Below are 59,206 nucleotides of genomic sequence, written 5' to 3' on the forward strand. Positions count from 1 at the left end.
CCCGGCGAAAGACCCCCCCGCGAAAGAGCCCCCCCCACCCGGGTGCATGCCGCTGGGTGGGGGGGGGGGTGCCACAGCGCGCGCCTGCTGCAAGTTTATTAACTTTGCTTGTTCGCTGCAGCTCCCTCTGCCCCGGAACAGGAAGTAACCTGTTCCGGGGCAGAGGGAGCTGCAGCGAACGAGAGAAGATAGTGAACTCATGCAGCAGGCGCGTGCCGCGGCACCCCCCAGCGGCGTGCACCCGGGGCGGACCGCCCCCACCGCCCCCCCTTGGTACGCCACTGGTTTTGAGACTTTACTTCAAAAATGCAAATTCTCACTTTGGAGGTGAGAAAATGTGGATATACCCTGATGTAACAAAGATGACTCAACAGAAGAGAAAAGCCTTTTTGACTATGAAAACAAGGACGATGGAAGTGGGAGGAACTTTTTTTCTCACTTATCCCTGTAAATGTATTGTAAGGTTAGGTCAGACGAAATATGTTTTCTATCTTCCTGATCAGCTGAAATCTTTTCTGGAAATCTTTTCTGAAATAATAACTGTTAAAGGGGGGGACACGCAGCCTTGTTTTGTTATAACTGTTATTCCTTGTAATCTTCTCTAATTCATTATCGCCCCCAAGAGATTGTGGTCTAAAAAAGCAGAACAATATGTTATAAAGTGAAAAGCAATATTTTTCTTTCAGTGTAATTTTCTGATGAGAATATTTCTCTTAAATTTTAGTAATTTTCCTTTCTTTCTGTTATGTATTTGGCTGTATTGCAAATGACAAGTGTACTCTTGTTAAAAGTTTAAAATTAATAAACAAATTAATACTACGAAAATCAGGATCCTCTGTGTTTATCCCAGGCCCACTTAAGCTCATTGATCATTTAACTTCCATCATCCACTCCGGAAGGGTGTTTTACGCATCCACCACCCTTTCTATGGAAAAATATGAAGTCAGATTCTGAGATTCATGAGTAAAATTCAGAAATATCATGACATCTTGTCCTTCATTTCTGTAACATTCTGAGGCTGTGCATTTGTTTTCAGACAAATAAGAGCATTAGCAGTTCATATAACCTTTTCGTTTTTGGTACCAATAAAGTCTATTATTATTAGCATTTGTATAGCTCTACCAGACGCACACAGCGCTGAACACCTGACACAGAGAGACAGTCCCTGCTCAATAGAGTTTGCCAGTAAACATATGACCCTTAGAGGTGGAGGCTAGAGATTTGCAACTGAAGCTGTAGGAGTTACATAGTCATGGTAGAAGCCATTGAATAGTTATGTTCATGTTCTTTGTATCAGAAGGCAAGATGGCCCTGGAGCAGCCCACTGACCAGCACCTAGTCTCTAATCAAGGATACACCCTGTACTGACCCTATGGGCTCCTCCAGGGGGTCCATCTTGCCTTATGGTGCCTAGAGAATAACTTCACTGGCTTCTGCTTTGACTCTGCAGTTTCTGTGGCTTCATATATATGACTCCAGATTATGTTTCTGAAGTTCACATGTTTGAAACTGCCAGTCAGAGTGGACAGCCACCTTGGGAAAGGACAAGGAAGATACAAGTGTCTCTTGATCTACCATGTTTGACAAGCAGCCAAACCTCTTTTAGCCTCACTTCTTCCAATCCCATGGCTGATTATGTCATCATGATTCCAAGACTAGTACCATTTTCTCTCCACTTCTCTTTTGGGTTTCAGAGGATTTGGGAGAGATATTGGTGCCAGAAATGGTATTCAAAGCTGATGAGTCAGAGAACCAAATCTCTATAAACCTGGAAGATGTAATGGGGCAAATTGACAAATTGAAGAGTAGCAAATCACCTGGACCAGATGGTATTCATCCCAGAGTACTGATAGAATGGAAGAATGAATTTGCAGAGCTATTATTAGTAATATGTAATTTATCTTTAAAATTAAGCATGGTACCAGAAGATTGGAGGGTGGCCAATGTAACACTGATTTTTTAAAAAGGGTTCCAGAGGTGATCTGGGAAATTATAGACTGGTGAGTCTGACGTCGGTGTCGGGCAAAATGGTATAGACTATTAAAAAGAACAAAATTGCACAGCATATTCAAAAGTATGGATTAAAGAGACAAAGCCATGGATTTAGTGAAGGGAAATCTTGCCTCACCAATCTACTATATTTATTTGAAGAGGCGAACAAACATATGGATAAAAGTGAGCTGGTTGATATTGTATATCTGGATTTTCAAAAGCATTTGACAAAATACCTCATGAAAGACTCCAGAGGAAATTGAAGAGTCATGGAATAGAAGGTGGTGTTCCATTGTGGATTAAAAACTGGTTAAAAGATAGGAAACAGGGTAGGGTTAAATGTTCAGTATTTTTAACAGAGAAGGGTAGATAGTGGGGTTCTGTGCTGGGACTGCTGATTTTAACATATTTATCAATGATCTAGAGATGGGAGTAACTAGTGAGGTAATTAAATTTGCTGATGACAGTTATTCAAAGTTGTTAAATTGCAAGAGAATTATGAAAAATTACAAGAGGACCTTACGAGACTGGGAGACTGGGCATCCAAATGGCCGATGTTTAATGTGAGCACGTGCACAGTGATGCATGTGGGAAAGAAGAACCTGAACTATAGTTACATGAATCAGGGGAGATCACGTGATGCATTGAGAGCAACGGCGGCGTTTTGGCTGTGCTCCGGGGTCCCCTCTCCATAAGTACAGATCAGGCTGTTTGAAACCTCCTTTGGGGCACTACTGATACGGCGATCGGGTACATAAGTAGTGTATGGAAGCTTACCTGGTGCCGATGCCGCCTGGATCCGCAAAAAGAAGCGTTAAAGGGGAGAAAGGAAAGTCACCACCGGCTCCGGCGGTATCCAAGATGGCGGACACCTCGATCGAGGCACAACCGGAGTTCTCAACGAAACAGCTTGCCAAAATTACTAAAGCAGTGGAGGCGGCTCTGGAGCCCCGTTTCGAGTCCCTTGCGGGGCAGCTGGGCCAGATGGAAGCGCAGATTACTGAAACGGTGAGGCGGACAACAGAGCTAGAAAACCGCGTGTCGGAGGCGGAGGACACGTGGAACCAAAGCATGCCGGCGCTCAAAGCTCTGGAAGATAAAGTAAGAGCGCAAGGCGAAAAACTTGAAGATTTGGAGAGTAGGGCCCGCCGCTCCAATATAAGACTGGTGGGGATACCAGAGACAACCCCAGAAAAGAATTTGGGGGCCCTGCTTGAAACATGGTTGCAACAGGAATTCGCGCTCTCAGATAGTCGCGGGGCCTTTTGCATTGAACGGGCGCACCGCTTGGGCAGATTCCAAAAAGAGTCATCGAAACCAAGAGTGGTAATCGTGAAAATTCACAATTACATGCACAAGGAAGAAATAATGCAGGGATACAGAGCTAAAAGAGACTCTTTAAGATATAATGGAGCACCGATATTGATCTTCCCGGATTATCCAGCGGGCGTTCAGGAAAAAAGACGACGCTTTCACCCGGTGTGCTCGAAGTTAGTGGAGAAAAAGATCCGCTTCACACTAGCCTTTCCCGCAACCCTAAAGATCTATCAGGATGGCAAGTGGAACAACTTTGACTCCGACAAGGCGGCGATGGAATATATTAATAAACAACAGCTTGACCATAAAAGTGAGACTTGAGTGAGCCCAGGCGCAAAAGAGGACAAGGAGGTGGTAATCGTATAAGAGTGATAAATCTGGACTGTTTTGGGACTATGTCCGAGAGGGGAATTGATCTGTTTACACATTTCGATGTTATCTTGGTTTTCGAGGTATAATGCACAAGTAGAAGCAGGGGATGTGTGGATACTTTAATGGGGGAGGGGACCCTTTGCATTAGAGTGAATCTCAGCGATGTATGCAAAATCATCGCCAAGGGCAATGGGATGTTTGGGACAGGGAGGGGGGGTGGGGGGGGTTGAGGGGGTTGGGTTTAGGAAGGGGATAGAGGTACCTTGTGAGTCAGACCACAACATTCTTAGAGGGCATGGAATACAGCAAGGCTTGCTTACAGAGATCAGGGCCCATGTTGGCATCCGGGTGTGGGGGAGGGGCTGGGCTCCCATATCCGCAGAGTTGGTCTACGGGACGTCTGTGACAGATTACATACCTATAAGGGATTGTTTCCTACAGATTGATAACCTGGAATGTGGGGGGGATTTCCTCTCCCATAAAACGTAAGAAGGTCCTTACACACTTAAAGCGGCTTAATGCTGACATAGCTTGTCTACAAGAGACCAGATTGTCCGCTGCAGAACACGAAAAGCTCAAAAAGATGTGGGTGGGCCAAGTAGACTATGTATCTTTGGGCCACAGAAGAGGGGGGGTGGCAATTTTATATCGTAAACACTTAGTGTACTCATCAGAAATTGTGTTTAAAGATGAGGAGGGGCGTTATTTGATGGTCAGGTTGAACATTCAGGGCAAAGATCTGTACTTGTTGTCAGTATATGCTCCCACCCCCCAAACACCTGATTTTTTCCCTGAGCTGATGCGGGCTCTCCTCCCGTTTAGAGATCAAGAGATAATTCTTGCAGGGGACATGAATGCAATTATGGACAGTGAGGTAGATTGTACAGGGAGGAGGAACATGAGGGCTGACAATAATAGGGGGAAGGACTTGCTATCCTCTTTTGTGACATCTCTTGGGTTGATAGACACATGGAGAGCTCTACACCCAGAGGGCAAGGACTTCACACATAGATCCCGCGCACACGGGACTTGGGTACGCTTAGATTACATTTTTGTGTCAGCATCTTTGTTCCCGTGTGCTGTGAAGGCCTCCATAGAACAAATTATAATCTCTGACCACTCCCCGATGATGATTAACCTAGAACTTGGGGGGGGGATTTCCATAACGAAGCACTGGAGGTTCCCGGGCTACATGGTGAAGGATGTGGATTTCACTAGTTTTTTACAAAAAAAATGGGAGGAGTTCTCTCTCCACAACCAGCAACACAGGGAGGTTCCAGTCTTGTATTGGTGTACGGCAAAGGTAGTGATGAGGGGAGAAGTGATTTCCTACATGGCGGCCAGGAAGAAAAAGGTGGCCACTAGTATTATTAACCTGACAGCACAATTGAGAGATGCCAAACGTACATTCATTACCTCCCCTTCACAGACACATAGGGATAACTATGAAGCGCTGCAAGTAACCATAAACTCCTTAATACAAGAACAAACACAAAAGAATATTACCTATTACAAATTTAGACTACATAAATATGGAGACAGGCAGGGAGGTTTGCTGGCCAAGATGGTTAGCCCCCCGTTAGGAAATCGTACTATCACCGCACTGAGGGACTCGCAGGGGAACATCCATACCAAAACTAGTGAGATACTGGGACTGTTGCAAGAATATTTCAGAAACTTGTACACAGCGGGGGGCCCGGCCTCCACGGTGGACGTGGATGGGTTTCTGTCTGGATCGGGGCTGCCCAGGTTAGATGAAGGGACTCGAGCTACCTTGGAACACCCCCTTCAACTAAAAGAACTACAAAACGCTATCCGCAGTCTCAAACTGGGGTCGGCCCCGGGGATAGATGGATTCTCAGGGGAATTTTACAAAGCTTTACAGCTGCCCATAGTTGCACCCTTGATGGAGTACTATCAGGCGGTGATAGATGATGGGAAGCTCCCACAGCATGAAAATACGGCATTGATCACAATTTTACTTAAACAGGGTAAATCGGCGCTGGATCCAGATTCCTACCGTCCTATTTCTCTAATCAATGTAGACATTAAACTACTAGCAAAGATACTGGCCAATAGGTTAGCAGTGAATATCTCAGAGTTAATAAGCCCAGCTCAGGTGGGGTTCATTCCCAAGCGTCACTCGGTCCGACATGTACGGAGAGTTTTCTTAGCTATGGCCCTTTGCAATAGTCAAAAAGAACCTGGCATGCTAGTGAGCCTAGACGCAGCGAAGGCTTTTGATCATGTGGACTGGAGTTTTTTGTTCAGGGTGCTGGAGTGGATGGGGTTCCCAGAAGGATTCGTTCGCCCTATAAGAGCCTTATATGAAGGAGTAGGTGCACAGGTGACAGCAAATGGAGAGAGATCTGATTGGTTTCCGGTATGCAGGGGAACAAGGCAGGGTGCCCTCTGTCACCCTTCCTGTTTGACCTTTCCCTGGAGGCCTTGATACGGACATTGAATGGTGCCGATGGAATTAAGGGGGTGGACATTGCTGGCGAAGAAGTGAAAACTTTGGCTTATGCGGATGACATTCTGCTGGTCTTGCGGGAGCCACAGGCGTCTTTGCAATATGCCTTGGAAGTGGTGAGGAGATATGGGGCCCTATCGGGGTTTTCGCTGAACCTTCAGAAGTCATGCGCACTTGCTTTAGATGTAGGGCTACAACATACATGGCGGGGGAGCTTCCCACTACGCTGGGCAGACACAAAACTAAAATACTTGGGGATAATAATTCCGCGAGATCTGTCGACTCTCTACAAACTTAATATGGGCCCAATGATGGAAAGTATGAAATTAAAATTGACGTTGTGGCAGGCTCTCCCGCTCTCTCTGTGGGGGCGGATTGCACTCTTTAACATGCTCATGGCCCCGAGGTGGCTGTACCTTTTCCAACAGCTCTCGATGTTCTTAAAAGGGAAGGAAGAACGGGTATTAAATAGGCTGTTGCAAAAATTTCTCTGGCGGGGGAAACGTCCTAGATTGCCCCTATCAGTAGTCTTCACCCCTAAGGAACAGGGCGGGATGGGGCTTTTGAGTTTAAGGTACCTTTCGATTGCATGTGCTATGAGGCATGTTAACGACTGGTTTCGGGGAACGGCGGAGTTTTCCAACACGGTGGCGGAGACGACAATCTTCCCTGGGACACATTTTAGCTATCTCCTGCACACGGGTACTCGGTTACCGCCCTCAGCATACCACCGTCATCCCTTATTGTACTCTCTTAGAGCTACTTGGAGGTGGGTGTGTAGAAGGCACAATTTCAATGCTAGAGTCACTCCGCTGCTTTCCATATGTAACAATCCAGAGTTTCCTCCGGGGTTGGGTGCTAGTGTCTTTGGCAGGTGGAGGAGCAGAGGGGTTGTTTACTTGTCCCAGGTAATTAATGAAGAGGGACAACTTAAAACATTGACTGATCTCATGGAGGAGTTTGGCATTTCGGGCACACACTATTTTGCGCATGCACAACTAAAACACTATCCAGCTTATAATCGAACGAGAAAAACGCCCAAGTTCCGACCTAAATCGGGAGATGGGCGTTTATCTCACAAAAACGATTAAAGCGGTATAATCGAAAGCCGATTTTGGACGTTTTCAACTGCACTCCGTCGCGGATGCGGACAAAGTTGATGGGGGCGTGTCAGAGGTGTGGCGAAGGCGGAACTGGGGCGTGGTTATCTGCCGAACAGAGATGGGCGCATTTCACAGATAATGGGACAAAAGTATGCGTTTTTAGCTAGAATTTAGGGCACTTTTCCTGGACCCTGTTTTTTCACGAATAAGGCCCCAAAAAGTGCCCTAAATGACCAGATGACCACTGGAGGGAATCGGGGATGACCTCCCCTGACTCCCCCAGTGGTCATAAACCCCCTCCCACCACAAAAAATGATGTTTCACAACTTTTTATTTTGACCCTCAAATGTCATACCCACCTCCCTGGCAGCAGTATGCAGGTCCCTGGAGCAGTTGTTAGGGGGTGCAGTGGACTTCAGGCAGGTGGACCCAGGCCCATCCCCCCCCACCTGTTACAATTGTGCTGCTTAATGCTTAGTCGTCCAACCCCCCCCGAACCCACTGTACCCACATGTAGGTGCCCCCTTTCACTCCTTAGGGCTATAGTAATGGTGTAGACTTGTGGGCAGTGGGTTTTGAGGGGGATTTGGGGGGCTCTACACACAAGGGAAGGGTGCTATGCACCTGGGAGCTCTTTTACCTTTTGTTCTGTTTTTGTAAAAGTGCCCCCTAGGGTGCCTGGTTGGTGTCCTGGCAAGTTAGGGGGACCAGTGCACTACGACTCCTGGCCCCTCCCACGAACAAATGCCTTGGATTTATTCGTTTTTGAGCTGGGCGATTTCATTGTCCATTATCGCTGAAAAGCAAAAACGCCCAGCTCACAACTTGGCGAATAAAACATGGACGTCTTTGTTTCGAAAATACGCTTGGGTCCGCCCCTTCACGGACCCGATCTCGGAGATAAACGCCCATGGAGATAGGCGTTTCTGTTCGATTATGCCCCTCTATGTGTCCTCTCTCACATGGTCTGACCTCACAGAAGATGTAGTACTGTAGATATTCTTACAGAAAATTATTCGCTTGGGGCACAGGAGTCTGTCCCTTTGCGGTTTCATCTTCAGCAGCTAAAGGACTCTACCCAAGAAATAGATTATACACAGCTGGCTGCAAGCTGGTCAAGGGAACTGGGGTGTACGCTGACCCTGGAGAATTGTAAGAATTTTATTAGGGAAATTCACTTACAACATCTATCAGTACCACAGTGTGAAAAATTATACAGATTCCTATTGAGGACATATTTAGCACCAAAGAGAGTAGCTCATATAACGGAAGCTTGTGATGGGACCTGTATCAGGTGTGGGAGCGGGTCAGCCTCATTGGGACATATGTTTTGGCTCTGTCCTCTGGTGCAGCAATTCTGGGGGGATATTCTCCACACTCTGCACTCACAGTGGGGGTGCTCTTTAGTATGTGACCCTTTGATTCTATTTTATATCTACAAATTTACAGAGAGACCGCCACCTGGGTTTAAGGGATATGTAAAGCAATGTTGTTTGGGATTTTGACAATTCTGAAAACTTGGCGGTCGGACTTGAGACCACCAGTACCACTCTGGCGTGCCCTGATGATTCAACAAATGAAGCTTGATAGATGCAGGGTGCGGACACTGGACAGTGTGGAAGGGGAGGCGTTCCGTAAATTATGGGAACCTTTATGGCTGACCATGCCATCACGAGCGAGAAGCTATATTCTGAATATCTGACTGATTCACAAAGGGGGGGGGGGGAACATGGGGAGAGGGGGGGAGTCACTTGTTTAGGTTTGGGGGTTTTAAAGTTGGTTTGGATAATGGAAATTCAACATGGCTGTTATACGCTGAACTGTTTTATTTTGTGTTTGTGATGTAATATGCAGCATATGTTGTCAATAAAAATGATTATACATAGTTACATGAATCAAGGTTCCATATTAGGAGCCACCGAGCATGAAATGGATCTAGGTGTCATCGTTGATGAGACGTTGAAACTCTTTACTCAGTGTGCAGCAGCAGCTAAGAAAGCAAATAAAATGTTAGTTATTATTAGGAAAGGAATGGAAAACAAAAATGAGAATGTTATAATGCCTTTGTAAAGCACCATGGTGTGATCAACCCTCAAATACTGTGTGCAATTCTGGTCACCGCATCTCAAAAAAGATATAATGGAATTAGAACTCAATAAAGCTACAAAGTAGTAAATTTAAAACAAATTGGAGAAAGTATTTCTTCACGTAATGTGTAATTAAACGCTGGAATTTGTTGCCAGAGAATATGTTAAAAGCATTTAGCATAGCAGGGTTTAAAAGAAACATCCATAAGCCATTATTAAGATGAACTTGGAGAAAATCCATTGCTTATTTCTAGGATGAGCAGCATTAAATGTATTGTACTGTTTTGGGATCTTGCCAGGTACTTTTAACTTGGATTGGCCACTGTTGGAAACAGGATGCTGAGCTTGATGGATCTTCAATCTGTCCCAGTTTAGCAATGCTTATGTTCTTATGAGGAAAAAGGGGTAAAATATTGATCATCAAGCACTGAAAAATGCCTCCACGACTCCAGTTGTTTGCAGAATGCATTTACTACCAGAAGACTATCAGTACAGCAAAGTACTGGGCTAACTGGGCTATCATTAAAACAGTGGCATGCTCCATCATTTACATTATCACTCTTCACAGCTGGTTTCAGGAGATGATGTTGGACTTCCTCTTGGCTGTTTCTGTTACTTGATACTAGATTGGGGATTCTGTGCTGCATTCCATCTTTTGCACATGCTACAATCCTTTTATTCTAGAATCTATATTTGGGACTGGTCAATAGTAGCTCCTTGGTGACAGGAGAACAGTAAAGATGAAACTTCAGGCTGAATTCTGATCTTCCTGTCAATGCAAGAGTCCCAAGTCCTGATCTTTATGTCAGTGTAATAGAAAGTAGACTGTTGTCATCCAAATTATTCCAGGGAAACCTGTCTATGGAGACAGTTGAGCTCTTTAGAGGGGTGTATGAAGAAGTATTCATTTCAAGTTTATTAGAGACTTATATTTGCCCATCAAGGAATGTCTGAGCGGCTTATAATATACTGGGAGGAAGAACAGAGAGTAACAGAGAGTAAAAAGAGAAACGACAATAGAGCAAGGGGTAAGAGGGGATGAAATACAATATAAACAGGAAAGCAAAGAGGGAAGCACAAGAAGGGGGGGGGGGGGGGGTATTGTTTCCTCAAAGGCACCACCACTCATGGGGAGCATAGAAGATACAGATTAATTATAGGCATCTACAAATAGGAAAGTCTTCAGGCCAGTCTTAAAAGACTGCAGGGAAGGCAAGAATCATAAGTTGATTGGCACTCAATTCCAAAGAGTGGGGGCTTGTCTGGAGAATATGGATTGCTATGTGGTGATGTGCCTAATTTCACAAAATGTTGGAACGATTCCGAAACTGTGCACTGTGGTGCCCCAGGGTGCTGCAGTGAACTCACAGGGAAGCTGTGGCATAATTGTGGCACCCATGGAATGGCTGGCAGGGATGCCCAAGCCCCGCCAGCTGAAGCAGTCTGCTGCCCAAGTCCTGAGCTGTAGGCTGTCTGAGGAAGCCGGTGGCATATTCAGCCGCCAACACCAGCACTCCTAAGCATGCTCAAGTCATGTTGAACTGAGCATGTGCAGGAGTGCCAGCATCGACAGATGAAGCATGTCATCAACTTCCTAAGGCAGCATAGAGCTCAAGGCTTGGGCACTTGACTGCTTCAGCTGGCAGGGCTTGGACATCCCTGCCAGCCAAGGTAGGAATGGTATCAACAATGGCATAGATGGGTGGAAAGAGGAAGGGGAAGAAAACCTGAGAGGAAATGTGTGGCCTAGAGGTGCTGTGGAAAAATAAAACACAAAGAGGCTCATTTTCAAAGCACTTAGCCTCCCAAAGTTCCATAGAAACCTATGGAACTTAGCCTCCCAAAGTGCTTTGAAAATATGCCTCTTGGGTGCCATGAACCAAGTAGTTTAAAAACTACTGCTCTAAACTAACACTACTGGCCACTCCCCATGCCCAGAGGATACGAGATCTTCATGCTTATGTTGGTGCTGTTTTACCCCTTTCCTGGTGCCTTCGGGTCTTCCTGCCAATGTTAGTGCCACTTTACACCTTTTCAGTGTAGTGGGATTTTCACTTCACTGTTGGCGCTGCTTGGTTCTAAGTGAATCTCTGGCCCCTTTGTTGGACAGACTGGATGGACCATATGGATCTTTTTCTGCTGTCATTTACTGTCTTATGAATTGCCTCTCTCTCTCCGTTCTGAATCTTCCTATAAAGAATTTAGGAATGGCCTTAAGACGTATGTTTCCTCAGGCTTTTGATGACTAAAATAAATAGAAGGAAATATTTTTTCACTCAACGAACAGTTAAGCTCTGGAACTCTTTGCCAGAGGATGTGGTAACAGCTGTTAGCGTATCTGGGTTTAAAGGTTTGGACAAGTTCCTAGAGGAAAAGTCCATAGTCTGCAACTGCTTAGCCTGGGATTTGTAGCATTGGAATGTTGCCACAATTTGTGTTTCTGCCAGGTACTTGTGACCTGGCTTTGTCACTGCTGGAAGCAGGATAATGGAGTAGATGGACCATTGGTCTGACCCAGTATGGCTACTCTTATGTTCTTATGTAATTGGTGTCTCAGGGTTTATAGGATGGGCCATTGGCACCTTTGAAAAAGGAGGGAGAGGGAAAGGGGGGAAAGATAAAAAGATACAAGATAGATATTCCTGTTTAGCACTTGGCATTCCTCTTCTTTATTTGCAATTTACTATACTGCTTTTCGTAACAAACAGTGGCGTAGTCAGCCCTGACTTTTTGGGTGGGCCCAGAGCTAATATGGGTGGGCACTATGTATATGAGTAGTGTTTCTTGAGATCCTACAAAATAATGTCTTAGAATGCCTTTCTAAGTAGTCTGCCCAACAGCTGCCCTGCATCAACATAAACCACATACATACTTAATGGAAAAACAATATTTTTAAATATAGTTACATTATGTCATATCAAACTTGACCAGACATAAGTCTACTATAATGGCAAACATTTCTGTAGCCTAGTGTCAGCCCTGTCCTACCCCCTAGCCATCCCCCATGGCATTAAATATAATACTTTTTTTTAATGTCCTGGGCACTGCAAAGCCCACCTCCACCCAGAAAACCATCTATACTTGTTTTTTGTTTGTTTGTTTTAATTTTAACCCGGGCACTGCAGAGATCATCCCCACCCAAAACCCCACCAACATGAGAAATACACAACCTTTTTAAAATTTTAACCTGGGCAATATTAAAATTTATTGTTGGTGGGTTTCTGGGTAGGGATGGGCTCTTTATTGCCTAGGGCAAAAAAGGTATATTTAATGATTAAATATACCTGTTTGTGCTCTAGGCAGTGAACAGACTAGCCCCATCCTCACCCAGAAGCCCACCAGCAGCCAGTATTTTGATTACAAGAGCCCACTCCCACCCAGAAGCCCCCCACAAGAGTAATCAAAATTGCTGGCTGGTGGGCTTCTGGGTGGGGGTGGGCTCTTCACTGCCTAGAGTTAAAAAAATAAATATACCTTTTTTTGCCCTATGAGGAGTTCACCCCTACCCAGAAGCCCCCACCAGCCAGCATTTTGGTTACACTCTAAGTTTAAAAACATTAAAAATATATTTATTTAACCTGGGCAGCTGCTTGCTCTTGTTGGCAGGTGGTACAGCAGAGCACTGTGCTGGTTCCTGCCTGTGTGTTGTGTGAGGCCACAGGAAGGTGCTGCTGGGGGGGGGGGGGGGGGGGCGAATCGATCAACTGCGAATAAAGGCTGCTGCTGATCGCATCCAGCAAGGGCATCAGTCTCGGTCCAGCATCCGTGACTTGGCAGAGTGTGGAGATGAGGAGCCACGCTGCAACAGATCTGGAAGCCTTCCCATGGGGACTGCGTTTGGCGCCATCGTGTGCACTGCGGGGGGGGGGGAGGAAACTTAAGGTCATAGCGGCGTGGGCATGCTGCAGGCAGCGCTTGCGTCTTGCATCATGGGAGACTTCCACAATCCGGCGTATCTGGACCCAACCCGTGGCGCACTGCACTGGAAAAAAACCACAAAAACATTTAGGCAGGGAGGAGGACGAGGACTGGGAGAGCTGCCGGCTGCCATGGAAGAAAGGATGTGCACTTTGGTGCCTAAACTGGGTGGGCCTGGGCCCACCCAGGCCCACCTGTAGCTACGCCACTGCGCTGAGCAAAACAATGTACAGTCAAAAAATAATATACACAAACAGATCTGATTAATTTCTTAGACTGGATATTCAGAGAATTATATTTATGGTGTATTCTAGATATATCTGACAATCTTCTTTTGGAAAAAACAGATATAGGTTTAGGAACTCCAGTAGTTAGGAACGAAGGCTAGTGCCAGACAGACTTCTACAGTTTGTGTCCTGCAAATGGTAAAAGACAGGTGTAGATCGTCCGCATATTGTATAACACTTTACCTCATATGCTATGAGTGAGGGTGCTGTGCAGCTCCAGGGGGAGGGGAAGTTAATGTTGAAATTTGGTTTAAATCCTGGTTGACAAACAGTATTTAGCTTGCTAAAGTATTGCTATTTGACATCTCAAACACATATTGGCAGTTAAATGACGCTGTCAAGGAACAATGTTTATATAATACAGTACAATATAACTGAATTTATATTCCACTATATACCAACTGAAGATCAATGCGGATTACAATTTAAGTAAAAATTAGGCCATCACTAGGAAAATACAAAAAAGTATAATTGTACATAAACAAATCATAGCTAACTCAGTACAATAAACACCAAAGTTACATTAAGTAAATGAAAAAACAGATGAGCCTTATGAAAACATAAATGCGATTCTACCAATCTCAACTCCAAAGGAAGGGAGTTCCAACATTGCACTGAACAATAAACAAAACTAGAACTATGATAGGACTTATACTTCACATGCTTTACAGAAGGAAAGCAACAGACAACGCTCCTTAAATCTAAGAGAACGAACTGTTTCCATAGTAAATAACTTCACCGAATAATCTGGATCAAAACCATGGAATAATTTGTGGATAAGAGTACAGAGCTTAATTTTACACCGTGCTTCAATGGGAAGCCAATGGAGAGATCGTAGCAAAGGAGTGACATGATCAAACTTATGTCTTCCACAAATTAATTTTGTGGCTGTGTTCTGCAAAATTTGCAAACTTTTTAAAGATGACTGAACACCTGGTGTAAAGTGCATTACAGTAATCAAGCTGAGACAGCATCAGCGCCTGAACCACTACCTGAAAATGAGTTTTACCCATCAAACATTTAATGGGCTGGAGCTGCCTCAACCTGAAAAACTTTCGTAATTGCGAAATTTAAAGCTTCATAGTTAGATGAGGATCGAAAAGAATCCCTAATCCCTAATACCTTTAATGAAGATTCTAACAAGAAATCCGAACTCCAAATATTCAGAAATGAACAAGAAGGAACCTTAGTAGGGGAAGATAAACACAAAATCTGAGTTTTAGCAGTATTTAGTTTAAACTTATAATATGAAGCCCATTGCTCCATAATCTCTAAATAAATGACTTAACCTGCACAGAGTGGCGTATGTGGCTTTGACCACCTTGTTTGCCGTCATTTACTGATTTACTGTGCCTCGGATCTTGCAACCTGTAGATTAGAAACTACAGGTCAGTTAGCCTGACTGCAGCATGGAAAAGCTAATGGAGACTTTACTTAAGGAAAGGACGATGAACAACTACCCCTCGTTCTCGTTCATAAAAGGGGTTTATTATAACTTGATCTACTGCCCTCTGAGGATCCTTTCAAAGCAGTAAAATACACAGGAAGTAGAATGGACAGTCATCTTATGATAGGAAAGAGGAGTTGGCTACTGAGTGGTATTGCCCAGGACTGTCCACCATAAAAGCAGTGAGGCATCAACTACTATTGACTGCCAACACTCATTTCTAATGATGGACCTACCAGATCCTCTCCCTGCGCCTTTAATATTCTAGGATGTATCACATCTGGCCCTGTACTTTTGTGCACTTGCAGTTCTGCTTGTTCCAAACAAATCCTCTCTTCCACAAATAGTATTATATTGTATTTTCACTCCCGTATGTCAACACACTGGTCTTTCTCTAATCCTTTCTTTACAGAATGCTAAAGAGAAGTATTATATATTTCACTCCCATATGTCAACGGTCATTCTCTAATCCTTTCTTTGCACAATACTGAAAAGAAGTATTTGTTTAGTGTTTCTGCTTTTTGCTTGTCTGTCTGTTATCATTTACTGTTACTGTGAGAAAGACTTGATTGTTTCCTTCTCTCAGAATTACAATTCCACTTCTGCCCTTTCTCTTTTCATTGTCATACCTGAAAAATGTGCTCACCTTTGCTATCATTTCTTCCCCTCTCACCTTTCCAGGTTTTCTTCCTTTTTCCCAGATATTCTTCCCTCTGTTCCTGCTGTGATCCTTGAACTTCTTGATGCTAAGTTTTTTGCTCTTACTTTTTCAGATATCTTTATGGTAATCCAGACCAGTCTCTTTCTTATCTCGTTTCTACCTTCTTAATGAAGAATTGAAAGGTTTTAGTGTTGTCTGTTGTATGATGGAGATTGTGCAGAGCTGGGGGTGGGGGCTGGGATGGTATCTGTATGCAAATAGTTTAACAGTTATAACCTATACTGAAAGGTGATACATGTTTAACTGCTCTGATATTGTAATGGAGAATGATGGTATGGCAAGTGTTGAACTGTAGCCAGACCTGCTAATATGGGTTGGCCCAGAGTTAACCTGGATGGGCCCTTCCCACCCCACCTCCACCCCTATACATATATATATATATATATATATATATATATATATATATATATATATAAAACCTGGGTCTTACCCTTAGGCTAGTCTCAGTTCTGTCGGACCCTGGCTAACAGGGACAATTCCACCAGTTCACCCACACTCTACATCAGACTCACAGAAACAACATGCAGGACGTCAGAAGCAGAACGAAGCCTTCGCGGGAAGAAGAGGATGGGTCAGCACCTCTGCTACAGGTGTGGCTTGGCAGAATCCTCTCACCATGTGCCTTTGATACTCGATCAACCAGCAGGGGTCTTGCTCTCCCAGATCCTCCCAGGGTAAGTTGCCCGCTCACATTGTGGAGACATACCAGTGAAGAGCCCATGTCAAGCCATTAAAAGGGACAGAGACCACACTCAATCATCCACTTTATCTCATTTACTAAAGAGGAACACAAAAATTGTAAATCTACCTCTCCGCTACATTAAAGGGGCCAGGAACAAAACAATTGTAAGACCTCTTCCCCTATAAAATAACAGGGGCCAGGGTACAAAACAACTCTTCTCGTACACAAAAGGGGAAAAATGCACATCACAAAGCTTCTAATGGGGCGACTAACCCTAATGCTGCTAACCACCACGAATGCCCATGCTCTAACATATGGGCAAAACAGAATACCAATATTATGTAGTCTGAGGCACCACACAAGAATTGCTGCATCTTTACCCAGGCAGAGACCAAGCAGATGGGCAGGCCAATTTAAACAAAGGTCAAAGTACAGCAACGGCCAGAAAGGAGCCCCCAAAACCCAGAAATTCAAATGAACATCAAATAGTAAAAATTAGCACAGTCACTCCAAAGGAGGATAATTACCTGCCTATTGGATGAGGCGCCTTGTTCTATTTTGAAATTCCATTGGTTTACATCAATGCTAGATCAGCAGAAAACAAAACAGAAACAATAAAAGACTGGATACTGGATGAAGAACTTTGTCTGGTATTCCTAAATGAAACATGGATCCATGACAAAGAAGATTCAATTACATTAGATCTATGCCCATCAGACTATAAAATCTTGTACTGGACCAGAAAATGGAAAATAGGCAGAGGCATTGATATGATCTACAGATCCTTTTTCACAGTGGAAGCCATGGCAGAATCCATAACTACACAGCTGGAAATTGCCTCAATCAGAATTAGGGACAAAGCTCTACAAAACCAACTGAGCTGTAGCCTATTCTACGGGCCCCCAGGAAACTGGAAAACAGCCCAAACTTCAAGGAGTTCATCTCAAACACATGTGTAGACAACTCCAATGTCATGGTAACAGGAGATATCAACCTGCACCAAGAGGACCAGAGCACAGACAGCACCAAAGATTGCAAATCATTCCTTCAGCTATGGGACTTCCAACAACTTCCAGTTGACTCCCAACTCACACGAAAGGCCATGCCCTAGACCTACTAGCATACATATTCTCTCCCAACAAAGACTTCAAAATACAGAACCTGAGCTGCTCAGAAACACTTTGATCTCACCACTTCACGTTGCACATGACTCTCTACGGGAGAGAACATGGGACCCAGCCAACACCAGAGTGTTGAGGAAAGGTCAATGCAACATCATTCTGGATAACTATATATGAAAGTCAATGGTTACCAACAACTGATTCTGTAGCATTCCCTTCATAATGGGATGAAAGAAGCACTAAAAACAAAAAACGGACAAAGACACAAAACAGTCCAATGGTACAATGCATTGAGCCTGCCATGTGTGGGAAAGCGCGGGGTACAAATGTTGGGCAGACTGGATGGACCGTGCAGGTCTTTTTCTGCCGTCATCTACTATGTTACTATGTAAATGTAATAAATAAATAAATGAAGAACTGAAAGAGCTAAAAACCCAATGCAGATAACAAGAATGCTCATGGATGAAACACAAAAATGAAACAAATAAAACTGCTTGAAGGGAAGCATGAAATAGGTACAAGATTAAAATAAGACAGGCTAAAAGGAAGTTCTACAAAGAATAAGTAGTCCCAGACTATGGAGACACAAAGAAACTATACAAGCTTGTAAACAACCTACTAAACACCAAACCACTGATAACAGCGAACAATGATCCCCCATCAGCAGAGGAATTAGCCAAAGAAAGATTCTGAACTTAAGGAATGACACCAACTTTGAAAACCTCATAGACGAACTTGATCACCCACCAGAGGAATCTTCAGCAGACAGAACGTGGACGGTGTTTGCACTACCCACCAATGAGACAGGAGCTCAAGCTGTAAGAAAATTCTCCGCTTACTGCATGCTGGACACTTGCCCCAACCACATCATGAACACAGCTCCTGACCGATTCACAGACCAACTCAGATCTCACTTGAGCTTCATATTTTGGGAAGGCCGATTCCCAGTGGAAAAGGGTAACATATTACTCACATCAATTCAAAAGGATAACAAGAAAAGCATAAAGGACACCACGAACTACAGGCCAGTGGCATCCGTACCTCTAACGACTAAAGTAATGGAGGGCATAGCAGCCAACCAGCAATTACATGACCAAATTCTCTATACTACAAGAATCCCAATCAGGCTTCAGACCTCAGTACAGCACGGAAACAGCCAACTTCAGAGGTGAGGTCGCACCATGGAGTGATACAGAGACATTGTAGTATTCTTGGTCATATTTATCATCCCATTCCTAATAATTCCTAGCATCCTGTTTGCTATTTTGGCTGCTGCCACACAATGACACCTAGATCTTTTTCTTGGGTGCTGACCCCCAAGGTGGACCCTAGCACCAGCTAACTATGATTTGGATTACTCTTCCCAATGTGCATCGCATTTGTCTACAATAAATTTCATCTGCCATTTGGATGCCCGATCTTCTAATTTCCTAAGGTCTTGCTGTACTTTTTCAGACCACATGTGTTTTAACAACTTTGAATAGTTCTGTCATCTGCAAGTTTAATCACCTCACTTATTATGATTTCCAGATCATTTATAGATATGTTAAATAGCACCAGTCTCAGTACAGATCACTGTGGTACTCTACTATTCACCCGCCTCCATTGAGAGAAACGGCCGTTTAACCCTACCCTGTGTTTTCTGTCTAATAACCAGTTCCTAATCCACAACAGAACATTGCCTCCTATCTCATGACTCTCTAACTTTTCAGGAGTCTCTCATGAGGAACTTTGTCAAAAGTTTTCTGAAAATCTAGGTGCACTACATCAACCGGCTCAACTTTATCCTCGTTTATTCACGCCTTAAAAGAAATAAAGTAATTCTCTGCAAGTTAATTTTTCAATTCTATCAGTACTCTGGGATGCATAACATTCAGTCGAGGTGATTTGCTACTCTTTAGTTTGTCAAATTGCTCCATTACATCTTCCAGGTTTACAGAGATTTGTTTTAGTTTCTTTGATTCATCAGCATTGAATACCATTTCTGGCACTAGTATCTCTCCCACATCTTCCTCGGTGAAAACCAAAGCAAAGAATTTAATCTCTCTGCTATGGCCTTATCTTCCCTGAATGCCCCATTTACTCCTTGGTAATCTAGCAGTCCAATTGATTCTTTTACCAGCTGCTTGCTTCTAATATACCTAAAAATGTTTTTACTATGTGTTTTTGCCTCCAACGCTATCTTCTTTTCAAAGTCTGTGTTGGCTGGGGTTATTAGACTTTGATTTTTTTACATAGTAATGAGCTGCTTTAAATTCATTTGCATGTTTTGCATCTCATAACTACTGTATGAAACCCATGGTGACAAGCTTCGTTAGAGTCTTTAAGTGCGATATTCAGCACTTAGAGCTGATCTTTGTCTGGTGTAGCTTAGGTGGTTGATTTGTGTGCTTCCGTTTATCTGGTTAATTTAGGCAGTTAAGTGTCACTCCTGTCCCCGGACTGCTCACAAATTAGCTGGTTTTGGCCTAGGCAGATAGAAGGGATATTCAGCAGCACCATTTGGTTAAGTGTCACTGAATATCCCGGGATAGCACTGTACAAGCGATTTAAACGACTGGGAGCCTTTTCTGCTCAATTTGAATATCTATTCTGTAACGTCCAAATCTTTGAAAAAGCAAATACCAGCTCTGAAGTGCTATATCTGGTCATGGAATTATTTCTTGGTCTTGAATCTCATTTAGAAGAAATACAATTTTTAGCTCAAAAACATTTTTCAGATCTAAGATTCAGTTGATTCTTTGGATCAAGTGGATGGTCCACCTAGCACCCTTTTAAAGATTGTTTGAAAAGGATTTAAAGTATTTGCTGTGTGGGAGAATGGGGTTGGAGGGGGGGGAGGTCAGTAATTTTTTAAACCAGTCAGCTATGTGTGAAGGCCAAAATGTGCCTATTTTGAGATTCTGTCTGAAGATATGTAGGTGCATATGGTGCTCATTTTCAAAGCAGATGGATGTCTCAAAATGGCCAAAAAGTCCATCTGCCAAAAATGTCGAAGTCGCGATTGTCAAAAGGCAGAATTTGGACGTTTTACATTGCAGTTCATCCAAACAGCAAGTGGGCAATGTGGAGATGTTTTGGGTGGGACTAGGGCAGGCCAAAATTAGGAAATCTTTTAGCAATAATAGAACAGGAATAAACATCCAAGTCGAAAAAGGTGGCCATTTTTATCTAGACCTTTTTCAATCATGTCCAGGGTATAGAAAGGTGCCCCGTTTGAGCAGCTGACCACTGGAGGGATGAAGACAAGACCTCTTCTTAGTATCCTAGTGGCTACTGAACCTTCAACCCCCCCCCCAAGAAGTGAAAGTGACAGTGGATACCAGGCTGTATGACAGCTTCAGGTATGACGGCCATTCCTTTTTTTTTTTCAACTTTAAATATTTTATTGAGTTTTGTAATATAAAGCAAACAGTACAATGCAGTGCTAACAAGCTTACAAGTATACATTGGGCACTGGACCTGGGCCAGTTAAGTCATAAAATACATAGCTGCAAATGCTTCAAACTTTGACTCCATGTCCCCTTAAACTTTCTATTTTACACACTCTAAGGTTACTCCCCCTTCCCCCCCCCCTGCGCCTTTCCCCTTCACTCTCTCTTCCCCCCTCCCCCCCTCTACATAACAAGCTCAAATCATAACCAATAATTTCAAAATTTTTTCTAAGCAGTCTTGAAGTCGGGACCACTCCCTCTTGCACCATAACTCTCCATCTCTATGATGCGCTGTGAGGCGTTCCATAGCTATAAATTGTCCCAATCTACATTTCCAGTCCCCCATTGACGGGGGATCAGTAGTCCGCCATCTCCACGCTATAAGACATTTTGCTGCCGCTAGCCCCCAATCTGCACCTCTCCCAGGAGTCACTCTCATTATGCAATCCCAGCAAATACACCAATGGACTACACACCAGTGACTCCCCAATCATAGTTACTAAGGCTTTCATTACTGCATGCCTAGCTCCATCTCTACCTGTTTTTAAATTTATGTTGAAAGCTCACCTTTTCACTACTGCCTTTGGCCCCTAACCGTTAGTCATTTGCCCTCCTCCTTCCCTGTTCCTCTTTACCCTGTAATTCCCTTGCCCGTAATGTTTTGTCTGTCTGTTTTACTTAGATTGTAAGCTGAGCAGGGATTGTCTCTCTATGTCAAGTGTTCAGCGCTGCATGCGGCTGGTAGCGCTATACAAATGTTATTAGTAGTAGTAGTAGTAGAATGGGATCAGTCGAGGGCAGGTCCATCACAGGGGCGTATCTGGACTTCGCCGGTAGGGGGGGTCCAGAGCTGAGGTGAGGGGGCACATTTTAGCCCCCCCCCCGGCGACCCCGGTGCCGCCACCACTGCCAGGACCAGAACCACCTCCAACAACTGTCGCCCGCCCGCCCGACGACCCTCTCGACCCCCCGCCCGCTGTCGCTTACCTGTGCTGGCAGGGGACCCCAACCCCCGCCAGCCAAAGCCGTCGTCTTTTGTTCGTTTGTTTTCTTCTTTCTGAGTCTGACTCTGACGTCCTGCACGTACACAACATGCAGGACGTCAGAGACAAGTCAGACTCAGAAAGAAGAAAACGAACGGACGATGGCTTCGGCTGGCGGGGATTGGGGTCCCCCGCCAGGAAAGGTAGGCATCGACAGGTTGGCGGCAGGAGGGGGGGGTTGCGAGGGCTGTCAGTAGGGGGGTCCAGGGCCAAATCTATGGGGGCCCTGGCCCCCGTGGCCCCATTACAGATACGCCCCTGGTCCACCATCAAACATATAAACGGCGAGTGACCGTACTCGCCGCAAATGCGCAGTAGAGACCTTCTCTGCCCCGCCCCCACGTCAATACGTGATGACGGGGGGCGGAGCAGGCAGAGAAGAAGAACGAAGGCCGACGTCGGCAGCTCAGCAGAGCTCAGTGCTGCGTTCCCGGACCCTCGCTGTTTCAATAGCGGAGCGAGGGCCCGGCCGGGTGGAAGGTGGGTGGTGATGGCTCGGTGGTGGGGGCGCGAACTCGAAGGGGGAGGGGCAGCGGCGAACTCGGCGGTGGGGGCGGGCCTTTCAACCCCCCCTTCCTATAATAGCCCGTTTTTACGGGCTCAAAGTCTAGTATATGCATAAAGGAGCCTGTGTATGACCCACATCTCCAACAAAGGTCAGAAGCATTAGGGGACATGCGCTTAAGTCTCTCAAGGGTATAATACCACCTAGTAAGTACCTTATAAGCATTTTCCTGCACCAATGCACATGTTGTTGCCTTTTGGACCTCCCCGCAGATCACCTCCAACTCCCGGTCATTAAAGCAACAGTTTAGATCTGCTTCCCATGCTCCCTTAAAGCTGAAGAGATCATTAAAGCAACAGTTTAGATCTGCTTCCCATGCTCCCTTAAAGCTGAAGGGATCATTTCCCCTTAAGAATTTATACAGAACTGAGATGGGTCTGAGCACCCTCTGCAAGAAGACCCACAAAGTTTCCAAGCTCTCCTGCTCTTGTGGACCCTCTCCCTTCCACCCCATCGCTCTCACAAAATGTTGGATTTGTAGGTAGGGAGACCATACTTAGATCTCAACTCCTCAGAACTCTTAATTTTACCCCCCTGCAACATATCTCAAAAACTCGAAAGGCCTACCTGATCCCATCTCACAAATGTGGCATTATCTCTCCCCGCCCCAAACTTTGGTTCCCATCTCATAGCCGCCCTGGTGGACAACTTTTCTCCCTGACCCCAACTCTTCCGAAGGTTCCCCCACATACCCATAAGATGCCTAAGGAATGGATTATCTGTTCCCACCAGTGCCCCTCCCATTCCCTCAGTAGTCCACAGAAAAGTTTTCAAAGCCCTTTGGGAGCAGTATGCTTGTTCCACCTGGCTCGCTGGCTTTAACCTCCCCCGTTCTCAGTCCAAGACCATCTTGATTTGAACAGCCATATAGTGCCATTCTATCCTTAGCACCGCTCTGCCTCCCCTTTCTATCTCTCCCCATATCACCCGCCCAGCTAGTCGAGGGTGCTTGCCTCCCCATATAAACTGCAAAATATGGCGTTGCAGCTGCCAAAGCGTCTGTCTAGGAACCGCCACTGGTAAGGATTGACACAAAAACAGCAACCTGGGCATTACATTCATCTTTACCACCGCCATACGCCCCCACCAGGACAACCACAATCCTTTCCATCTAGAAAGTTCTGTCCTAATTTGTTCCACTATTTTGCCATAATTAAGTCTATACACGCTGCTCAGATCTCTAGGGATTTGAATCCCAGATATCGAATATGACTCTTGGCCCATTTAAAAGCAAATTTGCTTCTCATTCTAGTTTCTTCCCTCTGTGTTAGGGAGATCCCCAACAATTCACTTTTATCCATATTTACCCGCAATCCTGCATTTTTCTCAAATTCCCCAAGTATAGCCAACACTACGTCTAAAGTCCGCTCTGGCTCTGTCACATAAAGTAATAAGTGATCAGCAAACAGAGCTATTCTGTGTTCTCTCTTCCCCACCCTAATACCCTGAATATCAGGGTGATTATGTACCAATTCTGCCAAAGGTTCTATACTAATTGAAAAAAATGGGGTATAATGGCCATTAATATGGAGACAAGCCTTCGGAACTGTATACAAGGCTGCCACCCATGTACTAAAATTGTCTCCAATACCCATACGATTCATGACCTCTCTCAAAACCCCCTAATTCACCCTATCAAAAGCCTTTTCCGTGTCAATGGCCAACAATGCTGCCCCTGGTTGTTTCCTCTGAGCCTCCCACAACAAATGTAGAGTACGTCTAATATTGTCTCCCACCCGTCTTCCTGAAATAAACCCCGATTGGTCATCATGTATCAATTTCTGTAAGACCCTACGCAACCTATTGACCAGGACCTTGGCCAATATCTTCGCATCAACATTTAGCAATGAAATGGGTCTATAGGAACCACAAATTGTGGGATCTTTACCTGGTTTCGGCAACACCGAGATCCCTGCTTCCAACATAAACCTCGGCAATCCACTCCCATCCAACACTCCATTACCCAGCCGTGAGTCCCTAGCTCCCCTACAAAACATTTATAAAAACTGGCTGTATATCCATCTAGTCCGGCGGCTTTCCCATTCGGGAGATTCTTAATAAACCCCTTGCACTTCCCCCAATCGAATCGGTTCCCCCAATTGGGCATTTTCTGCATCACTCAGACAATTTAACTTTATCCGATGTAGATACCGACATAGCCCAATCTCTGAGGGTTCTTGTACAATTCTTGATAATATGTCACAAAGCTCCGAGCTATGTTGGTGTCAGTGTAACGCCAGCCTCCCTTTCCATCCCTCAGTTTTTGAATAAACGATTTGATTCGTCTGACCCGTAATAAACGGGCCAAGACAGCACTTGATTTGTTAGCAAATTCAAAATTCTGCTGTTTAAGCTTAGTTCTCATGTAATCAATGTCTACCATTTGCAATTGCTCTAACGCTCCCCTTACTATTTTAAGCTCCTCCCAAAGTTTTAATGTGGGTTACATTTATGTGCTTTTTCTAAATGGACCAGGTGGGTGCGCAACTCTAACGACTGCTGTCCGCGTTCTCTTTTTTTCTGCGCCCCCCATTTGATCAATACTCCTCTCACCACAGCTTTCATGGCATCCCATAGGACCTCTTCCTGAACCTCTCCATTATCATTAAAATGATAGAATTCTTGTATGGCCCCCTTAATCTCCTCCCTAATGTTTTCATCTCCTAGTAATGTATCATTTAGTTTCCATATACCGCCCTGTTTCCTATCCCCCAATCCTTTAAGCTTAATCCACATAGGAGCATGGTCTGAAACCTGGATTGCCTCTATATCAGCCGAATCCACCATTTACCAGCTATTTCGATGTACCCACAGACTATCTAAACGTGTGTATGACTGTGCCGCATGGGAGTAAAAAGTGTAATTCCTCTATGTCCCATGCAGCAGTCTCTAACAGTCTACCACCTCAAGCTCTTTCAAAAATTTCAGCAGCGCCTTACGTCTAGGGCCACCAGTTTGCCCTCCCCCCGAGGAGTGGTCCAATCGCGCATCTGGGGCAATGTTAAAATCTCCACCTACTACCAGCTGACCCTTAATGAACCCATGAATTTCCTCCATCAAGGTGTGAAAAAATTGCTTCTGACCCTCATTGGGTGCATATATGTTGATTAGCGTGATCTCCCTACCCTGGAACAACCCCCTTAGGCCTAGACATCTCCCACTAGAATCTCGAAACTCCTTCGTTATTACCAACCCACAGTTTTGTTGCACTAGTATTGCCACTCCCCCTACCCTCTTAGCTCTCCCTCCCTGGTGCACTACTACTTCTCTAAAAGGCTTTCGCCGCAGCAAATGGGTGTCTCTCGGTTGTAAGTGTGTTTCTCGTAGCATCGTCACGTCCCACTTCAATCTGCTCAGCTCTTTAAAAAACTCGACTACGTTTCCCTTGATTATTGAGCCCGTTTACATTCCAGGTCGCCACCACTAAAGTCTCACCCAACCCTCCCCCCTCCCCCTCCCTCTCCAGACCCCAAACCCCCCTGCTTAACAGTATCCCCTCCCCTACCCCGACCCGCCCTTCTCTTCCCCACCCCCTGTGCTGATCCCTGTTGCAGTAGATCAGCCACGGTCGAAGGAACTAACTCACTCTCCCAGAGGCTCAGACCGTTTGTAACTATATCTAATTCCAACTCATCAAACCACTTCCCTCCACCCTCGCAAGACCCCAGCATGCACACCAAACTTCACCCCACAATTTCAAACCCCCCATCAACATGCCCCACACCCCCCTCCTGCCCTATCCCCAACCAGCCTAGTCCCACACAAACCCAATACCTTCCCCCTTACCCGTCTCCATCTCCTTCTAGCCTCTAAAATAAGCCCCCTTTACAATAGTCATGCTTATCTGTAAAACGTCCATGTTCAAACAACACGTCCTGTGCTGTGTCTCAGTTTTCAATTCTCTCAGCTTAGTATTGCTCCACTTCACATGACAGACCAGGTCCTCACAAAGCCTGCTTGTCAGCCTGCTTCCCGCGCTCCACCACCTCCTGCCATGCTGAGTCCTTTCTAGGCGCCACAGACTCTCTCAATCCTTGTGTCTGCACCGGCAAATCCGGACACCCCATAGCCCGCAATGCTGACCACGCTTCTTCTGACGTGTTGACTCTGCGTGACTTCCCATCCACTGTAATCCACACTGCAAACGGGAAGAGCCATCTGTATTAGATCCCCTTTGAGCGCATGAAACCTGTGACTTCTCGAAGCGTTCCACGCTTCTGCAATGTGGTGTGCGCCAAGTCCTGGTAGATCCCAATCATATAATTTTTCCAGAGTATTTCTTTTTGCAACCGGGCCTGTTTCAAAATCTTTTCCTTGGTGGGCTAATCCAAAAAACATACAACAACATCCCTCGGGTTAGAATATCTCCGTTGCCCTGCTGCTCGATGCGCCCTTTGAATGCGTATATCCGGTTGTTGGGCCCCTTCTCCCGGAGCCAATATGTACTGGCACAGTTCACGTATTACAGCTTCACAGTTACTGAAAATGTCCAGCTCTGGGATACCTTTGAATCGCAAATTATTTCGACGTGACCTGTTTTCCAGGTCCTCCAATTGCTCCTTGAGCTGGTGCAGCTCCTCCTGGTCCGCAAATGCTTTCCCTCGAAGTTTTTCCACATCCGATTTGAGGGTCGTCATACCCTCCTCCATCTCGCCAATGCGGGACCCCAATTCATGTATTTCCACCCGTATATCTTTTAGGGTATTTTGCACATCTTTCCTGATCCCAGCAGAGTCCGCTTTTAAGTCCTGAAACCATCCCACCACATCGGATTTTGTGATATTTGTAGCGTTTTCCGTGCCTTCTGAGATTTTCTCCACTTCTGGGGTTGCCTGCAGGGGCGCCATTTTTCTTTCTCGCAGCCCCAGCCCCAATTTTTCTCCATTCATTTTTTCGCACCTCTCTGGTGTAAAATGGAACCGCGCCAAAGCATTTTTTGGCGGCATAACCTGGGATCGTCACTCTCCCACCCCTTCCGCGGTCAAATAGTCTGCTTGGATAATGAAATTTGCACAATTAAACATCAGCCCCAGCGGAGCTCTTTGATCAAGCAGCCATCTTGGATCGTGATGTCACTTCCTATTATTATGGCCATTCCTAATAGAGCAGCAAGCAAGTGTATGAGGTAGCCTAGTGGTCAGTGCAATAGATTTTGAACATCGGTACCCAGCTGTAACTCCCACTTTAACTCTTATTTCTGCACAAATATGTGAGCCCTGCTGAGACGTAGAAATACCTACTGTACCTGAATTTATAAGACACCTGCAAGCATGATGGCAACTGTAGTGGTGTACCTTTAGATAGAATAGGTTTTTCTGTTCTTGGAGGGCTCATCAAACATATAAATGGCGAGTGACTGTACTCACTCGCAAATGCGCAGTAGAGACTTCTCTGCCCCGTCCCCGCGTCAATACGTGATGACGGGGGCAGGACAGAGATGGAAACTGCGTGAAGCCGCCGTCGCTACCGTTCCCCCCAAGTTCGCCGCTACAGCTCCCCCCCCCCGAGGTCGCCGCCGCCCCCCTCCACCTGGCCCGAGCACTCTCTTCGGTATTGAACTTACATCGGCGAAACGCAGCACGCAGAACAGCTGAGCTCCCGTCGCCCTTTCTTCCCTGCCTGTGTCCCGCCCTCACCGACGTTATGTCACACGAGGGCGGGACACAGGCAGAGAAGGAAGGCCCACGGGAGCTCAGCTGATCTGCATGCTGCCTGCGTTTCGCCGATGTAAGTTCAATACCAAAGAGAGGGCCCGGGCCGGGTGCAGGGGTGGTGGCGGCGACTCCGGGGGGGGGGGGCAGCGGGGAGGGGGCCTTGCCAAAACCCCATACTAGCCCGTTTTAACGGGCTCAATGGCTAATAATAACATAAAGGAATTAAGGTGGGGTTTGTACCTGGGTCCTATTAAGTCCACTGCACTGACCACTAGGCTGCCCCTCTGCTCTGCAGGGATGTCTGTGTGGCCATTTTTGTACAAATTATGCTACACAGAGGTTTTTGTGCCTGCTTTTTTGGCGTTCATATTTTGGACGTTTTAGTTTGGAAAATGGCTGTTCATTTTGGATGTTTTCAGCGCAAGAACATCCTCCTCATGTATTTTTGATCAGGAAATCCCAACGTTTCTTCCCATTTGAAAATGGCTGTGAGATGGGTTTTTTTTAGGCTTTATGAGCAGGACGTCTCAATTCTGACTTGAACATTCTTTCAAAAATGCCCCTCCACATGTCTTCATACAATCCCTGCAGTAAACTTACAGCACCTGTGCCTAGACTGAATACACAGATATTTGCTCCTGCATGGGAGCAGACAAATATTAGCCTGTAAATTGTAATTCAGCCCACTCTTCACCCAAGCTCCGTCTCAGGGCACGTCTACATGTGGGTTACAAAAAAAGTACCTATGTTTGTGTCGCCGCACGCATTTTTATGCACATAATACCTGGGGGATATTAACAGAAAATTTCAAACCTTTGGGTAACTTCATAAATTAAAATTACCAATTAGACATGCTTAAACCAGGATTTTACAGGCAGAAATAGATCCACAGGGAGTGAGTTTAGAGAAGTAGAATGGTCTTATTTTTATTATCTTCAATTGGGGAGGTGGAGTGGGGGAATGAAAAATTGATTTAATGCTGTGACTGTACGCATGGTGTGTAAAGGAAAATATTACATAATCTTCTGTTGTTGGTCTTTGGCTTTGTGAATTAAGAGATTTAAATGTCAGCATCTCCTCCAGGGTGCATTGGTATATTGTCTGATGGGGTAGATGGCCACCAGCTCCACTGCCTTTTTCTGATCCCCTCTCTCCCTCCCGTCCTCTGTGTATTACTGTGGGATTTGTCTTTCAATGTATGTGTGTGTACAGTGATGGGAGGGGTGGGAAGACAGATGGATAAATATACAGGTCTTGCAGCCTCTGCCATCACACAGACCAGAAGCTGCAGCCGAGGCACTTGCTTGCATCTCAGTCCAGTCCAGGTGAGAGCTCATATGAGTGGAGGTGGTGAGTTATATGGGTCCCTAGGCTTCTCTAGTAATTCTGTTTCATTGTAGCTGTAATATCTGCCACTTTGTCCCTAGTGTTTTAGAGGGATACCTGTGTGTTTTCTACAATAGATGGTCTGTTGTAAAAGTTACTCTCCTAGGCATTCCCAAAAGCACAGTGGGGGCAGAATTGAAACTTGAAGTTTATACAATGCATCATAAATGCTGATGGTTACTAGCATATACACACACAAAGTTGCACCTGCCTCAAAACTCCCAAAACTCTCATTCATGCACCTTGTTCTGAAATTACCCTCGGCATCCTAAGTGAGCTCTCACCAGCTCCCTACAATGAGGCGCTCTCTTTTTCCTGTTCATTGTGCCTCTTCCTGTCTACCCCAGCTCTGGCTACCAGCTGGTCACACTCTTTTGTGACCTTAAGATCATCAGTCATGGTAACTTTTCTAAGGGCTTTCTCCTGCTCTCTCAGGTTTCTAAACTCCAAACATATGTTGCTGCTCTTTTTTTGTGTGTGTGCACACAGAACTTTAATTTCCAAGTATTTGACTACTCCTTAAACTTCCTTAGGTCACTTGTCATTCTGCTCACTAGTAATCTGCCCTGCTGAAGATCTTAGTACCACCTGCAAAACAGAGACCTTTCCTCAGTATCTCTCACAAAAATATTGAACAGAATTGAATCAGACCCACCCCTGAAACACTCCACTCATCACCTTTCTCTCCAAGACAATTCCTCCCACGGGCAGCTCACATTCTTTATGAGTTATTTGTTCAGTGTTTCATCTTTTCCTTATCACCCTGCAAATACCCCTCTCTTTACTTCTCACGATCATAATCCTATTTTTCTCTGATTTAATTATATTTGATGCAACTTGTTTGTTAAAGCCAGAATATCAAAGTAGATCACAATAATAATATAAACAATACAATACCACTATCATCATTACATCCTATAGTTCTTATGGACCGTTGGAGCCAGTGGTGGGAATCGTCCTTCTTGCCCAAGGTCCTTTCCTCTCCTAAGCCATGTGTACTGCACTTTGGATGTCCAGTCTAGTTTCAGATATCATCCAACCATCTTCTTTTCAGGCTTCCTCTTTTCCTTACTCCTTCGGCTCTTCCAAGCATAACCATTTTTATCAGTTTGTCATCTCCATTGTACAGATGTGTCCAAACATTGCCAATTTCCATGCTTTGATCTTGTCCATAACTGTTATTTTCCCATTCAAATCCTCTTGGATCTGTCTGTTGGATCTCTAACATTTTGTTGTTTTCCTGTAACACTTCATTTCAAACACCTTCAACTTCATGATACCCACTTCTTTCAGAGTCCAGGACTCACATACATATAGCAAGGTAGACATCACAAATATGTCCAGGATTCGCAGTTTGGTTATTGATTGTAATTGTTTATAAATTTCAGTAAAAAGCAGTATCTTCACTATTTATTTCCCCAGAATGGAGGTAATTTGATTCTTTCCTAACCTCTACAGATGAGGAGTTACATAGCTCTACAGCTGTGGTTAAAGTGATCTGCAACGGTTGATAATGTTAAAAACATTGTTAAAAACTTCACTGGCTCTTGGTGAAGGTTAGAATTAGGTTTAAAATCATTTTCTTAATATTTAAACATTTCTATCATATCCCCTCTCTTGTGGAATATCCCTGGCAATAATACAATACTTGTATTGTATTACTTGTATTATTGCCAGGGATATTCCACAAGGGAGGGGATATGATAGAAACATTTAAATACCCCTTTGGCATTAATGTACAGGAGGTGAGCCTCTTTCAAAAGAAGGAAAACTGGATTGAGAGGGTGTTCTGTCCCCATATTCATGGAGGCAGGTTATTTTTTATATGTATAACTTAGACATTGATATATCAGTGAAGTAGGTATGTGTTATCAACCTGAAAAGATTTTCTATAGAAAGCTTTCAGGTGTTTGCAGGATAGAGTATATAGTTACTCGTAGATCTTAATTCTTTAGGTAGAGAGTTCCAGTTCTTAGTAAAGAAGGAGAAGCTTGACGAGTACACTTATTTGTATCTTAATCCCAGGCAAAAGGGGAAGTGAACAACAAGATAATTGTGTGCTCCATTTATTTCATTTTACAGTGGGAGGTTTAGGTTGGCCTTGTATTCTGGATCTGATCGGGAGTCAGTGAAGTTTTTGAAGTAGTGGGTTGGCGCTTTCGTATCGCAATTTCCTGTAAATCAGTCTAGCGGTCGTGTTTTGGGCAGTTTGTAGACTAGTCAATAGTTGTTCCCTGCATCCTGCATACACTCCAATGCAGTAGTCCCATTTTTGTGATGCAACATCCTGTGTGTGGGACACAGCAGAGGAAAGGCCCTAGTGGGGCCGGCCAGAGGCAGCCTGTTCTCCCAGTGCTGCCTCTGCTGAAGACCCGCGACACACTTGGAGATCAGGATGGGGGTAGGGGGTGATAGAGAGGTGCTGCACCCATGCAGGGGCACAGAAAGGGAGGAATGCTGGACTTGCAAGGCTGGGGAAAGGTTCAACTACAGGTGGTCCCTATGACTGGGCAGCCCTGGGCATTTTGCTAGGCTCACTCAATGGTAGCTATGCTCCTGCGATGCATCCCATGATCCTCTACACACCTGTTTTAATAACATATTTACTTAGTAGGTTTGCATTCAAATGATAGGTAAGTGATAGCTGGAAAACCAGGCTGTGTCTTACTAGTCTGCCCTGCTGCACCTCCTGCTATTCCAGTACTGAGCCAGCCCCTCCCCCAATACAGCTCTGCCAATGCACCTCACTCCTGAAGTGCACTGATCTTCCATTACTGGGGGGGGGGGGGGGGGGGTTCTAGTGACTAGGGAGAATCTGCAGTGTAAACTCCCACAGAGCCGCATCTGTTTTACTGCACATGACACTAGCTGTAGACAGATAGGCCTATGGATTCCTATTCAGATTTGCTGCTAGTAATTCTTATACTTAGGACTGTGATCTGTAATGAGCTTGTGATGTGATGTGTTTCAGGTCTCAAGTCATTCTGTGCTCATTAAGATGCGCTTTCATCTCATCCTCTTGTTTGGGATCGGGGTCTTTGAAGGGATCCAGGCAGACCTGGACTGCAATCAGAATGGTGGTAAGGAATTGATACCTCATCACCATGGAGATATTTAATTTCTCTCAAGCATATTGTACAGGCTTTATTTCACTATGACCCGTTATTACACCCCCAGTAATAACCATCAACCTGTCCCCTCCTATCACTCCTCACCCTGTATCATCTACGCCCCCCATAATAACCATCATGCTGCCCCCTCCTGTCTTTCATTTCTTTGTGTCCCCTACACCTCCATTAATAATCATGACACCCCCCATCACCCCATTACTCTGCCTCCTCCACATTCCCACTAATAATCATCACCTTGCTCCCTCCTGTCACCCTGTTGGCAACTTCAGTACAAAGAAGTGGGGGAGCAGACACAGCAACTTCGTGTGGGTCAAGAAGACAGAGAGTTGCTCTAGTTTTGGGCATAGGGGGCAGAAGTGTTAGCTTTGGCTCATGTGGGTCAGAAATGGCAACAGATTTTGGGTCAGGAGAGAACGTGGTGAAGATGAGTGGTGGGGGGTGAGAAATTGGAGATAGAGGGGGAGGGTGATGGTTATTACTGGGGGTGTAAAGGATACTGGGGTGAGAAGTGATTGGAGAGGGAGGGGAGGTTGATGGTTATTACTGGGGGTGTAGAGGATACTGGGGTGAGATATGATTGGAGACGGAAGGGTGATGGTTATTACTTGGGGGTGTAGAGAACACAGGGTAAGGAGTGATAGGGTCAGGGTGATGGTTATTACTGGGGGTGTAGAGGGGATGTAGTAATGGTTATTACTGGGAGTGTTGAGGACACATGGTGAAGAATGATAGGAGGGTCAGGGTGATGGTTATAACTGGGGTGTAGAGGACACGGGATGAGAAATGATAGGAGGGGGTGAGGTGATAGTTATTACTGAGTGTGTAGAGGACACGAGGTGAGGAGTAATAGGAAGGGGCGGGGTGATGATTATTACTGGGGGTGTAGCAGATACAGAGTGAGAAGTGATAGAAGGAGACAGAGAAAGGTTTTATTTACTGGCAGTGTATAGAATCATGTTATCTGTTATCAAATGTTCTAAGTCTTTAGGAAGATGATTTCTATCTCCTACTCATGCCAAATTTAAATTTATATGCAATGCACAATGGAGGTGAATGGGGCTGGTGGGAGTGTTTGACTTGCAGAAAATGGTTGTTATAGAATTGAGTGATGCCGTGTGCACAGAAGTACAAATGCTGAGAAGGGAACTTGTACATTTTTGCGGACTGTGCTTAAGTATTCCTGGCAGGGTTGCAAGTATCTATGTACTTTATTCAAGCAGCTTGTAAAGTGAGCCAACAGTGGAGTGCAGCAAATTCACATGGACCGCACCCGTGGAGTTTGCTGTTGTCAGATTCAGGAAGGAAAAACGTACAGCTACATGAGTCAAAAACAAGCTGTTCTTCAACTATTGGTCTCAAAAGCCTTCCAAGTGTACAATGTGTAATTGAAAAAGAATATAGTTCTAACAAAAAAATATCACAACTTCTCAATGCCAACCCAACGAAGGCCAACTTTTTTTTTTCAACTGGCTGCTTCAGGGGTTTTACTTTAAACTTTAGAAATCGTACAGGCACAGTGGGGCCAATATTAAGACCACGGGGGGGGGGGGGGGGGGGGGGGGGTAGCTGGGCTGCCTCCTGCAGTCGGTGCTCAGCTCCGATTTTCAATGCCGGGTCGTTCCCAGTAACCAGTGTTGAATATCTATCTGTTTTAAATTTAACCGGCCAAGCCGATATTTAGCATTGGCTGGTTAAGTTTAAACCTGCCAAAGATATTCCAGCTATTTCGACGGCCTAATTTGGCTGCCAAACTTAGCCAGCGATGCATTGAATATCGGCGGATAGCAGGTTATATCACGCGATATCACTGGCCATGCGCTAAGTGCTAACTGGCAATATTCAGCGGGAGGTAGTCAGCAGTCTCCTACTGAATATCGCCAGATAGCCAGTTAAGTGCCATTTAATCAGCCAGGAGCCATTCCTGGCTGGGTAAATGGTTTTAAAAAGTGGGCAAAGTGTCTTTTTCTACAACAGCCTCTTGCACAATTACCCTGAAAGTAAGTAATGCCACATACTCGGTGGTTAAGCATCTCTGCAAGCCACACCCTTACCAACAAATAGGAGCGAGGAAACAAAAATAGAGGAAGCCAAAGCTGAATGATGTAAAAAAAAAATGTTGTTTATTGTTTCCAAAGTACTGAGAATGTACAATCAAAGGACTCGACATGGCTGTGTTTCGGCAGGTGAGCCTTCGTCAGGAGCCCAAACCATTCAATGTGAAATGCTGCAAGTTAGCTTATCGCCTGTGCCATCCTGCATTGTGTGATTTGATGTGAATTGTATTTCTTACCTTTGTGACTGCTATTTAGTGTACTTTTGTGTGTCAAGGGCACCTGATGAAACATGGCCTTGTCGAGTCCTTTGATTGTACACTTGCAGTACTTGGGAAACAATAAACAATATTTTTTACATCATTCAGCTTTGGCTTCCTCTATTTTTGTTTACTCACTCCTTTTTGTTGGTTTCTACAGGTTCATGAGGACTGCATTTTCTCCTTTTTTTGTTCTTTAGGCACACCCTTACCTCATGTTACCCCTCACCAGTTTGAGCAGTGATCAGAAGGGTGAAAGGCACCTAGGGACCCCAGAATATTCTACAGTTTTATCATTCTGACCCCCAAAATAACACAAATCTTGTTACATTTTCCATTTTGGTTTCAGATAACATAGCACTAACTGGAGTAGCTACGCAGAGCTCAGTAAAATTCAATGGGTCTCCTGGGCGGGCAATTAATGGAGATCAGAACGGCAATTACCATGAAAACTCCTGTTCCCACACTAGTCCTGAGAAAAGTCCCTGGTGGCAGCTGGACCTGCAGAAATCCTGGAAAATTGAAACTATTGTGGTGGCAAACCGAAAGGACTGCTGCCCAGAACGACTGATTGGGGCAGAGATCCGTGTTGGAAATAGCCCAGACCTCGATAATCCCTTGTAAGTCACTACTAAGGCTTTGTAGTTAGGTTTTAGCAGAATAAGAATTCAAATGCTTAACACAATAGCATAGATAATAAAGACAGAATACCCGAGGAAGAATCTCAACTGGGCTGACCAGGTAGGACAACTGTGTGTTATTATCATCCTGGGTGGAGCAGTCTATCAAATTCCCATACACAACCAACATCAGCTGCACTCCATTCTATACTCTGCCCCACTGCAGGTCTTCCAGCTGACCTCTGAACCTCTCTCCCACCTGTGCCCTCCACATCTCCAAAATCTGACACACTGCTAGCCTCCACCATTTCTACTAGTAGTGCATTTCGTGCTTTGTCATCTTCTTCTTTGGTTCTTACAAGACTGATATTTAATTCAGTTCCAAGGCTCCCTTGTAGGTCTTTTTACAAAGTCTGGAAAATACAAAGAGGCACAAAAAAAGCCAAATTTCAGGAAAAACACAGCTAGAAGAATCAACTAGTGGCAAACAAGGAAAATTTATTTCAAGAAGAAATTTTTAGTGAAGAGATGTGTTATATACTGTCCTACCATTCAGATGTTTTAGTCACCACCCAACACGTGTTGGCAGCTGGACTGCCTGCATCAGGGACACATTCAGTCCATTCGTACAAAGTATGGCGATAATCCATACAGCCACAAAATCAATGGGGAAGCTGCATATTTGGACAATGACCTCCTTAGTCTTGCCTGTTAGCCATAGTCACATATGCATCACTCCAGGAGTGAACTGAGAAATACAGAAGTGGGGACCTCATGCAGTTGCTTTCTAATTTAGCTCCTTAAATTAAGGGGATTAAGTTTGGTCATATATTCATTTATATGAACACAATCCGCCTGATATTTAAAACCATTTAACCAGCCAGGAACGGCTCCTGGCTGGTTAAATGGCACTTAGCCAGCTATCTGGCAGTATTTAACGGGCTATAGCCGGCTATCGCCTGCTGATTATTGCCGGTTAGCGCTTAGCCAGTTCTACTGCGCAACATAACCGTCTATCCGCCGATATTCAGCACATTGCTGGCTAGGTTTGGTGGCCAAATTAGGCCGTTGAAATAGCTGCAATATCTTTGACCAGTTTAAACTTAAACCGCCAGAGCTGAATATTGGTTTGGCCGGTTAAGTTTAAACCAACCAAGTAACACCCAGATATTTAATGCTGGTCACCAGAAATGGCCTGACATTAAATATCCGAGCTCAGCGCTGACTGCGGGAGGCAGCCTGGCTACCTCTCATGGTCTGAATATCGGCCCCACAGTATCCATTCACTGCTTTTTAAATAAAGATTTAGCTCAGGCCTTTTCATTGGTAGTTCAGGGTGTTACAATCAGACAATTTAAGGGCTACGTTTACTAACATGTGCTACTGTGTTACCATACATGAACATGCAATAACATTCATTATTTACCACAGGTTCCATTTTACAAAATGGGCCTATTTGCTTAAAATGTGCATTAACAGTGTTTGCACACGTGGCCTCCAGGGCCTGTTGTCCCTCACTGGCCGTGGATTAGTCTGTGTGGAGACTGGAATACATATTTCATGAGAGCTAGCATCATCTCTCTAAGTCTACCACCTGTGGTGTTCAGGATTCTGGGACAGGATCAGCTAGGACTGGGAGGCCATTGGTTTCTGAGCTCACTCACTCTGCGGCTTACTTCCACTCCCAAAAGCTCACAATTAAGTCCAGGGTTTGTTCTGAACTAAAAGTCTAAGTAGCTAAAATCAATATAAAGCAATCAATATGCAGATTACAAAATAGTAAAAATACAGTTCACCTTACTTCCCCCCTCTATCTTTGGGTGAAGGAATGATCCTGTTTTTCTTGTACTAGTATCCTTCCCTAAACTGAGAACTCCAAAGTTCTCCACCTTCTCTCCCTTTTACACTTTTTCAGGGGCACAGATCAATGACAGGCTGTAGATATTCCTTCCTCGAACCCTGGGCCCTCCTAGATCCAGTTTCTGGCAGATGTCCTGCATCTTCCCCTGGGACCTCCAGGATCCAACTCCTGGCAGATTCACCACCTTGAAATCCTCAAACACTATGTAACGAGGTAGTGGCCAAGGCCAGGAGGATACTTGGCTGCATTTTGAGGAGCATAACCAGCAGAAAAAAAAGAGATAATGCTCATGAACAAGTTATTGATGAGATCACAGCTAGAGCACTGCGTTCAGCTTTGGAAGTCAAGGACATAAAAAAGATTCAAAGCTGTTCAGAGGAAAGCACAACCAAAATGGTATGGGATATGTGCCGGAAGGCATATGAGAAGATGAGTTGAATATGTAACCCTAGAGGAGAGGAGCAACAGGGGAGTTATGATGGGGACATTTAATTTCAAGACAGAAGGAACAAAACAATCATTTGCAAAAATGGAGAGCCTAGAGAGCTAGAGGACATGAAATGAATTTGCAAGGAGAGAAACTTTAAAAGCACTATCTTAGTAAAATAGTATCATAGTGAATGTCAACACATAAAGACCTGCACAGTCCATCCAGTCTACCCAGCAAGGTGGCCAGAGTTGTATCTGGCACTCTGCATAGGTTTCAGTTCTTCGTGATTAAACACTGGTGAACTTAATCTCTCTCTCTGCCAATTTTGGGGCACAGACCATAGAAGCCTGCCTGGCACCAGTCCTACTTCCCAACTACTGGAGTTGCCATTGAAGCTCACTTCAGCCCTTGATCCTGATCTGATTTTGCCATTTATAGGACCCAGACTTTAGAAGTCTGCCCGGCATTGGTCTTACTTCCCAACCTCTGAAGCTGCCTCATAACTGGAATGAGCTTTAACTGGATTCCATCCTTTTTCTATCTAGTGTTCCTCTATGTTTATTCCACACATTCTTAATACTTTTTCATAGAGGTGGTGGATGCCTGGAATGCTCTTCTACACAAGTGGTGGGCTTGAAAACAGTGACATAATTCAAAAAGTTGTGGGATAAACACAGAGGTTCCCTATACAGTATAAAAATAGAGTATTTCCACTCACAGTAAAATTTAAAACAATGTTAACCCTTTAAAGAATACAAACAAAGAGGCATAAAGGAGTGTAGACTGCATGTCATCAAGTAGAACCCTAAAAAGACAAGGGGGGGGGGGGGGTTACCCGCATGAAGTGACAAGTACAACTATGGCTGCCTTTCTGGGCAGACCAGATGAGCCATGCTGGTCTTTATCTGTCATTTTATTCTATTACTGTGTTTATGTATACTACTGGGCCTCTTTGTCTTAGCTCCTGGGGCTCTCCTCTGAATTCTCTTCACTTCTCTCAGTAGCTTCCTTTTGCCCTTCCCTTAGTGTACGTAGGCAGTACTGATGTTGGCTTCTTTAGTCAACTTAGGAAGGGGCTCTGACATGCAGTGACCTAGCCCATCCTCATCACCACACACATGCTGGTACAATGGCTTAGCCAGCAAAAACTTCCTAACTCCTTAGTCAGCCACAGACAGAAAACTGCCTTTGGGCTTGGTATTTATACCATTCACTCTTCTCCTCAATATGAGATCTCCTTCTACCATTACCTCACTGTTACAGAGAGCCCTCCCAATTTCTAGAAAGGCTGGGTGGCATAAAAAGGTTGCATGCAATAACTAGTAGGACCATTAGAGGTCTGTACTCTCTAAACATGGTGGAGAACCTTAGAGGTCTGCATGCTTGCTAACTCAGTAGTGCATTTATGGGTTTATGGTTTAAGTAGCTTAATATACTGCCTTCTGTCCTCGCCACATAGTAACCCTAGCCTTTCCTATTAAAAGTAGGAAGTTTATAAAATAAAAATCAATGAAAAGGGAAGGAACTCCATTCAAATGACAGGAAAGGGAAGTAAGAAGGCAGAAAAGGCATGATAGAAGTCAAAGTAAATCATATGGGGTCCTTTTACTAAGGAGCGCTAATGATGAGGGTAGACTAAATGATAAGACACCCATAGAGAGGAGAAGAGAGGGTGCAGATGGGAGGTGAACCCTAATAATCTCAGTGGCCCCCCTCATTTCATTCATGGCAGCCCAAATATGGTGGTAACCAAATAGGTTTTTAAGGCAGCTTTAAATTTCTTACTCTATAGTTCAAGTCAAAGAGGAGCTGGGAAAGAATTCCAGAGGAGAGGGGCTGTACAGTAGAAAGCAGAGGAACATGAGAAACACTTCAGTAAATCTAGTCCTATGTCAAAGGTTAAAAACTTGCCCAGGGTCATAACGATCAACAGTAGAATTCGAACCCTGGTTTTCCTGGTTATCAGCCTGCTGCTCTAACCATTGGGTTACTCCACTCCTTTTGAACATAAACAATTTTTTAAAAATCTATTAAAAACAGGGTTTATTTTATATTTATAAAAATGTACAACTTCAAATCAAATCAATTTTGACGTGAAAAAAATTTCACAATCAAAAATATAGAAAAAAAAGGAGATGTTCCAATTTTACAAAAAAAGGAGTTCACCGTGTACAGCAAAAATTAAAGCAACACTTAGCTCGAATAGACTCCTTAGTCTTCAATCTTCAGTTTACTTTGCCAATCTTGAACGGAAAACTATAATCCAAAATTGGCTGCTGCACAGGCTAAATTCCTGACAAGGGCTCCTTTGTTTTGCTTTGCTACATCAGGAGGCTACTCCGAATTACTTAACACAGCCGTTAATAAAACAAATTGAAAAAAAGGCTATATTACAGCCGCCCAAGAAATGGGATTAGTGGACGGGAAAGATCTGCGTTTGGGTGTGCTAAACTCATTTACTAGCAGAGTTTAGTGAATAGGTCCCTAAGTTACGGTAGCTAGTCAGACATCAATATACATATATACCTTTTCTCACTAACCCCTGATTCTGAGCCCTCTCCTTCCTCTCAGCACCAGGGGCGTAGCCAGACAACAGATTTTGGGTGGGCCTAGGCAAGAATTGGGTGGGCACCAAGTGTTCTACCCCCTCCCCCCCCCAAAAAAAAAATTATCTCAGCTGGTGGGAAAACGCTTCTTTCCACCTTGGTAGCAGGCATGCACTGAAAATTGAGTATGCGCAGGTGCCGGTGTCATGGAGAGTAGTGTTTTCGTTACCATCAGGGGAAAATCTTCAGCTGGCGGAGCTTGGGATTCCCTCCAGTTACCACTAAACATGTGCTACTGTTGGGTGGGCCTGAGCCATAAATGGGTGGGCCTTGCCCACCCAAGCCCACCTGTGGCTACGCCACTGCTCAGCACAGCGCATGGCTGGTTCCATCTGTCTGCTGAGTGTGTCCCTCACGAACTCAGCCTCTAAGGCCTCTACAGTCTCTCAACAGGTTAAGGCTGGTTACATCTGTCTGCTGAGTGCATCGCTCTCTAATCTAGTTATTTATTATCCTGTTCTGCAATTTTCAGATGTGGCACAATCACTGATATTAGCCAGGGGCCTCTAATCAAGCTGTGCTGCAATGGGATGGAAGGTCGCTACGTCAGAGTGGTTATCCCTGACCGCACAGAGATGCTGACGCTGTGCGAGGTGGAGGTGTATCCTGTCACGGAGAAAGAGAACGATGACGCGTGTAAGTTACCAGATCCTCAGCCTCTGAATTCCTTCGCCATTCAGGTGCTAACTCTCTGAACAGTGGGTGGGTGTGTCATAGGTTCTCATCAAAAGAAATTCACAGCGAGTGCCAATGAGAGGGATATTCAGCAGCAGCATGATACACTACTTGTAGAATAATGTCATGTAAATCCATTTTTCATGCATGAATTTCAACTGCTCCTTCTCATTCTAGTTCCTTCCCTTTGCTTTACAAATGAACTCTCCTTAGTTAAAACCAGACACAGTTCTCAGTAGGGTAGCCAGAGTTTAATTTTTAGATGGGCCTGGAGGTGGACTGGGTGGGCACAGGCCTCGCATTTCCTCTCCACCCGCTACCACCCCCCCCCCCCCCCGTGACAGCCCCCTGTATATGGTCAGTTCTGGTCATTTTTACTGACCTGAAGCGCCGTTCTCTCTCCAGCACCGGCGATTCCCATAGCCAGCCTTCTGCCAGCGCGCGTCGTTGGAGCCCCTTCTTAGGCGCGTCCCGCCTACTCTGCAATTTCCTGTTTTCTGCAAAGGTGGGATGCAGGAAGTTGCAGAGTAGGCAGGACGTGCCTGAGAAGAGGCCCTGACGAGCGCGCTGGCAGAAGGCTGGCTATGGGATTCGCCGGTGCTGGAGGGAGAACGGCGTTTCAGGACAGTAAAAGTGAGCAGACCACACAGACGGGGAGAGCGGGCAGAAGAGGCTGGGCGGGCCTGGAGCAAAAGTGGCTGGGCCTGGGCTCGTCCAGGCCCACCCGTGGCTACGCCCCTGAGTTCTGTGTTTTGCTCTTGGCATCGTCAAGCGTTTAACATATAGATTCTTTCTCAATTCTTGAACACAAATCCGGGTGGGGGAGGGGGGAATGACTCCATCCAGTTACAGGAGCAATGAAAAATGGATTTACGTTGTTTAAGAAGATTGACATGTGAATGGAACACACAGTTGTAGGTGTTTGAACGCTGCCTGCGATGAAGGATCAGAGACTATTTGATTGGATTAAAGGTTAAAAAACAGTGAAAAGGTTATTGGACTTAAACCATGTAAAGAAGTATAAGGTTAAATGAATAATAGTGATATAGTGTAATACGACATTGGTCAGAACAATCAATCAATGCTTTAATTAACACGTGGCTTCATTGTACAAGTAGCTTATCACGCTGTTATTGGAGGAATATGCATATTGCATGTGAATAAAGAGTGAAGTGAGAAGATTAGTGTGTTATGTTGGGATGAGTGAGGTTTTAGATAGGTATGAAAGGCGAAACACAGAGAAGGAACCAGAACAAGAGAGCAGTTGGAATTTGTGCATGAAAAATTGATTTATGTGACATCATTGTACAAGTAGTGTATCACGCTGTTAGAAGTGAAATTGAAGGAATGTGCATATTTTTCACGTGGATAAAGAGTGAAATGAGAAGAGCAGTGTGTTAAGTTGGGATGAATGAGGTTTTAGATAGGTATGAAAAGCAAGTGATGGAATGAATGAGAATATTTTAGAGATATGTAATTGAAATAAAGAAGTTATTTGATATAAGCTATTTCTACTTGGAGTTTGTTAGTAATATTAAATACGAGAAAACAGAGAATTAGCAGCCTGTACATACAATTATGTGGAACTACACATTCCACTGGTTGAAACCAAAATAAGCTTTTCAGCATCTTTTTAAAGACCAAGACCAGCAGGGAAAAAACGACTCTACCATTACAAAAAAAATGATGTAATCAATTGTGACATAAGAAAGAATAAGCAGTGCATTTTCCCAAGTCCATATTAATAATGGCTTATGAACTTAGCAGGGTTTTAAAAAAGGTTTGGACACGTTCCTAAAATAAAACTGCTTTTTATCACATTCTCTGGCAATGAATTCCAGAGTTTTATTACAGAATGAGTGAAGAAATATTTTCTTTGATTTGTTCTAAATTTACTACTTAATAGTTTCATTGCGTGCCCCCTAGTCCTAGTATTTTTGGAAACAGTAAACAAGTGATTCATGTCTACCCATTCAATTCAATTCAAGTGAGGTCTTATATACTTGTCAGGGTTCAGTGCAATGTACAAGGATTAGGTTACAATAGACAGGGAGTATTGATAGGAAGACTGCCAAATTAGGAAAGCAGTGAAATGGTGAGAAAATTATGAGCAATGGACTGGGAGGTTATGGGGTGTGGTGCGATGATAATGGAATTAAGCATTAGGTTTAGGGAACATATGAGTTTTTAGTTTCTTTCGGAAGTTGAGGTAGTTGTTCTCTGTTCTAATTTTAATGGGTAGCGAGTTCAATAGAGAGGTTCCAAGTACTCCACTAGTCCACTCAGTATTTTATAGACCTCTTTCATATCTCCCCTCTGTCATCTCTTCTCCAAGATGAAGAGCCCTACCTGCTTTAGCCTTTCCTCATAAGGAAGTCCCACCCCCTTTATCATGTTCATTGCCCTTCTCTGTATCTTTTCTAATTCCACTATCCTGCTTATAATCGAACGAGAAAAACGCCCAAGTTCCGACCTAAATCGGGAGATGGACGTTTATCTCACAAAAATGAATAAAGCGGTATAATCGAAAGCCGATTTTTGGACGTTTTCAACTGCACTCCGTCGCGGATGCGGACAAAGTTGATGGGGGCGTGTCAGAGGTGTGGCGAAGGCAGAACTGGGGCGTGGTTATCTGCCGAACAAAGATGGGCGCATTTCACCGATAATGGGAAAAAAGTATGCGTTTTTAGCTAGAATTTAGGACACTTTTCCTGGACCCTGTTTTTTCACGAATAAGGCCCCAAAAAGTGCCCTAAATGACCAGATGACCACTGGAGGGAATCGGGGATGACCTCCCCTGACTCCCCCAGTGGTCACTAACCCCCTCCCACCACAAAAAAAATGATGTTTCACAACTTTTTATTTTCACCCTCAAATGTCATACCCAGCTCCCTGGCCGCAGTATGCCGGTCACTGGAGGAGTTGTTAGGGGGTGCAGTGGACTTCAGGCAGGTGGACCCAGGCCCATCCCCCCTACCTGTTACAATTGTGCTGCTTAATGCTTATTAGTCGTCCAACCCCCCCAAACCCACTGTACCCACATGTAGGTGCCCCCCTTCACCCCTTAGGGCTATAGTAATGGTGTAGACTTGTGGGCAGTGGGTTTTGAGGGGGATTTGGGGGGCTCAACACACAAGGGAAGGGTGCTATGCACCTGGGAGCTCTTTTACCTGTTTTTTTGGTTTTGTAAAAGTGCCCCCTAGGGTGCCCGGTTGATGTCCTGGCATGTGAGGGGGACCAGTGCACTACGAATCCTGGCCCCTCCCACGAATAAATGTCTTGGATTTATTCGTTTTTGAGCTGGGCGCTTTCATTTTCCATTATCGCTGAAAAACAAAAACGCCCAGCTCACACACTGTTGAATAAAACATGGGCGTCTATTTTTTCCCAAAATACGGTTCGGTCCACCCCTTCACGGACCCGTTCTCGGAGATAAACGCCCATGGAGATAGGCGTTTTCGTTCAATTATGCCCCTCTATATCTTTTTTGTTATGCAGTGACCAGAATTGCACACAGTATTTGAGGTGCAGTCACATCATAGAGCGAAAGAAAGACATTATAACGTTCTCATTTTTGTTTTCCATCCCTTTCCTAATAATACCTAACATTCTATTTGCTTTCTTCACCGCCACTGCTGCACACTGAGCAGAGGGTTTCAATGTATAATCAATGATGTCACTTAGATCCTCTTCCTGGGTGGTGACTCCTAATATGGAAACTTGCATCACGTAACTATGGTTTGGGTTCTTCTTTCCCGCATGCATCACTTTGCATTTGCTCACATTGCTCGTCATCTACCATTTGGATGCCTAATCTCCCAGTCCCATAAGGTTCTCTTGCAATTTTCACAATCCACTTGTGATGTACCAACTTTGAATATTTATTTATTTGCTTATTTTTCAAATTTCCAGCCTGTTTATAACTAAGCAGGTAACAGGTTACAAGAACTTTGTGCCATCAGAAAAATGTAATCAATTCATTCATTATCCCCATCTCTAGATCATTTATATAAATATGTTAAAAAGCAGAGATCCCAGAACAGATCCCTGGGGAACCCCAATATCTACCCTTCTCCATGGAGAATACTACCATTTAGGACTAAATTCTATAAATGGTGTCTAAAAAATAGGTTCTGACCCCCCCCCCCCCCCCCCCCCCCCCCCCCCCCCCCACTAAACATTATTCTATAAACGGTGCTTACAGTTAGGTGCTATTTATATAATAGCGCTTAGCACCGGGAACAGTGACTATATTTAGACACAACAATTTACATAAGAACATGAGTAGCCATACTGGGTCAGACCAATGGTCCATCTAGCCCAGTATCCTGTTTCCAACAGTGACCAAGCCAAGTCACAAGTACATGGCAGAAACCCAAATCGTGGCAACATTCCACGCTACCAATCCCAGGGCAAGCAGTTGCTTCCCCCATGTCTCTCTCAAATAGCAGACTATGGACTTTTCCTCCAGGAACTTGTCCAAACCTTTTTAAAACCCAGATACACTAACTGCTGTTACTACATCCTCTGGCAAAGAGTTCCAGAGCTTAACTATTTGTTGAGTGAAAAAATATTTCCTCCTATTTATTTTAAACATATTTCCACGTAATTTCCTTGAGTGTCCCCTAGTTTTTGTACTTTTGGAACGAGAAAAAAATCAATTTACTTCTGCACCACTCAGGATTTTGTAGACCTCAATCATATCTCCCCTCATCTGTCTCTTTTCCAAGCTGAAGAGCCCTAACCTCTTTAGCCTTCCCTCTTATGAGAGCAGTTCCATCCCCTCTACAGCAATGGAAAACCTTGGTGTAAATCCCTATGCATAAATTACGTGCGGATCTCCCTTATTCTATAACACGTGTAAATTAAAGGAATACCCCGAAGCGCCCCTGACTTACCTATTGTCCTGCCCCCTCTTTGGACCCATGTGGATCCTGTACCTAAATTTACATACATCAATTTGAATTAATTTCAACCAGCACCAATAATTGCTTAAGATCTGACTTATTGATGCTAATTTGCTCATTATTCAATTAAATTAGTCTGTTTTCTACCTTTAACAGTTTTTAATCCACAATAGGACACTGCCTCCTATCCCATGACTTTTCCTAATTTCCTCAGGAGTCTTTCATGAGATACTTTGTCAACAGAAACTATTCACCCTTCAAAGAATGTACCAGATTGGTGAAGCAAGATTTCCCTTGGCTAAATCCATGCCGGCTTTGTCCCCATTAATCCATTCCTATATATATGCTCAGCAATTTTGTTGTTTATAATAGTCTCTACCATTTTTCCCAGCATGAACATCAACCTTACTAGTCTATAATTTCATGGGTCACCTCTGGAACCCTTTTTAAAAATTGACATTACATTGGCCACCCTTCCAGTACCATAAATTACATAGAACTAAAACATGAACTTGCAGAGCTATTGTTAGTAATATCAGTATTCTGGGATGCATACCATCAAGTCCAAGTGGACTTGCCCCATTACATCTACAGAGATGTTTCAGTTCTATCATATATTAAATAAAAAATGTTTGAAATGAAAAAAGGAGAAATATAGTAAGATGAAGAGGTATAATGAAAGAAAGAGTAGAGTTTCAGCACAATTAATATACTAAAACTCAGAAATTGAAAAGTACCTCAATTAGACATGTCTCAGTTCACACATATGAGCCTGCTTCAGGGTTTTTCTTTGGTTTTGTTCTGTAGGTTGGTAGCAGAAGACGCCACGCAGAGGTTTATCAACAAAGTTTCTGAGAGCAACCAACAGCACAGTGGCAGAAATCATCCAGGAAAATCTAAGAAGAGGAAACTGTAGTCTGCAAATGATGCCAAGCAGTCCACAAAAAGCAGAATACATGGGCATTGCATATTCTAGAGTTGATTGGAATTACGTTCTCTTGTACTGGAAGATGTGTATTCTGCTTTTTGTGCACTGCTACAAATCATTCAGGAAATACAGTCATTGCTTGTAAACACAAAAGAATCCAAGACCGTTTCAAATTAAATTGATCCATGCTAATCACAAAGTATAATGAAATAAAATTTTGAGAAACAAGCATCATGAAATTGCTTTTTGTCTTTTGGTTCACATGACTGGTTGATACAAGCGTAATACATTTGGAAAGACTCAAATCAATACATCAAAGGGCTATATCAACGCAGGATATGTAAGTAGAAGGGAATTATAATAGTGCATCTAGGGATCATGGCAGAGAATGGAGAAGATGCTGGACATGGGAGGGGTAGGGAACAGAAGGTAGAGATGCTGGACATGGGAGGGGGGGATAGATTGACAGGGAAGAGAGATGCTTGACTAGGGAGAGGGAAGAGAGACAGTGAGGGCTGGTGTTGGCAGATGGTAGGGTGGGAGAAGGTGGCACCATGTTAGAAGAATGGTCTGATGCTGTAGCTAGGGACAAAGGTGGGGGCAAATGTTGGACCACAAAGAATGGGGGTGGGGAATAGAGACACAGATGGGAGAGGCTTGACCTCCTGGGTAGGAGGAACTAAAGAGATGTGCCTGGTATGCTGGACATGAGATAAGGGACTAGAAAGACAGGGAATGAATGCTGGACATGGAGCAGGGGACTAAGGAGACAGAGAGGGGATGCTGGATGGGGGGGAGAGAAAGAAAGGAGATGTTGGACCTGAGGAAGAGAGGAGATGCTGGGCATGGAGGGAAGAAAGGAGAGAAAAGAAATGGCTAATGGACAGGTGATGACCCTAGAAAGAGACTTGAAAACAAAGGAAAGCAGAAACCAACAGAATTAGAAAACTAAAACAACTAGAAAGGAAAAGTAGAAAAGAATTTTATTTTCTTTCTCTAGTGATTAATAACACTTCAAATAAACTCCAGAGTAAGAAATATATAATAACTAGTAAAAGAGGCCCGTTCCTGAGCAAATGAAACGGGCGCTAGCAAGGTTTTCGTCGGCAACACCCCCCCGCCAACCCCTTCGTTGTTGTGGCATTGCTCCGCCCTCAACGTCATCACATTTGACACGAGGGCGGGGCCCATAGCGATTTCCCCCCCCCCCGCCTCCCTGCCTCCCTCCCTCCCTGCCAACCCCTTGGTTGTTCTGCCATTGCTCCGCCCTCGAGGGCAGGGCCCGTAGCGATTTCCCCCCCCCCCCCCCCCGCCTCCCTGCCTCCCTCCCTGCCAACCCCTTCGTTATTCTGCCATTGCTCCTCCCTTGAGGGCAGGGCCCGGAGCGATTTTGGTGGCTTCACCACCACGAACCTTCGAACCTTTTTGAAGGAAGTCAGGGCTTGGCTTCACTGACGTTACTGTCTTCAGAACGTTGAGGGTGAGTTTTATATATATAGATAATATGTGCACACACAGTACAGTTCTTATATCATCTTTTCTGTTTTTTAAAAATCTTTTTTTCTAAAAAAGGGAGGAAAAAGACCTCAGTTGGCTGTGACTGTCTTACCTAACCAAAAAGCAGGTAAACCTGCAGTAAGGTAGACATTTATCATTCACAAACAGCTCACAGTTCTCTATCATTGGTTTTAAAAAGCCTCCATAATTTTTAATTCAAAATATAAACATGAATTCTTCTCAAATCTTCTCAACAAAGATAAATATGTACTTATACATACGAAAAACCACTTGACTGCAGGAGCAGTCCCAACGGTGACCCATTTCACTACATAGGCTTTATTTATTTATTGCACTTGTATCTCACATTTTCCCACCTGTTTGCAGGCTCAATGTGGCTTACAAAAACCTGTCATGGCATCACCATTTCAGGATACAGAGATACAATTGGTGTTACAGGATAACAATAATAACAGGCTAACAGTAGGTTTAATCAAGCAATTACAGAAAGAGGCAATCATAGTAGGGAGGGGTAGTAATGTGTTGTAGTTGGCTATGGATTCTTGTGGAAGGCTTTGGTGAAGAGATAAGTAGGAAAAACTTGATGCATGTGTTAATTTGTATTTTAATCCTTTGCAGCTGGGGAAGTGTAGATTAAGGAAAGTGCGGGCAGATCTTTTGGCATCTTCCTCAGGGGAATAAGCTCTCTGTCAGTGACATACAATACCCACCTGCCGACACCTTTGGGCAGACTATAACGCATTAAGGCCTTAATGAGCCAGTGACCTGGGCCAAAAACAGGACTTCTGTGCATGCGCAAGCCCATGATGTCACCACCGCATGGGCAATGACATCATGCTCATGCGTGGCAGGCGACTTGGCCCAGTCTAGAGCTTCCCCAGAGCTGAGGCTTTTCCTTCCTGGCCCCACCTGCGAAAATGAGCCTTCTACAGATCAGGAACAGGTCCATATGGCAATGCCCTTGGCAGGACCACAACAGGAGCCCACGCTCCTGGGACCCCGCCCCCCAGATGAAAACAAAAATCTATTTAACCACAGGTTACATTTGCTCAGACCAACTAAAAAAAATGTTGTTAATAAACAAACATTTTTTCCTAAATACATTACTCTTAACATTTTCATCTCCCTCCAATACAAGAAGTATGAAGATAACTTTGAACCTTTATAGAGAACAAATCAGGCTTATACTCAAACATGTATACATACAATTTCTCTTTGACCCAACAGTAAATCTGTTTCACATTTGCTATACAATGGTACAGCAGCATTTATTCTAAAATGTAGTTCTCTCCCAGAAACTGTGGCACTCTTCCTCTAGTCCCCCTCTGTGGGGGTATCTATCAGGCTCATTTTCGAAACAGAAGGACGCCCATCTTTTGACACAAATCGGAAGATGGGCGTCCTTCTCACAGGGTCGCCCAAATCGGCATAATCGAAAGCCGATTTTGAGCATCCTCAACTGCTTTCCGTCGCAGCCCGGGGACGACCAAAGTTCACGGGGGCATGTCGGAGGCGTGGCGAAGGCGGGACTTGGGCATGCCTAACACATGGGCATCCACAACCCATAATGGAAAAAAAGGGCGTCCCTGATGAGCATTTGGACAACTTTACCTGGTCCTGTTTTTCTTATGACCAATGCACAAAAAGGTGCCCAAACATTTAAGATACAATTTAAATCACATACAGATACCGACTGGTTTAAGACACTATACATAGCGATGTTTTAATGTATAAAGTGTGATATATGAGCCACTTTTTATGTCATTTAATCGTGTCTGAGAGCACGTTCATGAATGTATGCAATCCAAAGCCATTTTTTGGCTTTTGGTCAAGCATACTTTACTATAAATGCTGTGCATATCAAGTGAAGAAAAGGCTAGACGAATTTCATATTCCATATAAAAAGTTTATTTACAATTGTACTGGATACCTTTAATGAGGTATTCAGGAAGCATGTTCAGACAAAGCAGTCAGAATGCTTACTACTTCTTTGTTCCACCCTCCTTATATACTGTTTTATGAATAATCTTCTCTTTACATTACGTGCAGCCTGTATGCAAGCTATACCATACCATAAATCCTTAATTTAAAGCAGAACATATGCTACATCTGTTTCCCATTATTGCTCTTTTTTCTTTTCTTACAGACAGTCAGGCACCTTGCCCATACTTCAGCACATTCTTTCTCTCTCAAAACATGGGGGAGGTTGCATTAATCACTGTCAGCACTTCCTGCTGCTGTGAACTTTTCAACTCGTTCCACTTTATATTTCTTACAATCCTCCCTTGAGATCTGACCTGTCAGGTCTCATACTTTCTTATGTGCGTGCAAGTATTCTTTTGGGTCTGGTACTGGCTTCCTTTTGTCTGCGAGATTAGAAAATAGGACATTCATATACACACCTCTTCTAATCCACCCCCTCATTATTTATGGTATGCTATGCCTGCAAGCTCTGTCTTTCCATCATCTTTATCATACTTCTTTCAATATTTTCTTCTGACATATTAAAGTTTTGTTCATTCTTGATTTCAATTACCATTGTCATTTTAAAAGCATCCTGGCACATCTTTGCAAACATGCTAATACATGTTACACAGCATTAAACAGATTCAATTGTACTAGGGTACAAAATTTATATCTCTTGAGGTATATAATTTATAGGACAGTGAGCTTCATCAAAGGGGAATACACTGTCATTCATTCTTACTTTTCATTAGCTGATGTGGCATTAAAAATTACACAAATTAAAAGCATATTCCAAGGTTATTAACATTCATTGAATCAGTTGTTACATACCATTGAGTTAAAGTCTTATTGCAGCTTGTTTTATTGCCACATTTTTCTCTGGTGGCTGTGACATTTACAATCACTGTACTTCCTTCTATAGACCAATTACCTGTTACAACATTGTGCGTGTAATTGCACTTTATCGGGGGAATGTTTCCAGTTGTCATACTATTAATCAGACACCAAAATGATGTCTGTGGGTACTTGTCCATAAGCAAGGCTTGCTTATAAATAGTCTCATTTGTCCAATGAAGTTTCCATCATCCCTTACACAGGTATTATTGGGATAACAGACATGATGTTGAGGTTTATCATTGTAGTCCCAAACATCATAGCTGGCAAGGACAAGGATGATGTCAGTCTGTGTGCGCATATAATACAGTCAATTAAATTCAACATTTTTGCTGCCGTTACAAGCCTGTTCTCATACGTATTCATTGTCCATCCTATTGGAAAACTAAACAGCAACAACAACGCAATATCAATATGTTCAGGGACATGTTGTCTATCTATTCCTTGTCCACTTCAGTATTATTGATTCGTCGAATATCTGATAAATGTATCCAAGAAGTATGACCTTCCAGACGGGCAGCGGTCTGAGTAAGGGCCGTGATAGCAAAAGGTCCTACATACACAGGATCCTTCCATGTTTTATGTGTAAAGTTCTTTCGTAGTACTAGATCACCTACTTTAAAAGCACAAACATCATTAGTAGTCCCTGCCTGTGATGCTACATTTGTTCGGATCATATCACTCGTCAGGTTCAACATTGGTTGTAGCTTTTACCAGTACTGAGTTGTATTATCAGTACTTGCTGTCTGCATCGGGAAGAAATGACGTCCTGTCTGAATTTGGAATGGGGACAATTTAGTACGCCCATTAGGTTGGGCCCTTATTGTCATTAATGCTAATGGCAATACATCAAGCCATGTATATAATTTTCCCACCATTTCTTTATTGAGAGATTTTAGTAAGACTCTCAATTTTGTTTTTAAAATGCCATTGTAGCGCTCCACCAAACCATTGGAGGTGGGGCGATACACTGATACTTTTCTGTGTGTTAAACCCATAATCGTTTCCATTTCTTTCAAAACACTGTTATTGAAATGTGTCCCGTTATCAGAAATTATTCTAGACGGACACCCATGTCTTGGCATAATGTGAGTTACCAGGCATTGTATCACCTCATGTGCTGTCTCCCTTTTACATGGAAATGCTTCTATCCACCTTGAGAAAGCATCCACCCAAACTAACAAATATCTTTTTCCCTGCACTGGAACAATCATATCAGTAAAATCAATATACCATTCTTTTGCTGGGCCTTCTGGTATTGGAAGTGTCCCAGGCGATATTTTAGGACCTCTTTTAGGTATGTTAATATTACATACCATGCAATTCTGCACAACCTGTTGAATCAGGTTATCAATTTTTAAAGTCCAAAATCTTTGCTCAAATTGTTGTTTCATTGTTTCCTTATTCCAATGCATGGTTGCATGCCACTCAGTTAATACCTTAATCACCTGACTCATTGGCATACAAGGTAAGACTGTCTTTCTTCTGTGTTTGTACAGCGCTGCGTACACTTTGTAGCGCTCTAGAAATGTTAAATAGTAAATAGTAGTAGTAATCCTTCTTCTGCATTAAACCCAGTGCTTTTTTTGTAGAAAAAAAGGTGCCGGTACTCATTATGGGCGGGGTCACCACACATGGCTCCACCCCTATGATAGCCACACCCACATTAACCACACCCCCTATACCAGCCATGGCGCATATAAACAGACATCATTGAAAATATTATAGTACTATAGGAGAAAAAAAATAAAGTGATTTTTTTTCATTATAAATAATCTCTGTAAGCTCTTACAGCTCCAGTATACCCAGTGCAAAATAAGACAGCCAATGTAAATTCTCAAATTGGACATAATTACAAACACTAAAATGAAAATAAAATGATTTTTTTCTACCTTTGTTGTCTGGTGACTGTTTTTCTTTCCATATTGGTCCCAGTCTGTGATTCTGCTTTCTTTTCTTTTCGCTTAACTCTTCTGTGCCATTTGTCATTTTTGTCTCCTTTTTCTTTGCTTTCTTCAATATTTTTCAGGCTCTCTCTCTGTCCAGATTTAATTCATTCTTACTATCCATTCTTTAATTTCCTTCATCTACCTGTGGCTTTTCATCTTTTCCTCACCCTTGTTCTCCCCATGCCCCTTCCTCTTATTCTCCAGTCTTTCTCTATTCCCCTTTTCCATCCAGCAGCTCTGCTTTCTCTCCCCATCCTTCCAGTGTCTCCCCTATTTCTTTCTGCATTCTTCCATCCAGCATCTTCCCTCTCTCTCTCCCCATCCTTCCATCTGTTTTCCCTCTCTCTTTCCCCAATCCTTCCATCTGTTTTTCCCTCTCTCCCCAATCCTTCCATCTGTTTTTTCCCTCTCTCCCCATCCTTCCATCTGTATTTCCCTCTCTCCCCATCCTTCCATCTGTTGTTTTCCCTCTCTCCCCAATCCTTCCCTCTGTTGTTTTCCCTTTCTCTCTCTCCCCAATCCTTCCCTGTTTTCCCTCTCTCTCTATCCCCATCCTTCCATCTGTTTTCCCCTCTCTCCCCAATCCTTCCCTGTTTTCCCTCTCTCTCTATCCCCATCCTTCCATCTGTTTTCCCCTCTCTCCCCAATCCTTCCATCTGTTTTTCCCTCTCTCTCCCCATCCTTCCATCTGTTTTTCCCTCTCTCCCCAATCCTTCCCTCTGTTGTTTTCCCTCTTTCTCTCTCCCCAATCCTTCCCTCTGTTGTTTTCCCTCTTTCTCTCTCTCCCCAATCCTTCCCTGTTTTCCCTCTCTCTCTATCCCCATCCTTCCATCTGTTTTCCCCTCTCTCCCCAATCCTTCCCTGTTTTCCCTCTCTCTCTATCCCCATCCTTCCATCTGTTTTCCCCTCTCTCCCCAATCCTTCCATCTGTTTTTCCCTCTCTCTCCCCATCCTTCCATCTGTTTTTCCCTCTCTCCCAATCCTTCCCTCTGTTGTTTTCCCTCTTTCTCTCTCCCCAATCCTTCCCTCTGTTGTTTTCCCTCTTTCTCTCTCTCCCCAATCCTTCCCGCCTCTGTTGGATTCCCTCTCCCTGCCAAGTTTGGCGCGAACGGCGCGAAGACGCAACGCACGCGGCACCAGCCCCTATTTCCGGCCGCTGCTGCTTCTCCTGTTGTTGAGCAGCAGCGGCCGCTACACAAAGAAAAAGAAGATTAAAAAAAAATTGAAACCTGGCTGAAACGCGGCACCCCGGCACTGTAGACAGCCATTAGGCATTGGCTGTTGCCCCGCAACCGCTCCTCCTCTTGCCTTACGTCACTGCCCCTGGAGGAAGACCCCGGAGGAGCGCAGTGACGTAGAGGCAAGAGGAGGAGCGGCTGCGGGGCAACAGCCAATGCCTAATGGCTGTCTACAGTGCCAGGGTGCCGCGTTTCAGCCAGGTTTGAATTTTTTTAAAAATCTTTTTCTTTGTGTAGCGGCCGCTGCTGCTCAACAGGAGAAGCAGCAGCGGCCGGAAATGGGGGCTGGCACTGCGTGCGGGACATGGACTCACGGGGCGGGGGGAGCAAAAAAAAAAGGTGCCGGTACGCCGTACCGTTGCGTACCGGCACAAAAAAAGCACTGATTAAACCATTCACTTCCCAATTTCATACATCCTCTCTTCAACCATTTTTCACTTTCCTGTCCCTCTGGCTGCCACATTTCAATCTTATCTACATTCGTAAGTGGCCCTTCCTGTGTCTGTCTAGTATTATACAAAATCTTTTCACTTTGCTTAACCACCTCCGTTGCTGCTGCATCAGCCATTGCATTACCTTGTGCCTCAAAGGTTGGCCTTTCAGTGTGGGCCGGGGTCCACACAACTGCAGTTTTTCTACCTTCACGTTCCCTTCTTGCCAAAATTTCAAACAGCAATTTCCAATATGTGTAATGTTGTAGATTTTTACCTGCACTGGTTATCATCCCCCTACGCTGCCATTTTAATATATAATACTGTAGTGAACTTGCAACGTAACCACTATCAGTATACAGTGGTGGAAATAAGTATTTGATCCCTTGCTGATTTTGTAAGTTTGCCCACTGACAAAGACATGAGCAGCCCATAATTGAAGGGTAGGTTATTGGTAACAGTGAGAGATAGCACATCACAAATTAAATCCGGAAAATCACATTGTGGAAAGTATATGAATTTATTTGCATTCTGCAGAGGGAAATAAGTATTTGATCCCCCACCAACCAGTAAGAGATCTGGCCCCTACAGACCAGGTAGATGCTCCAAATCAACTCGTTACCTGCATGACAGACAGCTGTCGGCAATGGTCACCTGTATGAAAGACACCTGTCCACAGACTCAGTGAATCAGTCAGACTCTAACCTCTACAAAATGGCCAAGAGCAAGGAGCTGTCTAAGGATGTCAGGGACAAGATCATACACCTGCACAAGGCTGGAATGGGCTACAAAACCATCAGTAAGACGCTGGGCGAGAAGGAGACAACTGTTGGTGCCATAGTAAGAAAATGGAAGAAGTACAAAATGACTGTCAATCGACAAAGATCTGGGGCTCCACGCAAAATCTCACCTCGTGGGGTATCCTTGATCATGAGGAAGGTTAGAAATCAGCCTACAACTACAAGGGGGGAACTTGTCAATGATCTCAAGGCAGCTGGGACCACTGTCACCACGAAAACCATTGGTAACACATTACGACATAACGGATTGCAATCCTGCAGTGCCCGCAAGGTCCCCCTGCTCCGGAAGGCACATGTGATGGCCCGTCTGAAGTTTGCCAGTGAACACCTGGATGATGCCGAGAGTGATTGGGAGAAGGTGCTGTGGTCAGATGAGACAAAAATTGAGCTCTTTGGCATGAACTCAACTCGCCGTGTTTGGAGGAAGAGAAATGCTGCCTATGACCCAAAGAACACCGTCCCCACTGTCAAGCATGGAGGTGGAAATGTTATGTGTTGGGGGTGTTTCTCTGCTAAGGGCACAGGACTACTTCACCGCATCAATGGGAGAATGGATGGGGCCATGTACCGTACAATTCTGAGTGACAACCTCCTTCCCTCCGCCAGGGCCTTAAAAATGGGTCGTGGCTGGGTCTTCCAGCACGACAATGACCCAAAACATACAGCCAAGGCAACAAAGGAGTGGCTCAGGAAGAAGCACATTAGGGTCATGGAGTGGCCTAGCCAGTCACCAGACCTTAATCCCATTGAAAACTTATGGAGGGAGCTGAAGCTGCGAGTTGCCAAGCGACAGCCCAGAACTCTTAATGATTTAGAGATGATCTGCAAAGAGGAGTGGACCAAAATTCCTCCTGACATGTGTGCAAACCTCATCATCAACTACAGAAGACGTCTGACCGCTGTGCTTGCCAACAAGGGTTTTGCCACCAAGTATTAGGTCTTGTTTGCCAGAGGGATTAAATACTTATTTCCCTCTGCAGAATGCAAATAAATTCATATACTTTCCACAATGTGATTTTCCGGATTTAATTTGTGATGTGCTATCTCTCACTGTTACCAATAACCTACCCTTCAATTATGGGCTGCTCATGTCTTTGTCAGTGGGCAAACTTACAAAATCAGCAAGGGATCAAATACTTATTTCCACCACTGTATATAGTGACATTTTGAGTCATATCAGTGTGTTGTAAGGCCGTAATAACGGCCAAAAGTTCAGCATGCTGTGCAGTATGGTCAGGAGGGGTTTTATATTGTACTTGCATTATCTTTCTTAGATTCTCATCCACCTGCACGCAGGCAAAGCCTGCAACAGTCCTTTCACAAGCTCCATCTGTAAACCATATCAACCCATCAGATAAGGGTTCAAAAGTAAGACAGTGAAATGTAGGGATTTCTATAGTATCGATCTCACCCTCTTGATCGACAGGAAAAAGCAGATCTATCTTATTTCTCTGTTCTTTAGTTAATGGTATTATTCTTATATCTTGTCCTAAAAGTACTGCTTGATATTTTCCAAATCTAGTGGCTGTCAATGCCGTCTGGCTAGGGCTCAACAGCGTTTTAATCGTGTGGTTGGTATGTATTACAATAGGAACAAAAGGCATTTGTGCTCTCCATTTGCCTACTGCTGCCACAATAGCTGTCAATAACTTTGGTATTTCTTTCATTCCCTTTTCCACATGATTAAAAGAGCCTGATAAAAAAGCTACTGGTGTATTTACTTCATTATTTTGATTAATCATAGCTGCCCAACTGTTTCCCATGTCTTTTACCCACAAATGCACAGGTGATTGTATATCTATTACTGCCAAGGGTCCTGGGGATAACAGATCCCTCACAATCTTAGCCAGTACCATCTTATCCTGCTCTTCCAACACAATTAGTGTATTCTTTGGTGTGGCTGCGGGCAGTTTCAAATGTTTATAAAGTCTCATTACTTTTTGTGTATAATTTGGTATCCATTGTCTGCAATAATTTAACATTCCCAAAACAGCACGTAACTGGGTAACTGTTTGCGGTACCGGAGTCTCATTTAAAATAGATATAACTTCCGGTATAATGACCTTATGTTCTGCTGACACATTTTGTCCTAAAAAGGTGACAGTAGACTGAGCTACAACACATTTCTCCTTGTTACATTTATATCCTAACTCTCCTAATAACAAAAATAATTTTCTAGTCCATTCTAGGCATTCTGCTTCAGTCTCAGCAGACAATAGAATATCATCTACATAGACAAACAATGACACCGTGTCAGGCAAGTGACTCCTGAAATCCTTTAAATCCATCATTAGTTGTTTTGAGAATACCGATGGACTATCAGTAAAGCCTTGCGGCATCCTAGTCCACCGATATGCCTCATTCTGTACTATAAATGACGTCAAATCCCTAGACTCTGGATGAAGAGGTATTGAAAAGAATGCATTAGACAAGTCAATGACAGTATTGTACGCATATATATTCTGGGTATGCAAAAGTGTAGCAGGATTCGCACAAATCGGAAATTGATTTCTTGTAACCTCATTTAGCTCTCTTAAATCATGTACTATCCTTACATTGTTTTCCCCTTTCGGGACCGGAAACAATGGGGTATTGTACGGGGATACTGAAGGTTCAATAATACCACATTTCAATAATTTACCAATGTGTTCCAGGGTTTTGGATACCAACCTAGGTCGCATGGGGCAAGGGTCCTGCTTCGGCCCCTGTGCCCCTTCTATTAATTCTATCTTATGGGGTTTTGCATTTACGGCTAGTCCATATGGTGACTCACTTGTACTCCAAATATGTTGTGGTAATTCTTCCATAACCCTTACTTTATTTTCATTATTCAACTGTTGGACCATAGTGAGCAAACTTGGTATTTCTTTATTTCCAAAATCTAAACACAGTCCTAATTGAGACAACAAGTCTCTACCACACAAATTTACTGGGCAATCAGGTGCCACTAAGAAGGGTACCACAGCCTCCCTTGAACCGTGCGGTTGGCATTCCAAGCGCACCAGAGTCGGTTCCGTTAGCCTTTTTCTTTGTTCTATCCCCGTAAATCCCACTGTTGTTCTATACTGATTTGAAAGCTTAACTCCCTGTGGTTTTGCACATAACACAGAAGTACTCGCCCCTGTATCTATCAAAAATCTCACAGGAGTTCCATATTTTCCAATTGTCAATGTAATAAAGGGCTCCCTTGTGTCTAACCTGAAAATCATTCCCTCTTCCTGACACGGGCCTGCTTCCAGTCAATAGCATTGGTCTGGAATATTCTGCCAAGTTGGAAAGGCATTTACAGTGCCCAGTCTCTGTACTGCCGCTCCTGGTCCCTGTGATTGCGTCGCCGGCT

General features: G+C 44.1%; 1 protein-coding gene across 1 annotated transcript; it reads left to right on the forward strand.

The window, feature by feature from the left end:
- The first annotated feature begins 29,436 nt into the window (after positions 1-29,436).
- On the forward strand, positions 29,437-47,299 carry LOC115460485 (fucolectin-1-like). Its single transcript, XM_030190247.1, has 5 exons — positions 29,437-29,541; positions 32,574-32,682; positions 35,394-35,664; positions 41,034-41,197; positions 46,951-47,299. Exons 1-5 carry the CDS (start codon positions 29,452-29,454, stop codon positions 46,956-46,958), a joined length of 642 nt encoding a protein of 213 aa, XP_030046107.1. The 5' UTR covers positions 29,437-29,451; the 3' UTR covers positions 46,959-47,299.
- The last annotated feature ends 11,907 nt before the right edge of the window (positions 47,300-59,206 follow it).

This window comes from Microcaecilia unicolor, chromosome 1, assembly GCF_901765095.1.
Source record: "Microcaecilia unicolor chromosome 1, aMicUni1.1, whole genome shotgun sequence".
NCBI lineage: Eukaryota > Metazoa > Chordata > Amphibia > Gymnophiona > Siphonopidae > Microcaecilia > Microcaecilia unicolor.

Bases quoted from the DNA above. Each gene is read 5' to 3' on its own strand.
- LOC115460485 (XM_030190247.1), top strand. From the start codon at position 29,452: ATGGATAAATATACAGGTCTTGCAGCCTCTGCCATCACACAGACCAGA. The intron at 32,683-35,393 runs GTAAGGAATTGA...TTTTGGTTTCAG, and splicing joins GGACTGCAATCAGAATGGTG to ATAACATAGCACTAACTGGA. The intron at 35,665-41,033 runs GTAAGTCACTAC...TGCAATTTTCAG, and splicing joins CCAGACCTCGATAATCCCTT to ATGTGGCACAATCACTGATA.